Below are 72,089 nucleotides of genomic sequence, written 5' to 3'. Positions count from 1 at the left end.
AATAGGATTTGTATTTCAGGACCCTTTTTTCTTCTAAATAATGTGCACCCTATTTAAAAATTGGTGTACATGACGCTTAATTAATTTGATTTTATGTTGCAACATTACTAGGGGTGAAAAAGGTTGTGCTTGTTGTCATTGGTGTTTTTGAATGAGAGCCTCACTCTCACTCTATAGATGCTACTTCAAATAAAAATCATGTTTACATTGAATTTGGCGTTGATTGTTTTACACTCGTGCATGCATAATACCTTATGATCTATAGAAGAAAGGTTTTTCAACTCTTACACTTGCTAAATTTCATTTAATAAATGTGATGTTTCCGTTTGTCTTTCTTGTACTCATTCTCACAGATTGTGAGACTTCCAAGTCAAGTTGCCAGGTTTTCCAAAGTAGGCGTTAAGCTGAGCCTCTTCCTTGTTCTTTGGGCTGCCCCTTGAGGGGTTGATATTTCAACATGGCCCATAATAAGACAAAAGGCCCCTCAACGGCGGTTTTCAATTGAAGGATAGTTTTTAAATGGTTTAGAACTTAAGGATTTTTTTTGGATCATTTTGAACGTTTTGGACAGTTTTGAACTTAAGGATAGTTTTTGATGTGTAGAAACATAGTTTTTGGATGGTTTGGAATGTATAGATAGTTTTTGGATGTTCAAAATTTATGGATAGTTTTTTTTTTTTTTTTTGAATGTTTGAAACAATATTTTGGTGGTTGATTGATATATATATGTGTGTGTGTGTGTGTGTGTGTGTGTGTGTGTGTGTGTGTGTGTGTGTGTGTGAAGCTTGTTTGTAATGTTTTCTTAAATTATACAAAACAGGTGAAATAAAATTGCTAATTTTTTTTTTAAATATATATATATTCTACAGCATACAAAAAATATTGTGAAACTAGGGCTATCTACGGCAAGCAAAATAGGCCACTGTATTAAATATTTAACGACTAGCAATGAAAGTCGTGGCTTGTCCCTTAAATTAACGGCATGCAAAAGTAGATGTAGAAAAGTCAAACACAACGCACAAAATCCGCTATTAAATGATTTTAAATGGCGTACTGCGACATGCCATTAAAGTGAATGACTTTCCATGATTGGTTATTATACGACTTATATGGCACATAGAATTCTCACAGCGACTATACATTTTATGTCGTTAAAAGTGAATTTTGTTGTACAAGCAGATGAGCTCACAAAGAAATGGCGACTTGTACATGTGCAAGTTAAAAGAGAGTTGCTATCCTTCCTAACCTCTAGTCCCCAACCTTTTGTGTGTGAAAGGTGGAGAAATGCTGCTTATTATATTGCTCTTGTTATATATATATATATATATATTAATATTAATATTAATAAAAAAAGAATTTGTTTAAAACAACTAAAATATATTTGTTAGTGTTACAATATCTAAGAGAGAAAAATATGTATTATATTGAATATTATGTTAAATAATTATGTAACAATGTATACAAGACTCCTTTATATAGGAGGAGAGAAACATAAATATGATAATAAATATAATATGGTATGTATGATAGACAGAATATATAGTTATTATATTTAACACCCCTCTCAAACTCAAGTAGGGATACCAACTTGAGTTTAGAGAGAAAACCTAAAACCTGAAATAAAACTAAAAAATAAAATATGGATAGAATCGAGGCAAATAGATTGCAAAGTCTAGATGGGTGCACATAGGTGCTTGAGATAAATCAGAGGCCGGAGCTAATGCCGGGAGATAGTTTATGGCTATGCTGGACCGTTGTAGAAACAGGTCAAAACTAATGTCAAGACAGTTTAAGGTTATGCTGCACCGTTGTACTAACTAATTGAAATCAATTTCGGGACAGTTTACGGGGTCATGCCGGACCATTGTAGGAATTGACCAGAATCTATGTTGAGACAGTGTAAGGGGTCATGTCGGACCGTTGTAGAGACTAACTGGAATCAATGTTGGGATAGTTTACGAGGTCATACTAGACCATTGTAGGAACTGACCGGAATCAATGTTGAGACAGTGTAAGGGGTCATGTCGGACCGTTGTAGAGACTAACCGGAATCAATGTCGGGACAGTTTAAAAGGGTCATGCCGAACCAATGTAGAGAACTGAATGTTGAACCAGCAAGCGTAGCACACACATAACTTATGATGTGGTGTTGAACGATGATGACAATAAATAATTGAGTGTGCCAGGGGGTGGCTTATTAGAAAGTGCACTAAGGGACAACTTGGATGGTGCACTAGGGGACGGCTTTAGTGGTGCGCCAAGGGGCGACTTTGATGGTGTGCCAGAGAGGACGCCTTGGGTTGTGCGCCAAAGGAGGGTGGCTTAGGTGATGTGCTAAAGGGGCAACTTGGGTTGTGTGCCAGAGAGGGTGGCTTAGGTAGTACACTAAGAGCCGGCTTGGATGGTGCGCTAGATGGAGCGGCTTGGGTTGTGTGCCAGAGAGGGCGGCTTAGGTGGTTCACATGGTATATCACCATGCTCACCATGATATAGGTATAATATCCCCCCTCAAACTCAAATAGGTTTAAAGTTAGAAACCTATTTGAGGTTAGAATTGAGGAAAAGACAAAGTGACGGGGAAACACATAAAAAAATGGATTGCGAGTAAAAAAAAAATATGATAGAGATATTTGGGATATGAATAAATTAGTGGACAAAGGAAGAGATCATCACGAAGCGATACTGAAAGAAAATATAGCAATGAAATGGATTGAGGTCCAACGGGTAGCCAAGGCAAGGCTGCTGCCCACCGATGAAACGAAATTGCTAGGTACTTAACCTACCTCTGATACCATGCTACAATATCTAAGAGAGAGAAATTTGTATTATATTGAATATTTTGTTGAATAACTATGTAGCAATATATACAAGACTCTTTTAAATAGTAGGTGAGAAACCTAAGTATGGTAATCCTAAATATGATAATGAATATAATATGATATGTATGATAGACAGAATATATAGTTATTATATTTAACAGTTAGTTTAAGAACAAGAACTTTTATGCCTAAACAAAACTACTCTTAGAGTATTTCCATTACCCCACCACCTCCAATTGTCATTGACATTTCTAGCGGTTGGCGACAACTCTCCGGGGACCTTCATTGGTGTCTTGTGACTTTTTGGTGAAGTAAAAATTTCACTAACTTAGCATAATAAAATTTCTCAACTACAATTTCCAGCGATTCTATGATGACGTGAAATTTTATTATACCAAATCAATGAAATTTTACTGTTTTCATGCACTAAAATTTTTCAATTAAAATCAAAAAATTGCAAAATTAGAAGTCAGTGAAATTTCATTGATTTGGTATTCTAAATTCATTGTCTTCAAACTGAATTTAATTTAGTAATGGCTAAAAATTGCAAAACTAAAATTTTATTGTGTTAGTGGTTGAAAGTAACAAAATTGAGAGTCAATTGAATTTTTATTCTTTGACTTTATTGAAAATTTATTTTTAAAAGTGAATTAAATTTCCATTGTCTTAGCACAGTTAAATTTCATTTAGTCAGTAAAATTTCATGAGCTTGGTCTAACAGCCGGTAACATATTATTGACCAAATACAATCAAATTGTATAAACTCAATAGAATTTCACTTACTAATTTCATTAAAAGTTCATAAAAAACAAATGCCTTTACATCATTACAACAAAAGATCTCTACCAAAACAACATTACATATTACAAAAAATAAAAAAAAGAAGAAGAGAGAGGAATCAGAGAAAGAAAAAGGAATAAGAAAGAACAAAGAGAAAGAGTGATAATCAACCTAATAATTTCTTAAAAAGTATTGAAAATTAAAATGAAAGAAAATTCATATTTTGAATACAAAAGTAATTAACCCAATAATTTTTTTTAAAAAAATGATGAACTTCCACTAGTTAACCAGTTTAAAGTTCTTATACATATAGGCAAATATTAGCAAATGCCCCAAACAACATTATTTAATATTGAGACTTGTGCAAAAAGTATTTTGATAAGGGTAAATTACATTCTTTCTTTTTTTTCTATGAAAAATGGTAAATTACACTTTGCTCCTTTATGTTTAGTTATTTTTTCACTTTAGCCTTTTATTATTCAAGTCTTTTTTCAATTAATTAACTCCTAAAATTAATATTTGTATTAAAATTAGTCAGAAAATGTTACGTTAGGTGCTACACGACATAAAAAAAAATATTATTATATTAAAGTTTGGATTGTGTCCAAGGTGTGAGTTATATATTGTAAAATATTTTTATGTTACATGACTGTTATTGTATCATTTGTCTAATTTTGGACATGGGTTAACATTTAGAGTTAAAAAAAAAAAATTTAAAATATAAAGGGCTAAAGAGGGGTAAAAAAAAAATTTATTAAGGGTCAAAGTGAGAAAATGGTCAAACATAAAGGGGCAAAGTATAATTTACCTTTTTAGAATGGTAAAAAAAAGTTTAAAAGAATTTTAAAATAAATAAAAATGTTATGAAAGTGAAAAATAAATTTGAGATCTACAAACATTAAACTTGGAAGAATCAAAAAAGAAAAAAAAGGCATTTTACTTGGATAGAATGTACAAATACTTAAATGCATTGATAACAGAACTCATATAATTAAGGCAACAATTCACTTTATCTTTTCAGACTATTATATTTATAGTTTATTACACATTATACCCTGAAACTATCGTTAAATTATCTATTTAATTCATGAACTATTGATTATGTCTACTAGGTCCCTAAAATATATAAATCAAAATTGATTTAGTCCTTAAACTATCAATTGAATTTATTAAGTCCCTAAAGTATTTAATTCAAACTTATTTAATCTCTAAAAGGATTACAAAAATAAAATATACGCCCATAAATATTATAAATTAGTAAAAGATCATATCTAGTTATAATTTTATTTTAAAAAAAATCTTAAATTTTTTATTCTGTCATTGAAAAGTGAGCGGCAATCCATATATTCAATTTCCTTTACAAGGATAAGGGTAATTATTTATAATATTTTCTTACTTATCTACTGTAATGTTTATAATTTATGATTGATTGTTTTTAAGTTTTTCACTAAATTCTTTTTATTACTTAATTAATGTATTATTTTGTTCTATTACTATTTGTAGAGAAGTGTTATTATTTAATTATCTAATTCTACTTTTTCAGTATATCCAATGTTGATATAATTTATTGTTAAGACTGAAAAATCAGACTCTAATATTAATCTAAACACACAACGAAATAAAATACCTTGTAAAAAAAAAAAAAAAGTTTAAAAGATTTTTTTGCAATAAAATCTAAATTGAGGAGTATATTTTACTAATTTATAATACGTATGAGCATATATTTTATTTTTGTAATTCTTTTAGGGATTAAATTGGTTTGAATTAAATATTTTAGAGACTTAATAGGTTCAATTGATAGTTTAGGAATTAAATAAATAATTTGACGATAGTTTAGGGATAGAAAGTGTAATATACCCTTATATTTAATTATATTTATGTTACTTTAGTTTTTAAACTATCAATTTAAAAAATTATTCCATAAATTATTGACGTTAGTTTATTTGATTTTAACTTTTTATTGGAATTAATATTTTTTTACTGAATATCACATTTATTGACACCCAAAAATATTTATACATGTAATTTGCTTGATTTAATTATATTCAAATACAATAATTTTTTGGATAAATTACAAATACACTCCATGAGGTTTGATTAAAATACGAATTACCTCTTGTGGTTTGAAAAATTACAAATACCTTACGGTCAGAATTTTTTATTTAACAGAATTAATTAAAAAAATGAAATTTTTAATTGTTCATCTATACAATAATAAAATTATCTGAATTATTAATTGAAATAAAATTTTAACATTATTAAAAACTATTAATTAACTTGATGATTTATTAATAAAATGACCTATTTGTCATGAAATTAGAAACTTTTGGGGCATAATGCAATTGTTAAAATCACAAGGGTAATTTGTAATTTAAGTAAACCTCAGGGATGTTTGTAATTTACCCTAATTTTTTTTTTAAAAAATATTTTGTGATTTAGTAAATACTTTTTAAATAATTAATCACGTTTTGTTGTTGTCTCTTTATGAGTCTCCTTACTATAAGGCCATAAGGTTTTCTTCCACTAATGAGTTTGACAAATAATTTATTAAAAATTGATCAGCTTAAATATTAGTGAAGGATTTTATTAATGCACATTATTAGTTAACAAGTGTAAAGTGATTATATATGTTCATAAGAGTTTCACTTCTCAAGTTAGTCATGTTAATTTGAGAGTGGTTGGATCAATTTTAGTGATTTGAACATTCACTTTTTAAGACTCTAATAGAATATTCACACAAAAAATTAAGATAATCGGACATTGGTTGAGTTATATATTTGAATCAAATTTATATTACAAAAAAATGATAGCTATTCTTAAAATTATATTTGTTGTCTATTTTTTTATAACAAATATGATTTAAACATATAGTTACTGGTGTATAATCATTTTTCTTTTTTACATATATTTTTTACTTAACAAATATTAAAAAATGAATAGTTCAAATCACTGAAATTGATCTCAAAATGAAATTATTAAGCCCAAATGCTCTAATGCATTGCTAAAGGACCGCTTCTAATGAAGGGGAAAAAATTAACTTTTATCTTTTTAAATTATTACATTTATGTTTTTTTACCTTTTGAATTGTCAATTTGAACAATTACTCTTTAAATCATTAATATTAGTTCATTTTATCCCAAATGGAGTCAATACTTTCGACATATAACACATGTTGACATGTAAAAGTATTTGTTCACTTAGTTTACTTAATTTGGTGTATTTAAGCAGTAATTTAGTATAATGGGATGTGTGGGGATGTATTTTCTGAATAACAACACGTGGCATGGTGGCGCCGACGTGTCAGCCGAGGTGCCACGTGTCCTGGTAGTTAAGCCTAGATCATCTCGGAGAAGCCGAGGTTATCTCCGAAGATATCGGAATCCGAGATAAGGGACAAGAGTCCTAAGACGAAGAGGGGACTTAACCAAGATAAGGATAAAGCTCTTAGGGAGTTTATCTTTATCTCTTAAAGAGTCCAAAGTAAACATTGATATGAAGTTCATAGAAGTCATACTTCTAATAGGACTTGGATTGAATACATTATAAAAGAGAGGCACCCCCATGGGTCTAAGGTATGCAATTTATGTTTTGAGTATTAAGTTTTACGCTTGATTATCTTTGAAAAGTATACTGACTTGATCGTCGGAGTGCCCCCGGGTGGAAGAACCACCGCCGAAGCCGTTTTCTTTCTGTTTCAGGTTGCTGAAGCCATCTATTCTGCCTGTGCTCTCCAGTTGATCACTAAGCAGGCAGTGTGGTCAGATTTTTACCCACACAATTTGGCGCCGTCTGTGGGAACGAAGGAAGAATAGATGGCCAGTAACAGACAGCAGGAAAAAACTAGGGATGACGCTCCTGCTGGGAGTGGCAGACCAATTGACCTTGACATTGAAGGAGACAACCACAATACAGAAGCCCGTGACCAGTGTCACAGAGAGAACGACGTCATCCCGGAAGGCGACACGTCAAAAAAGACAAACCAAGGAAAGTACTACAATGAAGATAACCTCCAGGTATGGAGGGACAGGTGCCTACGGAGGGATGAGGAAGTAAAAGAATTGGCGAACAAGTTGGCAGACCTTCAGTCAGTCGTCAACTTCATGATGCAGAATAATGTAATGCAGCCACCATACCCGCTGCAAGATACGCCGATGTCAGCAACCAACACCCAAAAGGGCGGAAGAAAAACAATCCCCGAGGTCCCTCAGCATACCAGGAGCGGAAGGCATTCTCACCGGCCTTCCAGGGAAGTCGGACGGGAAAAGCCGAGGCAAGAAGAGTCCCGAAGGACGCACCACATGAAGAATCCAGAGCCCAAGGAACATCGACATGTTCAGGGGCAAGTACTCCACTTTGACATAACCCATGAAGAAAGATCCAAACGGACCCACCACGAGGCCGAAAGCAGTGTACCAAAAAGACTAAAATCCAAAGACAGCCGAGCTCCAGGGAGGAGCAAAGAAGACTTGAGGGACTACCTCAAGAGGAGGCAGCAGAATGCAGAAGCCGAGGTAAACTCCCCAGTAAAACCGAAGACAGCCTTCTCGGTGGAACTGGACAAATTCGAACCACCCAAGAGATTCAGTATGCCGAGGTTTCAAATCTATGATGGTAAGTCAGATCCAAACTTTCATGTTGGGCTATACCTGAATTCAATGGCATTATATAGCGGAAACGAGTCGTTGCTCTGCAAAGTATTCCCCTCATCCTTTGGGGAAATTGCATCTGATTGGTTCCATAAATTACCAAAAGGAAGCATAAAGACATGGGAAGGCCTGGCCGAGATGTTTGTAGCCAAGTTCGTGACCAACAAGCTGCAACCCCTGAGGGTTGATGCTTTGATGGCTCTAAGAATCACCAAGGAAGAAGGCCTTAGGGCCTATGCGAAGAGGTACTACGAGGTGTTCAACCGAATACCCGAATGCAACCAGGAAGTAGCAGTTGTGTCTTTCAAGAACGGCCTGAAAGATGACTGCCCACTACGGAAGTCTTTGGCAAAAACATTGCCAAAAAGCATGGAAGAACTCATGGCAAGAATTGAGAAATACGCCAGAGCCGAAGAAGATACATCGGGAAACAAAGAGGTAAAGCAAGAAAAGGGAAACGGCTCGCCGAAGCGAGGCCGAGGTAACAATGGGCCGACCAAACAAGAAACAGAGTTGAGGAGTAAACAGGCGGTAACGACGGTATTCCGAATCCCAATCTATAAAGTCTTAGATCAGATTTGAAACCAACCATATTTCAGGGCTCCGGCAAGAGCACTAGGGAAATTCATGGGAAGGAACGTTGGTAGGCGTTGTGCCTACCACAATGAAGAAGGGCACCCAACTCAAGGATGCAGAGCCCTGAAAGCACACTTGGAGGACCTGGTGAGACAAGGCCTTCTGAGGGACCTGGTCGATGAAGCCAGGACAAGGGAAGAACAGGCAAGGTTGCCACAAGCACCAGCAGCACCCCCACCCCCAGCACAGCTACCACAAGCAGGAGGACCGAGGGTGGTTAATGTGATCCACTCAAGGGTCAACGAAAATGAAGCCAGAGGGGAAACCCAGAGGGTAAGACATTTACAGCATGTCTACCAAGTCGGGGAGAAGAGACATCGGCCAGAAGAATGCCAAGGGCCGACAATAGCCTTTACTGAAGCCGACCTGGAATTAGTCCAACATCCGTATAATGATGCCTTGGTAGTATCCCTCCAGGTTGGGGAGTGCCAAGTGAAATGCATCCTAATAGATCAAGGCAGCTCTTGTGACATCATGTATGTCAGATGTTACAAGGAGCTGGGCCTTCACCCTGATGACTTAGAACAATCCAGTGGCCCGATGGTCGGCTTTAATGGAATGCCGACATGGCCACTGGGCGCAACGAGCCAAGAAGTACAAGCCGGCACTAAGAAGATCAAGACGGAATTTCTGGTAATTGACACGCCCTCACCATACAACATCATCTTGGGAAGGCCGTGGTTGCATGCAATGGGGGCAGTTCCCTCAACGTTGCATCAACTATTACGGTTCCCAACAGAGCATGGGATTGAAGAAGTCAGAGGAGATCAACTACAAGCAAAAAATTGCTCCATGGCAGCAATGAAGTCCACCTGTAGTATACGGGAGCCAAGGAAAGCAGAAGTCGAAGATGAGGACATGGAGGTCCTAGAAGACGTCGGGAAAGAACCAACCGAAAAGAGCGAAGAGGCACTAAAAAAAGTTTTCGTCCAGGAGGGCGATGAAGAGCGCTTCTTTCTTCTCGGCTCAGGCTTAGCCAGAGAAGAAGAAAAAGAACTGGAAGATTTTTTGAGGACAAACATAGAGGTGTTCGCCTGGACACCTTACGAAATGCCTGGCATTGACCCCGAGGTCACTTGCCACAAACTGAATGTCGACAGATCAGCAAAACCTGTGATCCAACGAGCCAAAAGACCGACGTTGATGCACGTCGAAGCAGTAGAAGAAGAGATAGACAGACTCCTAGAGGCCGGGGCCATCCGAGAAGTTCAGTACCCAACATGGCTGTCCAACACAGTAGTAGTAAAGAAAAAGAATGGCAAATGGAGGGTTTGTGTAGACTTTACCAGCCTCAACAAAGCCTGTCCAAAAGACAGCTTTCCTCTGCCCAAAATCGACCAACTGGTAGATGCTACTTCGGGACATGAAAGGATGAGTTTTCTAGATGCATACAGAGGGTACCACCAGATTGCCATGTACCCTCCAGACGAGGAGAAGACCGCGTTCATCACACCTAAAGGCTTGTACTGTTACAAGGTAATGCCTTTTGGGTTGAAAAACGCAGGAGCAACCTATCAGAGGTTAGTAACAAAGATGTTTAAACACCTGATTGGCAAAACAGTAGAAGTTTACATCGATGACATGGTCGTAAAGACCAAGGAATCAAAAGGTCATCTTACCGACCTAAAAGAGGTCTTTGACATACTCAAAAGATATCGGCTCCGACTCAACGCCTCGAAGTGCGCCTTTGGGGTTGGATCAGGTAAATTTCTAGGATATTTGGTAACAAGAAAGGGCATTGAGGCCAGCCCAGACCAAATCAAGGCCATCCTGGAACTACAGAGCCCGACATCAGCGAAGCAAGTTCAAATACTTACTGGGAGGGCCGCAGCTCTAAACAGATTCATCAGCAGGAGCTCAGACAAGTGCAGACCCTTCTTCAACCTGGTGAAAAAAGCCACGGACTTCCTATGGACAGAAGAATGTGAGGCCGCCTTAACCGACCTAAAAAAGTACTTGACCACAACTCCGGTTCTTTCCAACCCAGTACCAGGGGAGGAACTGTTTTTGTACTTAGCAGTCTCAGAACACGCAGTCAGTGCAGTACTAATCCGAGAGGAAAAAGGAGAACAAAAGACTGTTTATTATGTAAGTAAAACTTTGGTCGACGCAGAAACAAGATACCTACCACTGGAAAAATTTATGTTGGCCTTAGTAATGGCTTCAAAGAAATTGAGTCATTACTTTCAGGCACACAAGATTGTGGTCCTAACAGAGCACCCACTAAAGTCCTTGTTGCAACAAGGAGACTTAACAGAAAGGATAGCAAAATGGGCAGTAACCCTGGGCCAGTTTGACCTGGAGTTTAGGCCGAGAACAGCAATAAAGGGCCAAGTTTTGGCCGACTTCGTCGCAGAACTCACACCTGAAGCCATCGCACATCGGGCTCCGCCAAGCCAAGATGAGCATTGTCCCAATAAGCAAAAGGAATCCCAGCCAAAAAAGCAAGAGAAGGAGAAGCTCAGACCCTGCAGCATCTACATCGGGGATTCATTCAAACTATTTGTCGACGGCAGTTCAAACCGCCAGGGAGCAGGGGCAAGAGTGCTGCTGATATCTCCAGATGGAGAAATAGTAGAACAGTCCATCTGTTTGGGGTTCAAAGCCTCAAACAATGAAACAGAATATGAAGCATTAATTGCAGGGCTAAAGCTAGCAGCAGCAGCAGAAGCAGATGAGGTAATTGTTTTTTGTGATTCACAACTCATTGTTAACCAGTCAACAGGAGAATTTGCAGCCAGGGACGAAAGAATGTCGGCATATGCAAAGGAAGTCATCAGATTAGCAGCCCTATTTCACAACTGCAGATTACTCCAAGTTAGCCGAGATGACAACACCCACGCCGACGCTTTGGCTAACCTGGCCAGTTCAATTCAAACTGGAAAAACAAGGACAATTATGATCGACTACATGTCGGCCCCGAGCATAGATAAACAGAGCACCGAACAAGAAGCAATGTGCTTGGACTTGGGACCAAGCTGGATGGATGCAATCATTGCATTCCTAAAAGAGGGGAAGCTGCCAGAAGACCATAAGGAAGCACATAAAATCAGACTGAAGTCGGCCAGATTCAGTCTAACAGCAGAAGGTCATCTCTACAGGAGGTCCTTCACTGGACCACTTTTAAGGTGCGTACACCCTTTGCATGTTGAAGACTTTCTTTACGAGATTCATGAAGGAATTTGTGGAAGCCATGCTGGGGGCAGATCGTTAGCCCACAGGGCCATTACCCAGGGGTATTGGTGGCCCTACATGCAAAAGGATGCCGAAGCCTATGTGAAGAAGTGTGAACAATGCCAAAGGTTTGCACCTTTGATACATCAACCAGCTGCTGACCTGAACCCAGTATCCAGCCCTTGGCCGTTTGCCCAATGGGGCATGGATCTGGTTGGACAACTTCCCCAGGCAACTGGGCAGAGAAAATACTTGCTGGTAGCAACAGATTACTTTACAAAATGGATAGAGGCAGAACCTCTTGCTAAAATCCGAGATGTGGACGTCAAGAATTTTATATGGAGAAACATTATCACCAGATTTGGGATTCCAAGAGCAATAGTTGCCGACAATAGAACACAGTTTGACAGCAAGCTCATCAAGAACTTTTGTGCAAAATTCAAGATTAAGAATTATTTCTCAACACCAAGCTTTCCTCAAAGCAATGGGCAAGCAGAGGCATCCAACAAAGTAATTCTAGATGGAATAAAGAAGAGGCTGCAGGCAGCAAAAGGAAAATGAGTAGACGAGTTGCCCAACGTGCTTTGGGCATATCGGACTGCGCCGAGAAGATCAACAGGAGAATCCCCCTTTGCCATGGCTTATGGCACAGAAGCAGTCATCCCATTAGAAATCGGCATCCCAGGGATCAGAACCCAGGGAGTAGAGAATGGCACCAATGACTTACTCTTAGCCCGAGATCTGGATTTGTTGGAAGAACGAAGAGAGAAAGCTGCAATTCAGCTTGCAGTATACCAGCAACAGCTTGCCAGAGCTTACAACAAGAAGGTCAATCCAAGAGATTTTCAAGTCGGCGACCTAGTCCTGAGAAAAGTCGTCGGGAACAAGAAGGATCCCAGGGAAGGCAAGCTTGGCCCAAACTGGGAAGGACCCTACAGAATTACTTCGGTATTAGGCAATGGAGCTTATCGGCTTGAGGACAATGAGGGCAAAGCATTGCCCAGACCTTGGAATACTTGTAATTTGAAATTTTTCTATCATTAGATGTGCATCATTTTTTGACCGATATCATCAATAAAGTCTTTTCAGAATTCTTTCAACACATATGATTGATAAAGTTATGCATTGTTGTTTATTGAAGATATAATTAATGTGAACCCGAGTTGAACTCAAGTTCACATTGGGGGCAAAGAATAGGCCGAGATTATTCCTTAATTCACTTGTTGAAATTTGTAGCAATTTACAAGTTGGAATTAAGCTGATTCCTTATCTTCACTTGTTGAAATTTGTAGCAATTTACAAGTTGAAGTTAAGCCGAGATTATTCCTTAATTCACTTGTTGAGATTTGTAGCAATTTACAAGTTGGAATTAAGCTGATTCCTTATCTTCACTTGTTGAAATTTGTAGCAATTTACAAGTTGAAGATTAAGCCGAGATTATTCCTTAATTCACTTGTTGAAATTTGTAGCAATTTACAAGTTGGAATTAAGCTGATTCTTTATCTTCACTTGTTGAAATTTGTAGCAATTTACAAGTTGAAGTTAAGCCGAGGTTATTGCTTAAGTTCTCATAGCAATATGTGGGTTGCTTAACCCTAAGGAAAATGCTTAACACTTGTTGAAATTTGTAGCAATTTACAAGTTTATGTTAAGCCGACATATGATCACCCGCTAAGGTATACAGAAATTTACGGGTTGAAATAAAGGCTAAGTATATTGTTTACTACTTGTTGAAATTTGTAGCAATTTACAAGTAGGATAGATCAAAATCACTGTTTAAATACTTATTGAAACTTAAGAAGAAGCTTGCAAAGTTTACATTGAGTAGTATATGCTTTATACTTGTTAAAATTTATGAAAAGTTTGCAGATCAGTATCTTGCCGAAGTAAAAGCTTTATAGTTATACCCGAGAAGCAATCAACAGAACATCAGAAGATTAAAAACATTCATAGAAGGAACTGTTGCAGTTACATAGAGAAAAAACCACGTCATAAGGAGTTTTTCATTGTACAGAAATTAAAAGAGAGTACAAATTGCAAAGTACAGAAAAAGAAGAAAAAAGTACAAAAGACATTTTTTCAAGATTCTTCAGTGTTAGCCGCTGCTAGGACTGGGACCTCGGACAATTCTGGTGGAACCTCCTCGGCAACCCTTTCTGCTTCAATCTCAGCGTCAATCTCAGCCAGCGTATTATCCACATTTCTTTCGGCCAAAAGAAGGTCGGATGATAGTTGCCCGATGGCAATCTCCTTAGGTGCCTCCCCAACCTCATCACCCTCCTCATCCAAGGTTAGATCCATAACTTGCTCGGCAGGAGGAAGGGACTTGGCTTCAACAGCATCCTTGGGTCTCCTCACCAAGGCTTCATCTTCATTTTTTTCTCCATCCTCATCCTCGACATCGGCCTCAGTCTCTGATTCGTTTTTAGCCTGACTTGGAGGAGGAAATGGTAAGGGGATGGCATCAGCATTCTGAAGGGGCGAGTCAACAGGGAGATCAAGCTTCTTTATCAGGGACATCCAACCTAGGGAAAATCCCCTGTTGCATGCCTGCCTGACTTGAAGCTTATAATCTTCTGCGACGTCGGCCATACCTTGGGCATAGGCCTTTTCATCGGCCTCTTTGACTTCGGCCTCTTTGGTGGCCAGAGCTTGCTGGAGTTCCTTCTCCGCTTGGGTCTTCTTAGCCTCGGCCTCTCTTTTCTCAGCCTCAGCAACTTTTTTAACGGCCTCAGCGGATTTGGCCTTCTCAAGAGCTAAAGTTTGGGCTTTAGTTGCAGCCTCGGCCTGATCCTCCAGTTTTTTCATTTTTGATTCAAGAGACTTTATCTCCCTCTTCAGAGAGGACGCCTCCCTCTTCATATCAACCAATCTTTGACGATTTTTAAAGGATTGCATTGAAAATGAATGGGCGTGTTGGATAGCCTGAAAGAAAACAAAAGTGTCAGAAAATTTTCTCAGTAAGAAACAGAAGGAAAAATCACAAATGCAAACAGAAATACTTACCTGAACAGAATGTTGGAGCATGAGAGCATAATTCTCATACTCACTAAGCCCCGCATTACGCTCCAGATCGTTTGGGAGGAGGAGAGCAGTGCTAAGGGCGACACCAACGTTGATGTCGTCGGCACTTTCACTGGCCATGATGGGCCTATCCTCCAGAGTTAGTTGAGGAGCCCAGGGGACGTCGGGCTTCTTTGAAGCCGAGGTCGTCGCAGACGATGACCTCGCCTTTTTCGATTGAGTAGACCCTGAGGGTTGGCCCTCAGCAGACCTCTTGGTGGAAGTAGAGGTTGATTTTTTGCTTTCTGCCAATTTAGAAATAGGCAAAGCATCCTCAGCCTCGGCATCTGTAGCCTTGGCCTTGGGCTGAGCCTTTTTAACTCTCTTCGGCTTTGGTGGGGGCATTGATTGCGCTGGTACAGCGTCGGCGTCGGTTGGAAGGTCGGCAAGAAGATCTTGAACGACAGGCCTTGAACGAACCATCTCGGCAGTTTTTACAAGTCTTCGTCGATGTTTGCGTTCTGGGATTGGTATTAAGTAGGGGGCCGAAGTGGATGGAAGATCGGCTGGGTCAGAGGTGGATCCCTGGTCTGTTCGGGATGAAGAAGCAGTTACAGTTGTGGCCGTAGGCGGAGAGAGGCGTTTCTTCTTTGTTTTTGGGACGTCGGGCAATGTGGATTTATATGTGGGGATCAAGTTTAGTAGCAGTGGAGCTTTCCGTTTATAGATAGGAATGTCAAGGAGTCTTTTTAGATCTTTTCCTGGGAAAAAGGATTGGCGAAAATTTTTCGGTGGCTGATGAAGATCTGCAGGACAAAGAAACGGACGTCAGAAACAGAAAAGTATTAAAGACTTAAATAAAAGACAACTAAGTGTTGGCACTGGGCTCTTAGCCTTGCCCTCTGTAATTGTTCGAGGAAGAGGGTAGAGGTGGACATCTTCATCTGGGCCAAATTCCCAATTTCCCGAAGCAATAAGAAAGTCATCCCTAGCCCCCTTGTTGGAGTCTGGGAGGTCGGCTACAATTTTGAACTCGGTCGACCTCGGCTTAAGGTAATACACAAAGCCCCTTTCCTTCAAGTTGAGGGGGCACATGGTATAGCAGTACTGAAGGTCGGCCAGGGTAATTCTAAGATTCTCTTGCCTAGCTAAAGCTATAATACCGTTAATCACCCTATAAGAGTTGATAGTAAGTTGCATGGGGTTCAGCCTGTAGAAATGAAGAACTTCACAAAAAAGGGGATCAAGTGGAAGCCGAAGTCCACATTTGGTAAAAGCTACTATAGGGAAGGGCATCGTATGGTCTGTGGGCATGATGGTATCACCATCCCCAGCTAGTTTAAGATGAACATCGGCTGGGATAGAGAATTCCTGCCTAAAGTATTCAAGTTTTGTTGGGGTATTTACCCTATGCCTCCACATACCCATTATGTCGGCTTACACTAAGAAGAATGTGTTTCAGAGGATGGGCGCTTAAAGAAGGGTTGTAAGAACCTCAGCAAAGACCTAGGAAAGGACTAATACGGTTTGTTTCAGTTTTCCCTAAATATTAAAGGTTCTACAGACAAATCCCAAATCTATGAAGATAAAGATCGAAGGCACAGATCTGGGACAGATACGAAAAACAGAAAACAAAGACGAAGTTTCAGATTCAAGAACAGAGGTATAGCTCTCAGAAACAATAGAGATACAGAAGCAAAAAAAATCAAGAACAGTGGCAAAGAGAATGGTGAAATAGTACAGAAGTTCAAGATGTAGCCACAATTCAAAATACAAATAAATCCAAGGCTTCGAACAAAATCAATAATGACAACAGGCAGACAAAAGCACATAAAGAGAATTAACAGTGAAGGGAACGAATCTTACCGGAACAAATGAAGCCGGGGCAATGTTCGTCGAGCTTAGAAACCGGTTGCAACAGCGAAGAAGGCTTCGCAAGAATGAGGGATTAAGGGCAGGTCCAGAAGAGAGATCGAAGCAATGGCAGATTCGAAGAAGAAATAGCTTTCGGAGAGAGAAAAGAGCATGAAATTAGAATGAAAAAGCGAAGGAAAAATAGAGGCAAAAGAAGAAGTTTTGTTAAAAATTTTGAAACGGCGGCAAAAATAGGGCAATTATTACGCCTAGAGCAACGCACGTGTCAGACGGCGCAGACGAATGACAGACAGCTTTCAGGCGCGTCACCGACACGCTCCAATGAAGACAAAACGCGTGAAAGGAACGGTTAGACATGCATGACAGCTCATGCGCGTGAGAGAGTACGATTGAAACCTTGTTCCCCGAAGAGAACACATCGGCTGAAAGTGGATTATCTCAGCTAAACAGTTTTTGAGCCATTAATCAGAAAAGAAGTGTCGAAATATCGGTATAGGTTCCATCACCTCAGAATGCCGAGGTAATAGAACCTAGGGAGCAGTTGTGGGGATGTATTTTCTGAATACCAACACGTGGCATGGTGGCGCCTACGTGTCAGCCGAGGTGCCACGTGTCCTGGTAGTTAAGCCGAGATCATCTCGGAGAAGCCGAGGTTATCTCCGAAGATATCGGAATCCGAGATAAGGGACAAGAGTCCTAAGACGAAGAGGGGACTTAACCAAGATAAGGATAAAGCTCTTAGAGAGTTTATCTTTATCTCTTAAAGAGTCCAAAGTAAACATTGATATGAAGTTCATAGAAGTCATACTTCTAATAGGACTTGGATTGAATACATTATAAAAGAGAGGCACCCCCATGGGTCTAAGGTATGCAATTTATGTTTTGAGTATTAAGTTTTACGCTTGATTATCTTTGAGAAGTATACTGACTTGATCGTCGGAGTGCCCCCGGGTGGAAGAACCACCGCCGGAGCCGTTTTCTTTCTGTTTCAGGTTGCTGAAGCCATCTATTCTGCCTGTGCTCTCCAGTTGATCACTAAGCAGGCAGTGTGGTCAGATTTTTACCCACACAGGATGTATTTTGTGTCTTATTGAATATTTTCAAAACAATTAATTATGTTTAGTTATCTTCTCCTTATCCATCTCATTATTATAGTATAAAGTTCCTGGAAAATTTCAAATCAATATAAATTTTAAAATATATTACAGAATAGTGATAAATTACAAATATTAATAATTAAAGTTATAATATTTTTCACGAATATGTAATGATTTTTTAGAAATACCACGGAGTGGTAATTTCCCCTAAAGTTTTTGTCAACTTATGAATTTATTAAAGAGTCTTATTAATAAATGCCCTTTGCATACATATTAAGGCCTTGTTTAGAAACATGTTTTTTTAATGACTTTTTAATTTTTTGATTAAAATATGATATAAAAAAAATTAGTATGTTTAGAATGATTTTTTTATTTTTTATAAAAAAAATGTGCAAAAGGTAGGGAGAAAATGAAATGTTTGACTTTTTTATGTAAGTTGTTGGCTTTTTAAATTTTTTATTGATTTTTTAATTTTTTGACTAAAATCGTCACTTATCAAACGAGACCTAAGAAAGCTTAAAAATATTTTATCATATTATGGCACTTACTTTCATGAACAATAACTTTCAAATTTCTTAACATCTGACCCACGGGAGACATTAACAAAATCTACAAATTCTTCATCAAAGTTGAATAGATAAGAATTCTACAAATATTTAATGCATTGCTAACAATAAAAAATATATATTAAAAAAAAATCTCTTTATTCTCTCAAAGTATTACACTTCAACCACTTTACCCTTTAAATTATTAATTTGAACAATTTTAGCTCAAACTAATATTCATTCATTCGATTACAATTTATCAACCCAGTTAATATATTGGATGAAATATCTCACTTAGGGGCACACAAAAATATTTAGGGTAAATTACAAATAATAAGATAGTCAAAAAAATAATTACACTATAGATATAAATATTTTTTGATACAACTCTAACACATGAGAACGATGTATATTATACACAAGTATAGACTTACACACATGAGACTTGCATTACCACAAAAATAAATAATTTTATTTATGCACATTATTTACTTTAATTTAGTTGTGTCAAGAACCCGTAGTGTCCAATTAACACATATCAACCCTTGGATCTTCCCTGGTGACACTACAACAATTGGCACTTTTGGAGACTAAATTTTTAATCGTCAAAAGTAGGGGTGGGCAACGGTTTATCCGAACCGCTCAAACCGCCCAATCCGCCCAACCCGCATATAAATGGGCGGTTTCGCAAACATAATGCGGGCGGATGCGGTTTGAAATATGACAAATTTGCGGGTTGCGGGCGGGTCGCGGTTTAAACCCGCAACCCGCAAAAACCGCCCGCACTTTAATTATTATTATTATTATTATTATTATTATTATTATTATTATTTTTACTTTTTATATACCAACTTTGTAATTTTTATAGGAGCACCATTATATTATCTATGACACTATAGGATCCTTATTTTTAAGTATTTCTCAACTTTCTTAATGCCGTAGAATTATCAAGTCCTAAACTTGGTTTCTTATATGATTTTCATTGGTGATTCATCCACTTTTTCCTAATAAAATTTTCCTTCTAATGGTCGATGGAACGTATAGTTTGATTATTGATTACTGAACTAGCAATTCTAATTGAGTACAACCTTTAATGCATTGATATACATTTTTTTTATGGCAAAAATGCTAGTGTAGGGTCTCTTTGTTTTGGGTACTTTCATTTAATGCATTGATATTCAACTTTTATTTGTAAACTCATCAAAAAATTGTTATCACAAATATATAAAATGAATTTGATGCCTAAATTCGCTGGAAAAAAAAACTCGAAAATTAATTTTTAAAGAAAAAAAGTGTAAACCGCAAACCGCCCGCAACCGCCCGCACATTTGCAAACCCTATCCGCACAAACCGCAAACCGCACTGCGGGCGGTTGCGGGTTGACTTTTTTCCAAACCGCATAGATGCGGGCGGGTCAAAACCGAACCGCAAACCGCACAAAATCGATCCGCGAACACCCCTAGTCAAAAGTCAAGTTTTTGTCGCCGAAGATTTTTAGCTACTAAATTTTTTGATTGCTTGATTAGTCATTGAAGACCTGTTGGGAAAGGTAATTGGCGACTAAAACAAATTTACTGGCCAAAAGTAGTAAATTGCCGACTTTTTTTGAGTCGCGAAAAGCATTGAAATAAAATTAAATATCACATTTTCAGCAACTAAAACTTGTTGTGGTGAAAAACTTCAATTATTTATAACGACTAAGTTTTAGTTGCCAAATATTTTTTTTTATCCTATTTTTTTTAGCTACTAAACTTTTTGGTTGTGTAAAGTCTAATTATTTTTGCCTACTAAACTTTTAGTTGCTATTAATGTTTTTAGCTACTAAATATTTTAGTCACCTAAAGGCTGATTGTTTTTTAGCTACTAATATTTTAGTTGCCTAAAGTCTCACTTTTTTCACTACTAAACTTTTAGTTGCCAAAAATGTTTTTGTTGTTTGTCTTATATTTTTTAGTTACTAAGTTTTTTAGTCGCCTAAAGTCTGATTGTTTTTTGGCTACTAATTTTTTAGTCATCTAAATTTGACTTTTTTTTCCTCCTATACTTTTAGTCGCCAAATTTTTTTTTGTTGTGCATCTTATTTTTTTTAGCAACTAAACAGTTTAGTCACCTAAAGTCTGATTGTTTTTTTGGCTGCTAAGCTTTTAGTCGCCAAAAGTTTTTTTCAATTTTCTTTTTTTAGCTACTAACTATTTAGTCACTAAAATATATACTTCCTTTTTTATTATGAATTGTTTAGTCGCCAAAAATATAATTTTATGTTTTTTCTCAAAATTAAATTTCTCTACATGTATTTCGTACAACCTGTAGTATGTATATAAACAGAATAATACATATATTATCAATCGTTCCATAATTTGCATCCATTTCACTTCCAATTATCCAAAAAAGAATAACTTTAAGTTTCAAATTCCATACAAACCAACTATAGTCCAAATTAAAATAATTATTCCATACAAAATAGAGAAGCATACAAAAATCAAGCCCTCAATATACAAAAAGTATATTTACTAGCATACCAAATGGCCATTTGGCGTGGTATAAATTACCATCGTAATCTATACCACGACAATAGATAATCTATATATCACGCCAGTAAGTATCAAGTCGATGTCAAAAGTTATCTATATGAGTAATACTAATCCACACAAAAACAGAGGACTACAAAATTAGCAGGATTATACAAAAGTATAAATTGTCATTGATACACAAAAATGGATTATCCACATGTTCACACCAAAAGCCACTTACAAACCCCCCTCCCAATAAAAAAAAAAAATTTGCAGCCATTAGAAAATATTAGTTGATTTAGACATACAAAAAAGGTATTAACATGCATATTTAAGGTAGAACAATCTATAAATGCTTTTTTTGGAAATAAACATGCGTATATTTGTATCATGAAAGATTTTATTTTTATTTTTATTTTTTTTGATAAATATATGTATCATGAATGTGCACTTGTTTCAAGTTTGAATTTAACTCCCCATTGACAAAAGAACACAAGTTAATCAGTCAATATTACTCTTTACTATGATGCTTATCTTTGTTTACATCATATAGGCCCTGTTTGGTAGAGCTGTGGGAAAGTGTTTATAGCTTATGCCTAAACAGCTTATAACTTATAACTATGAACATAAGCTGATTTTTGACTTATAAATTAAGCATCTCCTGCCTCACTCAAAGAATAAGCTGATTTTTGACTTCCAAAAAGGTATAAGCTATAAGCTATAAGCTAAACCAAACACATCAAAATAGCTTAAATTAAGCTAAAAGCTGAAATAAGCAGCTTTTAAGCTGTACCAAACAGGCACATAGTGAAAGAGTGCATTAATTAGATTTGAAAAATAGTAACTAAGAATAATCAATATCTATATCATGTAGAATTTTTATCATCAATAACACATAACTGATGTATTTTATTTTTCTTTTATCCCAAATGAACAAGGTGTTTGAATAATATTCTGTGTAAAATAAATAACTTAAAACAGATCAAACAAATAAAAATAAATTACTTACTGAATTTATTTTATTGAAATGAAAATGTACAAAAAGATCAAGTCGAGTGTGTGACACTCTATCCTTAAGACAGATTCGCCCCGCTACGGTGCTTACAAACAAAAAGGCGTCTATCTCCCAAGATACAATGATCTTCACAAATTGTAGTAGCATTCCAAACAATTTGTACGGTGAACAAAACCTGTGATTTATATTCTCAAAATATTCCCTAAAATTTAATATGAAGAATTATGCAATCAAATGGCAAAATGGACTACAAAAATGAATTTTTTCAGCTTGTTTTTAGATGCCCAAGACTGTTGGAAATGGCTGGTATTTATAGTCAATTAGATAGACCCGAACAGGTCTAATTTTGAATGAATAGGTGCCAACAGATAACTGCTGGGCAGTTTTTATCTGTTGGAAACTGCTGGCAGATTTGAATCTGTCAGGACAGTTTATATTTGTCCAGGTGCAACAGATTTGAAAAACTGTTTTGGACAGTTTAATCTGTTTGGAAAAATTAGAATGGAGGAGGTAACGTTTGGACAGAAATTTTGGCACAAAATTAGAATTTAATTTCATTAAGAATTTCTGGAAAATTTCAAATAATTTTTTGCCCAAAAAATTAATATTAGAACCGACCCGACCCACAACCTACACCTGCGTTCGGCACGGCTCAGCTCGGTCGGACAGACGGCGATTGAGGCGTGTGCGCATGTGTGGTGGTTTGAGCCAAGGTTCCATTTATCCATAACTCCTCCCTTCTACAAACTTGGGGTGCCCCTTGGGGCCTAACCCAAGTGTTGCCACCTGGAGCTTATATACATACACAAGCTCTCTTAAAGTTTCAATGTGGGACAAGCCTTACAAGAAAACTCATATTTAATTCTTTAATTGTCCATTTCACGAACCTGAAAACGACGTCAAGTTCCCATTCACTCGTAAATGGTTTTAACGAACCGTCTTCATCGTGTGACTTGCCATGCGGTAAGGAACATGTCACCTCTTCGGACCCATCTCAAAAGACATGTGAACCCCACTCAAATTTAGGCTTAATGTTCGCCCATAATAAGCCTATAAAAAACCAATTTTCCAACACAAGGTGCCTTTGAATTTCTAAAAGTTGAAATGTCTAAGTCCATAAAGCCTAATTAAGCCTATCCAAACAAACAAGGCAGTAGAGGCTCCTTCTAGACCGTCTCTTTCCTAAGTAAAGGGTAACCCACCTACACATACATCTACTTTATCTCGTTAGTTATCTCCATAACCATATCACGTTTTCTTAATACGTTTACTACCCAACCTACGCATGCTAATTATATGTCATCTATTGTCATACGTCCTATTTGTTATGAGGAAGTCGGCCGTGACATCCATTGTCACGACCCGAACTCGCCCCTATGGGTTAAGGCCATAACCGGCCAGTAATCACGAGAGTACCTACGACCTCAAACCAAATAAGACAAAACTCATAAGAGTAAAGGGGCCAAACGGAAGCAAATTTAAAATTTTGTCCATAGAGCTGTGCTTATATGCACATCATAACATTCCACATTCACATATGTTAATAACTCACAACAGAAAGTATAGTAGCATAAGGTTCTGTACAGACAGGATCATTCAAATCTAAGTCAGCCAAACAAAACTATACACAGATGTATACCGAAGTCCTCACCAACATGACAAAATACACAGAAAGGCAAAAGGGCGAAGACGTGTCTCGTACGTGAGACGCAAGGGCTGACTTTTCAAAACTTTGGTTGCTCCATACAGACTTCACTGAGGTTGGGTCTGGACCTCTCTTGGCTCACCTACAAACACATGAATGAGCGTGAACGAAAGCCTAGTAAATAATATCAAATAAAGAATATACATTGGAACAATATACATCAAACGGCCTTAGGCCCAATTTATATTTCTAACTAATACATACATACATAGACATATATAAGTTAAGTAACTGCGGGTCCAAACACATCATACGGCCTCGGGCCCAATTCATTCGTATCATTCAAGTCAAACTGGCCTTCGGCCCATTTATATTTTCATGTCAAACTGTTATTCGTGTCAAACTATCATTCGAGTCAAACTGTTATTCGTATCAGACTGTTATTCGTGTCAAACTATCATTCGTGTTAGACTGTTATTCGTGTCAAACTAGCCTCTGACCCATTCATTTATTCATGTCGAAACGGCCTCTGGCCCATTCATTCATGTCAAACGGCCTCTGGCCCATCCGTTCATTCTTGTCAAAACGGCCTCTGGCCCATCTATTCATTCTTGCCAAAACGGCCTCTGGCCCATTCATTCATTCTTGTCAAAACGGCCTCTGGCCCATTCATTCACGTCAAACTGGCCTCTGGCTCATTCATTCATGTCAAACTGGCCTTTAGCCCATTCATTCATGTCAAACTTTTGTTCGTAATTCAAACTAGCAAACGTATAAGGCTTACAAAGAGATAAGCAATTGGACAAATGATGACTTCAAAATATCGATATTACTCACAGTGAGCGGCTGATTGATTTGCCCTGGAGCTTGACCCTACACATCACATAACACATATGGGTCACAACCGATTCAATCCATCTTTAATTCACATATTCCTCTTTAGGCTTAATTCTTATTCTTCTAACTCATTTACAATGCTCAATGTATGCCTAAGAGTACTTAAAAGTGAAAGGGAACGGAAAACGAAACACAGAATGCATTTTCAAAATTTCAGAAAACAGGGTCCTCACTCGAGCGTGGACTTCCCCGCTCAAGCGAACCCTCGAGGCCTGCAAAAGTACTGGTTATGTCGAATTTACGCTCGATCGCGAACTCTGGCGCTCGAGCGGAAGGCCTCTCTACATGGATCCCCGCTCGAGCGTGAACTTGCCCGCTCGAGCGGACACCATGTCTGCAGAAAATATTGGGAACACGAATTTCACGCTTGAGCGGCGGTTTCCCCGCTCGAGCGGGAATCAAAATTCTGAAAAATCCAGAACATGTTCTTGAGCTTCAATTCGACATTCAAAGGTTCCAAATGCATAATTTTGGCTCAAATTTCGTATATACATATTCTAACATGGTATAAACACCAAATTACAACACAATGAAGCTCAATTTCACAATTTAATCACATGCATGTCTCAAATTAACTCAAACTCATCACTAACACACTAGATTCAAACATGCAAGACTCAAACTCTCATGATCTGTACTTGCATGTGAAATATACACATTATCCCCAACTTAATTGGTGAAGAGATGATCAAATACATGGTCATTAATCAAAACTTAACATGGATTACATACTTTATGCTCAAACATGGAAATTCATAGCAATTTCCTTCATGCATGTGTTCTAAGACTTCAAATTCAACAAAACCAACTCAAATTCATTTCAATTCTTACTCTTGATCATTAATCAACTTTGAATACACAAAATTACACATTAAACTCATGAATTCAAAAATCAATTGCTTACCTAAAAGCCCAATCTATGGTTAATTCTTGAGTTTAACTTCAAGACTTCCAAGCTTCAAGACCAAAACATAGATTTTCTCCCCCTCTCTCTCTCTCTAATTTCGGGTCTCTCTCCCTTTAGAGAGTTAAATCAGCCAAAAGATGAAGCAAGGAGAGGAATTGAGTGTGTATTACCTTATTACAACAAATCCCACTAAATCCAATTTAATAATAATAAATAGGTGAGCACTAGTTCATCAATTAAATCAATTAATTCTGATCTGAATCAATTTTCAATTAAATTTCGCCGTAGACTTTAAAAATTACGCCAATCACAATGGCGCAATCAATTTCGGGTTCTGTGGCCGATAAGGCTTTCAATTTAATTTTCAGAGCAGATAATCAAACAGATATTCCTACGGTGAACAGATAGAAATTCAAAACCACATATTTTCACATAATGGCACACAAAATCATATCAAACACATAATCATATTCATGTTATCAAACACATAATCATATTCATGTTAAGGACCAATTAGCATACTATAGAACAAGGTTATCACAGTCTTCTCTCCTTTAGAAAGTTTGGTCCTCCAAACTTATTTTACCTTTAGTCGAATACAATTTGGAACACTTTTCATTCAATGGTTCCAATCCTTTGTTTATAGTCGTTTACTTAGTTTCAAAATCAAGCAACATTCTGTTCTTAATCAATCAGAGGCTTACCTTTTCCGTCATACAAGGTTTTGCATGGTGCGATACCAATACCAGTGTGCAAACTGTTGTTGTAAGCAGAGTCTGCCAACAACGAATAGAATTTCCAAATTCCCTAAAAGATCTACTGAATATATTTGGAGCATTTCTCCCAAAAGTTCTTTCTAATTATACATCGATTTTCGGACGGCAAACAGCGTCGAATCACAATTCAGTCCCTATTACCTCTTGAAGGCTTATCAGAATTCAGGCACATTTTAGGATTCCTGTCTAAAACAATAGATACTGGGACCCCATGCAAACAAGCAATTTTATCGATATAACCAGTGGCTGGTCTATAAGCATCATACAAAGATTTTATAGGAATGAGATGAGCAAACTTAGTAATTCTACACACAGTAACCCAAATGGGACTTATACCTTGGGTGCTCAAGGTAGCCCCACAATGAAATTCGTAGCCACACATTCTTATTTCCATTCCAAAATAGAGAAAGGTTGAAGTAGTTCCGCCACTGTCTGATATTCGACTTCGACCTGTTGGCACCGAAAAATATTTAGACACAATTCAATAATTTTCTTCTTCACAGTAGGTCGTCAACATTTTTATTTCTAATGCCAACTAACTTTACCATAGGAGTTCGGTCTATTCCCTTGTCACAAAAGTTCAATTCATTATTCAATAATTTCGTAATTCACAATCCGATTCGATGCTTAGTCCAGTGACTCATCACAGTTATCCAAGGTCAACCAAAAGTCTTTAGAAATTTAAAGTGGATCCAGACGCTGATTCCCGAGTCAACAAGGATAACAACAAAACAATCAACCACACGACATACGTAACTCACATATCCCTATAGTACAGATCATAAGGTACAGTAACATCAAAACAGTCGATTTCTAAATCATACGCGTGCTATCAATTCATTCAACAGTTTACAGTTTACAATTCGGTTCAACATTCAGTTCCCTGTTCTTTCGAGTCTTTCCACACTATCTCATAGTCGCCAAAAGCAGAAGGCAATTCGTACATTAATCCCCATGATGTCAAAGATGATATCAAAATAGTCAATCACATGTTAAACACAATTTACACATCCTCAGAGCGCCAATTACAAAATATAATGGCATTGAGTAGTTATTTACACAAGGCGTATTGAATTCACATACTTTCGGAAAATCAGGGTTTTTAAAAGCTTCTTGGATGTTAATAACACCCACATAATACCAAAGGATGACATTCCGAACAAAACAAATGAATAATCGTCTCGGAATCAAAGCACATCCGCTCACGACCGTCGGTGGCCGACCCGGGATCGATTAGACAAACATACCCGTACAAAACCGTCGGTGGCAAAAAAGATATCTCAACAAAGGTGCTACATAGGCTTAATGTCCCCTAGCACGAAAGGACGTTTCAAGAATATCATCAAAACAAACACCATACCACTCACATAACCTGATTTCCCAAAATCCGATAACACTGAAGCAGACATATGAAACATATTCTAATTAGTCGAGGATAAATATTCATTACTGTTTACAGTCAAATCAATCTGTTGTCATCAGCTTCCATACCGTCAAATAAGCAAGAGTATGACAATACACCAGCATTGTTCCTTAAGACACCCGATCACTGGATTTGCACAATTCAGTTCATTTCTAACACATATGTCATCAATAGTTGAAGGTTGGTTCTCCACGGTATTCATGGTTAGATCAACCTGTTGATAGCCCACAAAAGGTCTTTCAAGTAAGTCAAGTACTCCAACGGATTCAAGTTTTGGGTCTATCAATTTTCCTGCCAAGAATAATCTGGCTATTTATTTATACATAATCCGCACTTCCCCTTAACAAGGTCAAATCGGATAGAGGGTCTCATTAAATTAATCCCGTCAAAGGCCTTGCCAAATCAAATCGAGCAAAGGTCCCATCAAATTATATCAAATGAGGGTTCTAACAGGCCCAATCAAACAAAAGTTCTATCAAATTGAATCAGATAAAAGTTTTCTCAATGGGTGTTTTTGGTTCTGTAACTTCGTTGCATAGGTACATAGTCGATAGTTTTACAACTGTTCTAAGTTCATCCGTTCTCAAAATCATATCGGAGTCATTTATCACAACTGTTCATGTCAAAGTATTTCAAATCATGTACAATATGACACTGTTCACATAAGTTCAGGTGTAGTTGCATATGCAGGCGTTTATCTCAGGAGGTATATATCATAATCAGTATAGAAATTCTCAAATAGGTCTTCTATGCAAGCACATGGTACACAATAACACATTAAACAAAGCTCTTTAGTTACACATAATATAGGATTTGTCACGCAGAGGTTCCAAATTAGTCACGAAAACATAGGTTCACGAGCCAAGCTTAACATAGTCACATAGTTCAGTCAATTTTCTACCAATCCAAATACATGATCTCGCAATTTATAGAGTTCGTTATTTGGGGTGCTCAGCCCAGTCACACAATCACAGAGTCATAATTCCAGTGGCTTAGTTATTGAAGACAGTAGTATAACAAATCACCCTGAGCATAGGTTTAGATGTACACGTGCATGTGCAGAGTTAACCGATATCCCAATACATATTTCACAAATTCCCCAAATGGAGCATATATATTCAATGAATACGGTCTCGACCTTGTGGGTCTAACCAGTCTGGATACACATGCAGCAGATACGAAAGAAGATGCCGATCCGAATCAAATAATACCCCAAGCGAAGATATACACATGTACTAATTCAGAATAAATCAATATATAAGCATTCGTTTATAAACAGGATAGGTACCTGGGATAACGTTCGCAGTATTTTGAGCACTTTCTGGGATGAGTGTGATTACTCTATCCTGATTAGCAATTCCTACCATTGGTACGAATCTAGTTGAAGCAGAAGATTTATTCACATTCCGTTCAGTTCGGGGACAGTTCCTTACCATATGGTCCATTTTACCACACCTATAACAAGCCCCAGAAATTTGTTAGCAACTCCTCGATGTTTCTTACACTGGTGGTGGCAAAGGTTCTTGCCGTAGTGGCAACGGACGTTATTGTCTTAAAATCTCTGTCATTTCTTGTATTATTCTTTGCAGTCTATCAAGTCGGGCTATGGGAGAGTCTGCCAACTCGTATGCCCTTACTTTATCCATGTTCTACACAAATTCTTATTAAGCCTTGCCAAATACCGGGATGCCCAATACAAAAATAAACACAGATACACATGCGTACATTCGCACAAAGGCACATTGTTATATTCCCATTTTATGTATCGTCAAGGCACAATTAATCACATACGTAACAGATGATTGCATATTTATTAGATATCACATGCTGAACATTTACTAAGTCATTATATACTCAAATCATGTTCATATTTCACATAGACACCCATTTGCAGAATCGAATGCACATAAGCAACTTTTCATAACTCATATGTTCATGTATGTGCATTATAACAAAACAAACTTGTTGTACACATTAGTGTAACAATTCATATCTCATATAATCACATGTCCTCATCATCTGATTAAACTTGCATTATACTTTATACAAACGATTCACAGGTATGCATATACTAAAGAGCATACATATTCAAATAATTTGCAATGCAAGTAAATCACAAACTTATAACATAAAACCGTTCACATTAATCATTTAAGCGTATTCTTAATACTTTCAGATTCATACTTATCACATGAATGTATTCTAGATCTTCTCTAGACGTTTATTGCTTTTTTGGACAAGTGTGTAAGTTATTAACTCGTGCCCTGATACCACTCTGTCACAACCCGAACCCGCCCCTATGGGTTAAGGCCATAACCGGCCAGTAATCACGAGATTACCTACGGTCTCAAACCAAATAAGACAAAACTCATTAGAGTAAAGGGGCCAAACGGAAGCAAATTTAAAGCTTTGTCCATAGAGCTGTGCTTATACGCACATCATAACATTCCACATTCACATATGTTAATAACTCCCAACAGAAAGTATAGTAGCATAAGGTTCTGTACAGACAGGATCATTCAAATCTAAGTCAACCAAACAAACTTATACACAGACGTATACCGAGGTCCTCGCCAATATGACAAAATACACAGAAAGGCAAAAGGGCGAAGACGTGTCTCGTACGTGAGACGCAAGGGCTGACTCTTCAAAACTTTGGCTGCTTCATACAGACTTCATTGAGGCTGGGTCTGGACCTCTCTTGGCTCACCTACAAACACATGAATGAGCATGAGTGAAAGCCTAGTGAATAATATCAAATAAAGAATATACATTGGAACAATATACATCAAACGGCCTTGGGCCCAATTTATATTTCTAACTAATACATACATACATAGACATATGTAAGTTAAGTAACTGCGGTTCCAAACACATCATACGGCCTCGAGCCCAATTCATTCGTATCATTCAGGTCAAACTGGCCTTCGGCCCATTCATACTTTCGTGTCAAACTATCATTCGTGTCAGACTGTTATTCGTGACAAACTGGCCTTTGGTCCATTCATTTATTCATGTCAAAACGGCCTCTGGCCCATTCATTTATGTCAAAACGGCCTCTGGCCCATTCATTCATGTCAAACGGCTTCTGGCCCATCCGTTTATTCTTGTCAAAATGGCCTCAGGCCCATCCATTCATTCTTGCCAAAACGGCCTCTGGCCCATTCATTCATTCTTGTCAAAACGGCCTCTGGCCTATTCATTCACGTCAAACTGGCCTCTGGCTCATTCATTCACGTCAAACTAGCCTCTGGCCCATTCATTCACGTCAAATTGGCCTCTGGCCCATTCATTCATGTCAAATTGGCCCCTAGCCCATTCATTCATGTCAAACTTTTGTCCGTAATTCAAACTAGCAAACTTATAAGGCTTATAAGGAGATAAGCAATTGGACAAATGACGACTTCAAAATATCGATATTACTCACAGTGATCGGCTGATTGATTTGGCCTGGAGCTTGACCCTACACATCACATAACATATGGGTCACAACCGATTCAATCCGTCCTTAATTCACATATTCCTCTTTAGGCTTAATTCTTATTCTTCTAACTCATTTACAATGCTCAATGCATGCCTAAGAGTGCTTAGAAGTGAAAGGGAACGAAAAACGGAATACAGAATGCATTTTCAAATTTTCAGAAAACAGGATCCCTGCTCGAGTGTGGACTTCCCCACTCGAGCGAACCCTCGAGGCCTACAAAAGTACTAGTTATGTCGAATTTACGCTCGATCGCGAACTCTGGCGCTCGAGCGAAAGGCCTCTCTACATGGATCCCCGCTCGACTATGAACTTGCTCGCTCGAGCGGACACCATGTCTGCAGAAAATATTAGGAACACGAATTTCACGCTCGAGCGGCGGTTTCCCCGCTCGAGCGGGAATCAAAATTTTGGAAAATCCAGAACATGTTCTTGAGCTTCAATTCGACATTCAAAGGTTCTAAATGCATGATTTTGGCTCAAATTTTGCATATACATATTCTAACATGGTATAAACACCAAATTACAACACAATGAAGCTCAATTTCACAATTTAATCACATGCATGTCTTAAATTAACTCAAACTCATCACCAACACACTAGATTCAAACATGCAAGACTCAAACTCCCATGATCTGCACTTGCATGTGAAATATACACATTATCCCCAACTTAATTGGTGAAGAGATGATCAAACACATGGTCATTAATCAAAACTTAACATGGATTACATACTTTATGCTCAAACATGGAAATTTATGGTAATTTCCTTTATGCATGTGTTCTAAGACTTCAAATTCAACAAAACCAACTCCAATTCATTTCAATTCTTACTCTTGATCATTAATCAACTTTGAATACACAAAATTACACATTAAACTCATGAATTCAAAAATCAATTGCTTACCTAGAAGCCCAATCAATAGTTAATTCTTGAGTTTAACTTCAAGACTTCCAAGCTTCAAGACCAAAACATAGATTTTCTCCCCTCTCTCTCTCTCTAATTTCGGCTCTCTCTCCCTCTAGAGAGTTAAATCAGCCAAAAGATGAAGCAAGGAGAGGAATTGAGTGTGTATTGCCTTATTACAACAAATCTCACTAAGTTCAATTTAATAATAATAAATAAGTGAGCACTAATTCATCAATTAAATCAATTAATTCTGATCTGAATCAATTTTCAATTAAATTTCACCGTAGGCTCTAAAAATTACGCCAATCACAATGGCGCAATCAATTTCGGGTTCTGTGGCCAATAAGGTTTTCAATTTAATTTTCAGAGCAGATAATCAAACAGATATTCCTTCGGTGAACAGATAGAAATTCAAAACCACATATTTTCACATAATGGCACACAAAATCATATCAAACACATGATCATATTCATGTTATCAAACACATAATCATATTCATGTTAAGGACCAATTAGCATGCTACAGAGCAGGGTTATCACATCCATATAGTGGTTAGGGGGCTATTTTGCATTTTCGCCCTCCGAACGCTATTTTTCGACTAAGTTTAAAGCATTTTCAGCTCTAATTCCCAACCTACCCGTGCTAATTACATGTTGTCTATTGTCACAGGTCTTATTTGTCATGAGAATGTTGCCCATGACATCCATACAGTGGTTTGGGGGGCTGTTTTGCATATCTGTCTCCCCCGAACGCCCTTGTTCGACTAAGTTTAAAGCATTTTTTGCTCTAACTCCTAACCTATGGGTGCTAATTACATGCCATCTATTGCCACATGTCCTATTTGTTGTAAGGATACTGCTTGTGACATCCATGCAGTGGTTCGAGGGCTGTTTTGCATTTTCACTCCCCAAATGCCATTTTTCGCCTAAGTTTAAGGCGTTTTCGGCTCTAACTGCCAACCTACATGTGCTAATTACATGCCGTTTGTTGCCATAGGTCCTATTTTTCATAAGGATGCCACTAGTGACATTCATACAGTGGTTCAAGACTGTTTTGCATTTTCGCCCTCCGAACGCCCTTTTTCAACTAACTTTACAGTATTTTCAACTTTAACTCCCAACTTATACGTGCTAATTATATGCCGTCTATTGCCATAGGTCTTATTTTCAATGAGAATGCTGCCCGTGATATCCATACAGTGGTTCGAGGGTTTATTTTTATATTTTTGCCCCCCGAACGCCTTTTTTCGACTAAGTTTACAATGTTTTTGGCTCTAACTCCAAATCTACGCGTGCTAATTACATGCCGTCTGTTATCACAAGTCCTATTTTTCATGAAAATGTTGCTCGTGACATCCATACAGTGGTTCGGAGGCTATTTTACATTTGAACACACTTTTTCGACTAAGTTTAAGGCGTTTTCTGCTCTAACTCCTAATATACACGTGATAATTACATGGTTTTTGTTGTCACAGGTTCTATTTATCATAAGGATACTGCCCGTGACATCTATATAATGGTTTATGGGCTGTTTTGCATTTTCACACTCTGAACGCCCTTTTTCGACTAAGTTTAAGGCGTTTTCGACTCTAACTCCCAACCTATGTGTGCTAATTATATGCCGTCTATTGCCATATGTCTTATCTATCATGAGGATGTTACTCGTGACATCCATACAGTGATTCAAGGGCCATTTTGTATTGTCTCCCCTCTAACGCCACGTTTTCGACTCTAACTGCTAACCTACGCGTGCTAGTAACATGTCGTCTGTTGCCACAAGTCCTATTTGTCATGAGGATGCTGCCCGTAGCATTCATACAGTGGTTCGGGGGGCTATTTTGCATTTTTGCCCCCCAAACGCCTTTTTTGACTAAGTTTACGGCGTTTTTGGCTCTAACTTTCAACTTACGCATGCTAATTGCATGTCGTCTATTGTCACAACACCTATTTGTCCCAAAGATGCCACCCATGACATCCATATAGTGGTTCGGGAGCTGTTTTGTATTTTTGCCCTCTAAAAGTCTATTTTTCAACTAAGTTTATGGCGTTTTCGCTTCTAACTCCCAACTTACACGAGCTAATTACATAACACCTGTTGTCACATGTCCTATTTGTCACAAGGATGCTGCTTGTGACATCTAGTAAGTGGTAGACTTAAGCCGACTAATATTTTTTTAGTCACCAAAAAGTGACATATTCAGTTATTAAATTTGTTTTTAGTCACCAATAAGTATTAGATCTTGACTAAAAAAGTTTAGTAGTTACAGCCTAAACAAACATTGACTAATATATTTTTTAGTTTTCAAAATTAACTTTTTAGTAACTAAATTCATTTTAGTCGCTAAATTTGGTTGCTAAATGTCATGACCCAAACACGCCCCTATAGGTTTAGCGTCGTAACCGGCCAGTAATCCTTGGATTACCAAAGGCCTCTGAATAGAATAACGTATAATTAGGGGCTGCAGAAGCAAATAAAGAAACATACATAGTCCATTGAGTTGTGTAGACATACATGAGACAGATAAGTTTTAAACTTATATAACGTCAAACTTCCATATAGCTTAGATCACTATACATAAAATGTCATGAGGGACTTAACCCAGCGTACAGACAAGAAAAAACAAACAACAAAACGTCCAACAGGTTCACAAAACCTAACTTCTCAAAAAGGAACCTCCCCGGAGGCACTGTGGTTGCCTAACTCAAAACACTCTAGGCAGTAACTTAGGCCTAGTCATGCGCCTGTTCACCTACATACATAATATAAATAGTGAGCGGAAGCCCAGTGAATAATAATAGAGTAAAGGATTTAAATGAATGATGTCCATAACAGATTTAGAAATTAGAGTTCATATAAAAAATAGATTTATATTCATATCCTTGTTCAAACTACACACAGAAATCAGAGTTCATACTTCATTATACATGGTATATCCATTAGCATTATCATGCTTGTCAGTTCTATAAAGAACCTTCGGTACCGGAAAACTTGTAACATACTTGAGCCAAGGTATTTTTACCCCCGAGAAAGGGCCTTGAGACCACGATATTATTACCCCCGGGCAAGGGTCATGACACCACGGTATTATTACCCTCGGGCAAGGGCCATGAGACCACGATATTATTACCCCCGGGAAAAGGCCATGTGCTAAGGATGCCACGAATACTTGTTAGAAAATGGGACAGTCATTCATCGTATAGAACATAACATTTCGTAAACAGATCTTATTCATTTATACAAAAAATAATTAAAGTTAAACATAACTCTATTAAGTTATTAATCACAGATGGCTGCACTTGCAGAACAGATTAGGCAGATAAACCAGATCGTCTATGGGGCGCGACCTATATAAACATAACGGATACACATCTTGAAACACACACTCGGGTCGTACTTAACTTAATTCATTCCATTCTAAGAGTGTCTTAATCTTGGCCTAAGAATGTTTAAGATGCAATGAGGATGTCAAAATACACTTTGGAACTCTTAACAAAACTTGCTGAAAACAGGGGCCCCGCTCGAGCGCAACTTCCTTCGCTCGAGTGGACATGCAAAAATGTAAGTGGTCGCTCGAGCGCAACTTTTGTCGCTCGAGCGGTCTGTAAACTTTGTAAAAATACTGGTTGCTTGATTTTCTCACTCGATGCGGACTCGGCAGCAGCTCGAGCGCAAGACTCAGGTCTTTACTCGAGCGCAACTCTTGTTGCTCGAGTGGTCTGCAAAAACATGAAACTTCTGGGAGCTTGCATTTCACGCTGGAGCGGACTTTTGGTCCCTCGAGCGGAGATGCAAAAACAAAGGTAGCTCGAGCGCAGGATCTGTCGCTCGAGCGGAGAGGTCGAATTCTAGAATTTCCAAATTCACCTCCAAGCTGCAAAACATAAGTTCAAAGTCTCAAAATGAAACTTTTGGCCCCAAAACTTGAGAAAACACTAGTAAACTAATAAAACATGGTGAATTCAAAATCATGTCACAAATTAAGCCCAAAAGCTTTATCAATTGTTCAAACCTCAACCTTGAAATTGTGAAAACATATCATTACATATCATGCATGTAAAGGTGCAAGTTCAAAGCTTTCAAAACATGATCCAATGAGGTGTCTAACTAAAAAACATAGTGAATTCTTAGAAGAAGATCAAAGTAAGGACATGCAAGGCGAAATTCTTTGAAAACAACCTCAAATTGTGATGGAATGAGCATGCATACATGATATGCTTCAATTCTCTTCAATTCTGACTCAATTCTTGTATCAACCAACTTAATTCTTTAGAGTTCATGTCCTACGCATCATAACTTCTAGAGGCTATTTTGGCCATATATAGGCTTGGATTAAGATATTCATTAATTAGGCTTAATTGAGCATTAATTATTCTAATTATTTCGCTCCGAATCGAATTTCAATTGAACCTACCACAATGTTTTAAAAATTCTAACTAACACATTTACCAAGTCGATTTCGTGATCGAATGCCGATAAGGCCTTCAATTCACAAAACAAATTAGACACAAAAACAGATATTCCTACCGCAGACAGATATAATCACAAATAATATAATGTACATATAATTAACTCAAAATTTTACCTTAATTACTTATTAGATATAATTAATTATGATTAATCAACTAATCATAAGTCGGGATTCTTACCACCAAAAGTATAAATTTGTCAGCTTATGATAAAAAGCATTAAAGGATTGCATGGCAGAAAAAACAAGCCCATCCAGAAAATACATTGCCTTAAGTGCGTTTTGCATTTAATGCTTTTATTTTATCATATAGAAGTCAATAAAGATTGTAGAGCTTTATCCTTATAATAAATTGAAATCTCCTCAAATTCTTACACACAATTCTTAAAAGATGTATCATTGTTAATATATTTTTTTCGGGTAAATTATACAAATGATCTATATAGTTAACACGGTTCATTAATTTAGTCTCTGTTATTTTAATTTATATGATTATATCTCTTAATTTAATGAATTATGTCGTATTAGTTTAATAAATAACAATCGTTAGATTTGGTCGACGGAATGTTGTTACATGCTCGAACGATGTGTCAATTTGATCCCCTATAATTTACACGATGTGTTAATTTAGTCCTTATCATTTTAATTTGCTCGATTTTGATAGTGACCAAATTAGCACTTCGTGTAAACTATAAAGACTAAATTGACACATCGTTTGAGTTTTCATCCACCAAATCTAATGACCGTTATTTATTGGACTAATATGACATAATTCGTTAAAATAAGGGGTAAAATCAAAAAAATTAAAATAACATGGATCAAATTAATATATTGTGTAAACTGCATAGACTATTTGCATAATTTACCTTTTTTTTTATTGCCAAAAGAAAACTTTTTCTGATTACTTCAATATAGAACAAAGACACAATCAATAAAAAAGAGGGGATGCAAAGAGCATCATAACTCTCAAACTAATCTTAACAAGATTGGCACTGGAGAGAGAGCCTAACTCATATGCTTGCATGCCACCAAGTTGACAAGGAACCAACCAAACAAGAGAAGACAAAGAAACAGAAGAAAATATTATTGTTAATATCACAGAGTGTTATAATTAAATTATTTTTAATTATAATTAAAAATTTTACAATAAGTCATAATTAAAAAGCACTTGAAACACAACTAAAGATCTGTTGGATCATCCTTAACCCAATCTTTATAAACAATACATTTTAAAAGCAATTAATTGTGTTTAGTTATATTCTCAGCATACTTCTCATTATTATGGGGTAAAAGTTTTTGTCAAATTATGAATTTATCAAATAACTTATTAAAAATTAATCAACTTGACTATTAATGAAGGCATAATTAATATACATTCTAATCGATTCCCCGCAACCACTAATTAACAAGTTTGAAATGATTATATAAATTCTTTATAAAAGTTGAATAGATAAGAATTCTACAAATATTTAATACATTGCTAACAAAAAAATATATATAGCTAAGGATTTTTTTTCTTTATTTTCTCAAATTATTATAATTTTATCACACCTTTTAAATTATTAATTTAAACAATTACCGCTTAAACTATTAACTATAATTCATTTTACTACAAATCGTCAACATAGTTACTAATTGTGATGGAATATCTTACCTATTGGCACACAAAAATATTTGTGCACATAATTTGCACTACAGGAAATTCGTTCTTTAGCGGCGTTTTTAAAACGCCGCGAAAAGCCTGAAAAACGCCGTAATATCTTATAGTGACGTGTAAAACTTTCGCCGCTGATAGGGCCGCCGCAATAGCTACCCAACGTTTAAAAAACGTCGCTAAAAATATTAGACGGCGTTTTAAAAAACGCCGTAAAATCTTTGACCACCGTCTCATCCTCCGTCCCAAATTAACGTGTGACGTCACAATGACGTCATTTAGTGGCGTTTTTGAAAAAACGCCACTATTTTTTTTATTTTTTTAATTTGTGCTACTCCCTACAATGACGTCATTTTGTGGCGTTTTTTTAAAAAACGCCACTTTTTTCATTTTATGGCATTTTTTCAAAAAACGCCACTTTTTTCTTCTGTTTTTTTTTTGTTTTTTTGGGTGGGGGGGTTCCTGCTACTGATGCAAGAATATGAAATAAAATACCATTTTGAATGGTAAAATAAATCCATTCAAAATATATATAAAAAAGAGTAAATAAAACGTGATGGTCATTATGATTCAATCATTGATCATAAATTTTGTTGAAAATTGATATTACAGAGTTATGTGATTACTAAGACCAAGCAATCTGTGGGTATTGTTATTATTCCCTCTTTTTCTTCTGTTTGGTTCTTCATTTAAGAAAAATAAATAAACAAAAATAGAAGTCACAAAGTGAAAATAAAACCACCAATTTCCAATCAAAACATAGCTGTCACTTTTGGTACTTCAAAGAACATCAAAACATCTTGCTCTTCTCAAGCCATTCTTTAGCAGGAGCCTCGTTCATTGAACCTACTTTAGCAGCAGTCTCTCCCACTGACAATAAGAACTCTACAAAAAAATATTTGAAGAGACCCAACTTACTGAGAATACTAAGAGATAGTTCTGTCACCATATCTTCAACCAGCAGGCAAAATTCCCCAAAACCTGTTCAAAAGTTCAATGATGCAAACATAGAAGATGTTCCGGCTTTTTCTCTGTTCTACACTCTGCATCTTCTCACCAAAGAGCTCCTCAAAAGATCAAACCACCCTCATTAACACATCATTATTCATTCTTCGTCACTGTCACCTCCGTTTTCAGCCACATTCACCCTCTCCATAACATTGATATCTGGTTCATCTCCTAAATAGCAAATAGATGTATCTGAGGATGATCCAACAAATCCCATTTCATGTGGTGTCAGACCATGGGATGATGGGTGAGGAATTGATTGTAAGAAGTTGAAGTAAGCATATTTTACATCGAACTGCATATCATACCCTGCAAGATAACATGTGCGTTAGATTCTTATACTCCTTTTTTTAAGTCAAAGCAAGAAAAAGGAAGAAGCGTCAAATTCGTAATTACAATAGTTCACTGCGATGGTGCATGTCCTCTACACCAACAACCATGAAAAAAAGGGAGCAACATGTCACAGTTGTCTAAATCCACCAAGCAAATGGTTGATATAACCGCAAAAAGTGGGAAAAGCCAATCACTTGTAACATCCTTCAATCTCCTGCACATATCTATGGAATGAATTGTACTATTTATGCCCATGTAATTCATTATAAGTTATCTTAATAATCTAAATCGTTTTTTTTTTTAGTCTACGATAGTATAATTAACGAACAAAATTTTGATACAGAGTTCCGATACAAAATGGGATCACGACAGTTAAATGGAAACAAAGATAATAACTAAGATTAAAGGCACACTACTTTTAGAATAGTAGTTTCTGACTGACAAAGATAATGAAAAAAAAATGTTAACATCATCAATAAAAACCTTAAGAGAAGTTTCTGACTGAATGCTATATACCCCTTAAAAATGAACTTCTCAACAAATTTTCCTTTGTTGTTTTCCCTGCCTGTTTTCCACATCATTTTTATGTATCTTCTCAACAAACCATCACACTGCAATTATCAGAGTATAATCCGTTTAGTGAAAGCACATGATCAGGAATATCCCTACCTATGCTCCAGAGCTTGAGGCTTGCTTTGCAACTTCATCCAGAAAATTAGTTGGAATGTCTTTTTCTGAAATAAATCCAAAATTTAAGCTTTTCAAAAAATCCAGAAATCACAGACAAACAAATCAATTCAATGGAAATTAACCACTAGTGAAAAAGTAAATAACGCAAGTAGTGCAGATAGTGTGGGAAACACAAAACAACCTTGCAAAAAGCTTCAGAATTGTGTTCAAGAGCACTGCACAATGGTTTCATTAAGCACATAAAAAAACAGTTCAAAATAAGTAAGTTTGGTTGCTCTGCCTCTTGTTTTGGAGCCAAAAAATGGTAATGACAATATCAACGTGTGTATATATACATATAGATATGCATACATAGATCCATCTTCGTTTTAATTCTCATTCTTATTTTGTGAGAATAAAAGTTGATGATTTTCATCACCATGATTGCTGTGATATAAAGATAATGTTGTGGGATTCAGGAATAGAACCTGTAGTAATCAGGATTTGGAACAAAGGTGGTAGTGTTGAGTAGGCCATAGTTTCCACCTATCAATGTTTGTCTACAGTATGTTTTGGTATCATAAGAGGCTGCCATCCCAAGTTGATCCAAGTACCTGTTTGGTTAGCATAAAGATTAGTCCTAAGCTGAACATACTATCTGAGAGTTGAGAAAAAAAATGATCTTGAAAATAAGTCAGATCTTACGTACCAAAAGCTAAACACAAACGCATTAGTGACAAGATTACGGCCACTGTTATAAGCTCCACCGGCTTCACCAACCCATGCTACTGTTGAAGTTCCAGAGGCTTTTAAAATGCTTTGGAGGTTGCTGAATTGCTGGGATTCACCATCAAGATACGATAAATTCTAATTTGAAGTAATTTAATTGCTGTAGTGATACCTAAAGAAATAGCTACTGTTAAAATCAGATAAATTCCAACAAGTAGTAGCTAGCTTAAGCCGGTTACGCAACTATAATGTATTAAAACACGAATGGCATTATTCAACTCCATCTTACCTAGTTACCAACTGAAAAATGTGTGCAATAGCCATAGAAAGATCTCTTCCAAATGACAAAGGTACAAGTTACAACAATGAAAACTTCACTTCACATTTCCTCTGGGTCAACCATCTTTCGAATTATATCAATAAGACGACGGCACAGACTCACAGAAATCACATAAATTTGCACACCAGACACTACCTTAACTTGAGCAATCACATAAATAAGCTATAAGTTATAACCACTAATTTCAGAGAGGCTCATCTATGTAATGGACATGGGTAATGTCAATGATTCATGAGCCTAATCAAGCTTGTCAAATTTGTTCATTTACCTATTCATTCTAATTTCCATATCGAAAGATATTCAACTTCAATTGCAATTACAAGATACTCCAAGAGCTTATCCATATTTTTGTCATATCTAAAACGCAAGGTACTTTTTCCTTTTTGTCACAGTTACCAAAGCCATATAAGTGTAGCGCCAACTTTTCATGAGGCCTCAAGTAAATCCCAATTTCAATAGAGTTAGTTTGTGGAGCAATCTTGCCCAAAACCTAAGCTTGAGCTTGGTTGTGAATGGGCTTCTTAACAAGCCCAGTATGAGATGCTTATGTCAACATTACTTTCTTTATAAAACCCTGTCTGAACTTAAATTCAAGAGGAAAGTTTGATAAAGCCTCTAGGAGGTCATACCAGATAGTTCAAATATTCATATGTTAACCATCTAACAAACTGGGTTATCTAGACAACCCTCAAATCGAACCATACCACCCTTAAGAGGGTCTTGTCATAGACTCATAATCTTTGTGGTTCATGAGTGAAACATCTCAGCTGGCTCTAACAAAATGTCTCATTTATATCTTACTACCCCAAGTTCTCAAAATGTCTCATTTATATCTTATTATATTCACTCTAGGTTAAGTACAAGAAATCTGACTCTAGTTCACACCTCTCAGTAAGTTCTCAAAATGATACAAAATGATTCACATAATAAAACAATGAGATTGTAATGATATCAAGGTACTTCCAAGACATGCTGTGAATATGACAATATGAGATGCCCGAATAAAAATTTAACTGATCGAATACATCATATAGAATATATAGAGCATTACCACCCAATAAATGATATTTTGAACTACACCATGAAGATGTAGATATGCTCACCTGCCAAGGAGCTGGAAAAAATATACTGTAATCTGGCCAAAATACAAGGACTCAAAAAATTTTAGACAAATTTGAGGAAAAATGGGTATCGCTTCCAGGTAAAAAAATTAATTTTAAGACGACATATAAACTCAGCCATCTCTTTATACAACATTAACAGTCTTAAAAGAGGCTCTCAATCAATCGGCACTTCAAATTGAATCTAATCATTCGATTGAGGTTTTTTTTAAAGAAAAGTTATTGATATATATATATATATATATAAAGTAAAGTGTACATTACATCAATAGTGAAGACAAAAGCCCCAAGATAGTTGCCTAAAAACTCTGAGCAACCGCACCCAAAAATGATGTTCTTGGTCCCATCTAACAAATAATCCCAATAAAAACTACAATATAGAAGTAGGTAAGATGCCCACTGTGCAAGACAAAAACAAGACAAAGTGTAGCAAAGTTACTGCCAGTATGAACTCAAAAACAACTGAAAAACAGAACCCCATAAGAGGCAAAATCTGTTCCACCTTCAATCAGTGTGAACAAAGGAAAAACATTCCTGAAGCAGTAGAGTGAAGCACCACAGAGGTCTTCATCACTGCGTTGGGTTTATAGATATTTTATAATGAATTTCAAGCACACAACAATAAATTTTTGTAGAAGTACCTTGATATTACTTATGTTCTGACACAAAGCAAACTACAGTGCACATAGTTAAACACATATGCTAATTAATCATGCTTCACACATTAGTTTCAAGATTGACAAAACAAAGCACAAGGAACAACATACCAGACGATTTGGTGAGACGATCCTGGATAATAAGCGAAGGAAACAGAAAATTAAGTCAGAAGAAGAAGGAAAACCAGAAGCCAAACTCATAAAAGTGAACTATCGAAAAAAAATCAAACCTCAAAGTCCAAAGGCGCCAATCTCATGAAGGAACTGCTCTGAGAATGAACAATTGCCATTGAGCCTAGTTGAATATAGCTATAAAAGTATCATTTAGAATATAGCTATAAAAGTATCATTCAGTAAATCACATTCGAAAGATGAATAGTCATTGTCATAATCCATTTGGGCAAAAAGTATCATTTAGAATATAGCTATAAAAATAAAAATTCAATGCACCATAAGCTGCTATGATAGATATCATGATAGAAAAGTTAATGCACTTTTTAACTGCCAGTCTTAATATTTCATTTCTCACCACACATTGTATGCATAAGTAATCATGCAATATAGTTCTAAAATAAGGGTTCAATGCGTGATAACCTATGAGAAGGAATTCAATAATAGTTTAAAACTGGCGAATGTACATCTCACTAATTGATTGTAGATAATATTTGGTGAACAGAAATGTTACATGGAAAACTAAGTGACGAGCATAGTAGAGAACTCACAGCAAGCACTCTGCTGCATCATATATGCCCATGGTTCCGGTACTTGTGTCATCAATTTTCAAGATAACATCCCTAGACAAAATGCCAGCCTTATTTGCAGGACCGCTTGGAGCAGCTGAAATTACCACCAGTCCTGCACGTAATCCATCACCTTCTATAGGGTAGCCAATTGACAGCCCTACACCTGTAACAGCACCTTGTGTCCCGAACATCCTTCAAAGGACATATTAAAAGATTTTAGAGAGAATATCAAAAGCCACAAAATTCGCTGACCCAAAATAGTTAAGAAAAGGCTTCCTCGAGTCAAAGAACAAGATACATTGAATTAAATGGGTGAGAAGAAACTGCCTTGTACCTTGTTACAAGTGCTAAGAACAGCAGCTTCCTCTATATGATTCAGAGCGCAAAGCTCACTAATCGCTTGAGGCCATTGTGCTTCGGGAATGGAAAGCTTTTCACGTATCTCAACTAGTGCTGTGTGAACATTGAGTCCTATGGCCACGACACTGCTTCTATCTTTTGTATATCCTGAGAGAAAAACAGAGTATAAATATTTGAACAATTGTGCCTTTAATTAATAGTCCTTGTGACAAGTTAAAAATGAGGCTTGGTAATATAGCAGTTGCTTTTGCAACAACACATACCAATGAAGCAAAGATGACATACTATTCAATCCAAAGTACCAATACAAATTAACAGCTTTAAGCATCAATACAAATTAACTAGTAGTAGCTAATCTAACAACAATACACAATACTCTAATAGCAATTCACTACATCAAGCAGTTCCAAAAACTGCTTCTCACAACTGGTCACATTAACCCAAACTTCCACCTGAGTTGTCGGCTTGTCTCCAAGGTGTTCAAAATTTGCAACTGTATGCTGATTAGCACCAATATTTAGATTGACAACCTTTGACAAGGAACAACAAAAGAAGATGTTAATAAGTATATAAATAAAGATTATAAACTACGATTCATATTACATACTTGACTACAATGTGTGTTAACTAAGCATTGGGATGGCCGAATCACATAATTACCCAAAGGTCCTTGAAATTACAAACCTAATAATTTTTCTAATGTTTTAACATGTCCCCAAGGGTAACCCCAACGCTGTTGGATTTCCAGAATATTATAAAGCTTTTATCTAGTCAAAACTCAAAACACACTAGCTCTACGTAGAGCTGAGTAAAAAGTTATGGATGTATGCAGGGTGTAGTCAACCCCAAGTAATTGGAATTAAGGCTTGTCAAGTTGAATCAAGCAATCTAAGCAAAACAAAACCTCAAAATGAAGCGTCAAACCATTACAGACCCAAACCAAAACACTTCCAAAAATAGTAAACAAAAAAAAAAAACTACAAAACAGAGACCACCTTTCTCTTGGAGAAGATTGATCACACCAACTTGACTAAAATATTGTTCTTTTTTGTCAAAACGCTAATTGGTTAAGAAAAAGTCTCTCAAAAAACTTAATATATATTCCCAGTAAGTATTACTATCTCTATTTCATGTATCACATGGATCTTCTAAAGTAAAACACCTTATAATAGGGGAAACAAAATAAAAAGAGTGACATACCATGGTACACAACAGGTTTGATTCCATGTTCTTTCAAAAATACAATTGCAGGTGCAGATTCCACTCCAAACCTGTTGTTGATAAGAAGAACATCGTCAAGGTCATACATCATTTTGGGGAAAAAGGAACAAAAAAATAGAAAAATGAATAAAATCCTATGATATGGCTTCAGAAGTGCAACAAAATCAGGAGAATACCTTCAGAAGTGCAACAAAATCAAGAGATCGATGGAATGCAGCAAGTATGAATTCTAAGAGCCTCTTTTGAACCTACATGCATAAATCACAATGCATTGTGAATGTTTCAAGCACAAAAATAATTTCAGATTATAACTTCTCATTCTCTTTTGACTGAAGATATGGCTTCCAGATTTTAAGAACGACGGAGCATCTAACTTGCATATCAGATGAACATAGAAATATATAAATGAAAACAATAAATAGGTCAAATATTTAGGTTTGGATCAGCAGTCACTGGATCCAACATAAAGAGTTATCAGCAACAATTGAAACAGAGCAAAAATAATTTTTTTATTTGTAAAATACCATATTGAAAATCCGTCCAATGCTTAAAATCCTTTGAAGACTTCTTCCTAAGAACAAACAGTTTACAAAATAGTTTGGCATCTTAAATTGGAAAGCTGGATAAAAGAGCCATTCATAATAAACAAGTAACAAAAGAGGAAACATTAATGCCACCAAGGGGACACCCCATTGACTTGGGTCACATGCCCCTGATAAACAGACACAGGTTCCAGTCTCCTTAACTAACCTATTTAAAAAAATAAAATGAGAGAGAGGGGGAGAGAGAGAGAGAGGGAAACATTTATTTCTTTAGTTGATTATTGAGGAAAATTACAAATCAGTGGCATTCAGGTCAAATTATGACAAATCAATAAGGAAAAAATATATGTTTTGGGGTTTTACAACAATTTGAAGTATATTACATGATATAACAAAATGCTATTGAATGTAAGTTATTAACTTCTGCTTGCTCCTGAAAGGAATGAGTACAAAATATTTTAAACCCAGATCCAGAGTAAAAAAATACCCTCTGCCAATAACAAAAGAGAATGAGAAGTTATAATCTGAAAATAAAGAGCAAATCCCAAGTAATATTGCAATTCTAACAGCATATATATATATATATATAACAGTACACACAAAGAAGAGAGAGAGAGAGAGAGAGAGAGAGAGAGAGAGAGATCTAATAAAAACTTACAGATTTGAGAAGCCAAATCTCAAACAGGTTTCATGTAGATTAATCGACCAATTGATGAACGATGAGATCTAATAAAAACAGAAAATCAGAAGTGAGAAGCCAGATCTGAGTTAGAATGTAAAAAATCTATTAAAAATAAAAAACCTAAACAAATTGAAACTAACAAAATCGAAAGAGACAACTGCAAATCTGGAGAATCAACCTTCGAATCTTCAAGAATCAACCTTCGAATCTGATGAAAAGATGAGTACAGAGAGTGAGAGTGAGAGAATTCGAGCAAGAGCGAGAACGAGACTGCGACAGAGAGAATTCGAGCGAGAGCGAGAGTGAGAGAAACTGCAAATCTGGAGAATCAACCTTCGAATCTTCAAGAATCAACCTTCAAATCTTCAACAAACTTCATAGATCTGATGAAGAGATGAGTACAGAGAGTGAGACTGAGACTGAGAGAGAGAGAATTCGAGCAAGAGCGACAGCGAGACTAAGACAGAGAGAATGAGAGCGAGAGCGAGAGCAAGAGCGAGAGCGAGAGTGAGAGACAACTGCAAATCTGGAGAATCAACCTTCGAATCTTCAAGAATCAACCTTCAAATCTTCGACAAACTTCATAGATCTGATGAAGAGATGAGTACAGAGAGTGAGAATGAGACTGAGAGTGAGAGAGAATTTGAGCAAGAGCGAAAGTGAGACTGAGACTGAGAAAGACATCGAGCGAAGGTGAGAGTGAGAGAGAGTGAATTCGAGCAAGAGTGAGAGAGAGGGAAAGAGTGAGATAGAATATGTAACGGCGTCAGATGTGCACCCACAACAACACTGTTTTGAAATTTAATTAACACAGCACTGTAGTTTTTAATTTTTAATTGATCAATGATGGCGTTTTAATAAAAATGCCATAAAAAAAACGTTGCCGTAGCTTCTTTTTGTTGTAGTGTTGTTTAATTTAATTGTGTCTAGAAACAATAGTTTACTATATCTTCTTGAATTTTGTGTTTCATTAAATATGTTTTAAAAATTAATTTTGTTTTTTTTGTTTGGTCGACTTATTAGTCTCTTAAAGAGTATTTGAGATGATCTAAATAAATATGTTTTTTAATTTTTTACGAAAAGATATGCAAAAAAATAAAATAAATAGAGGAGTGATATGATTCAAAAAAGATATAAGAATAAAAAAGTCAAAAAATTTTAAAAATCATTTAATTATCTATTTGTATAAAACCCAAAAAGTTGATGGAAGATTTCCACAAACATTTAATTATCTTTTTTTTTAAGAAAAATTTATTTCACATATTTCAAATTTTAAATTTAGAAGTTTGCTATAAAAGCAACTTGCTTCCATACTCTTCATTCGTGGGAGAGAGAGAGAGATGGCTTGATCAATGACTCTAGTCAGTGAGAAAAACACATTGGGCCGAGAATATAAGGTGAAGGACATGTCTCAGGTTGATTTCGGTCGCCTAGAGATTGAGTTGGCCGAATTTGAGATGCAAGGACTCATGTCCTGCAGACAGAGTTCGGCCCACTTCAACCCCTGTACAGTGTAAGAATCACCGGTTCTCTCCACATGACCATCCAAACCGCAGTCCTCATTGAGACCCTGACCACCTTGGGGGCCGAGGTTCGCTGGTGTTCCTGCAACATATTCTCCACCCAAGACCATGCTGCCGCTGCGCTGCCATCGCCCGTGACCGCGCCTCAATTTTCGTCTGGAAAGGCGAGACCCTGAATGAGTACTGGTAGCGTTGAAACTCTTACACTAAAATTTCACAAATGAATTAGAAATTACATACACTAACTTAAATAAATAAAATAACAAGCATGAAACTTCAGAACGAACTATTACAGTAAATATAGAAGTGAAAAAGTTGGCCTTGGAAGAGTTTAGGAGTGGTATGTTATTTGCCTTAAAAACTATTTTTCCTTCCTTTGTGAATGTGTTAAAAAATTGAAACAGTTCAAAGACAAAATATTGTTATTATTTTTTCATAATGTGTTCTCGTTCAATATTCACAATTAATATGAAAATATTATATAAAAAGAAGTTTCGGGCCTCAGGCCATGTTATATCATCAGTGTATATATAAATATAGAAGAATTGTCTCAATGTTTATTATATATAAAAAAAAAATGTTTTGTAACTCGAAAAACTTCCCCCGAATTACTGAAACGACGTCGTTTCGATTTTGAATTTTTTTTTTTCTTCTAAAACAGAGGGAGAGAGAGGGAGAAACAGAGGAGAGAAGAAGAGAGGAGAGAGGGAGAAAGAGAGAGGAGAGGAGAGAAGGGAAACAGAGAGAGAGAGAGACGGCGGGTGCGACGGTGAATGTCGATCGTAGATCGCAGCTCATCGGCCGATCGCCTCCGCCTCTGCCTCTGCCTCTACTTCCGCCCGATTGATATTTGTTGGAAATGGTTATAAAATTCTGGATAAAATCAGAATTTTTTTCTAAGTTCGGTCTATTTTTTAGGTGGGCCCCGAGTGTCGATTTACTCGGGTCAAAGTGGTAACGCGTTCTATGCCGCGTTGTGATTCACGTGGTATATTTGGTTGCTCAAAACCATTACCGAGTGAATGGGAAATTGAAGCCAAAGTGTGCTTCATGGAAATGGAGTTTTGGTGGAAATTCCTTAAGGTTGTAAATTGGCTTGTCCCACATTGATTTGGTGGGAAGTTTTGAAAGGGTTTATAAGGCTTAGGGTGAGATACTTGGGGTGTGCCCCAAGGGGTACCCAAGTGTTTTAGAGGGAGAGGTTATGGGCAAAATGGGCTAGACCCATTAGACCCAAAAATCACCACGCGCGCGCCGCCGGTCGGGCAGGCTGGGTGTGTGGCTTCTAATCTTTTTGGCCGTTTTCAAATAGAAATAAACTGTTTTGGAATTAGTGCACACTGTTTGAATTCAAAACCCAACAGGTATGATACCTGTTCAATTCAAAACCAAGAGCCACATACCTGTTTAATTCAAAACGAAGAGCCACCTTCACATCTATAAATAGGACATCCCTCATTTGGATTTTGGAACTCTAATTTTCGTCCTTCATAATTCTGCAAACTTCCTCTTCATTTTGCTGCATTATTTTCTTGTCAGAGAGAGTATAAACACTTAGTGTGTTCGTAAGGCAAACAATTTGTAGTGCTGCTATTGTTTGTGGTAGATCATTTCATCCTGGGAGATAGATGTCCAAATTCTGAAAGCACCGTGGAGAGGACGAATCTGTCTTAAGGACACAGTGTTAAACACTGGACTTGATCAGAAAAATTATTCATATAAATTAACCAAGTAAGTTGTTTAATTTAATTCTGTTTTTATTTGTTTATTTAATCAGATTTTAATTTTGTTTTTGTAACAAAATAAAATCTGTGGTTTTATTTATTTATTTTTTATTTTAAGTTTGATTTTTGTAATCAAACATATTCTCTCCTTTTCTCTATTTCTTTTATTCTTGTTGTTGTTTTGTACACAACAGAATTTAATCTTTTTAAATACAGTGAAGATTGTCCAACAATATTACCCCCTCCAGTCCTTCTTCTTCTTCTTCCTTCTTCTTCTTCTTCTCTTGATTCGGGGGATTAGGGGGCTCCGGATTCGAGCTCCCTAGCACGTCTCTATATAAAATAAGGAGACGGCTCCTATCCAAATGAATTATTCAATTGGACAGTTCGGTCGGACTACTGTGAGCCCATCTCACAGGACTCGTCTGAATGATCCAAACTGCTGATCTTGTAATGTCTATATATTACTTGTTCCGTCCCTTTTGTTTATTTACTACAGAAATTTAACTTTTTAAGATGACATGCAATAAATGCATTTGAATTTAAATTCAAAAACATTATGTTCAACAATTGCCCCTTTATTTCTTACTTTTAAATAAAGATATTATTTTCAACAATTATTTGTGTGCAGTTTCGAGACAGATTTTGTGAAAATATTTTCATGGTGCCCTAAATTTATTGTTAAATTTTACGAATGAAAGTATTGGATAATATTTTTTTTTTTTTTTTTTGGGTTAAAATATTTTAACAGGCCGGATTTGCTTGTGGACGATGGCGGCGACCTTACATTGTTGATACATGAGAGGGTGCGGGCCGAAGAAGAGTATGAGAAAACAGGAAAATTTCCAGACATCGATTGCACAAGTAATGCCGAGTTTAAGATATTGCGAGAAATCATTAAAGATGGATTAAAGAGTGATCCTAAAAAATATAGGAAGAAGGTGGAGAGAATAGTTGGAGTTTCAGAAGAGACTACCACTGGTGCTAAAAGGTTGTACCAAAGGCAGCTGAAGGGGTATTACTATTTCCTGCTATTAATGTTAATGATTCAGTCACAAAGAGCACGGTATACACATAAATATTTATATATTATTATTGTTATATATTATCAGAATATTTTACTGATTTTTTTATGTGATTTTTACTATGTTTTTAATAACACTTTTCACTTTTTAAAAAACACTTTTCAGAAAATTCTATTTTCTTATTTTTCGTATTTTTTTATTTTTACTGATTTTTTTTAATATTTTAAGTAATTTTTTTACTTTTTAGACACACCTAACATAAATATATCTAAAAAGTAAAAAAATTGTAAAAAAAATCTTTTAAAAATTCACTAAATACCAAAAATACAAAAAAAAAATACAAGAATTTAGTACATTTTTTATATTTTTATGTATTTATTAATTTTTTAAAATATTTTTTCACAATTTTTTTACTTTTTAGATACACTTAAGTAAGGTGCTTCTAAAAAAATTAAAAAAAATGTTTAAAATTTAAAAAATATTCACTAAAAACAAAAAAATACGAAAATTAAAAAGTCAATTTTCAAAATACTTAATTCAGAAAATTCAAACCAAACACACTGAATATTTTTCTTACATTCTTCACAATTATATTATTGGAGTCATATTTTAAATCTAACAACAAAACGGGACACATATCTGATCCTTTAATCGAATAGATGCATTTTTTGCACAAAATGATACTCATTAAAAATAAATTTTAATTACAAAAAATAACTCTGTTAAATTATTATTGTAATATTTTCTATATGAATAAAATTTTCATTTCCTTTTAATTGGCCGTCATAGAGGCCCTTTCAGTTAAGTGAGTAATTATTGGTTTATCCTACAGTACCACGTAGCTACGTGGCATGATAGGCCACGCCCATGTCTCTACCAACGTGTCTAATATCGGATGTATTCTATTTTGCCATTCCCTATTCGTACATTAAAAAAATAAAATTGTTATAAAAAATAAAAATAGAATCAAATGATTTATTTTAATTATTTTTAAAAAAAAATTTAAGAATTGTTAATTACAGTTCAATTTACCGATTAAGGCTTAGAAGAACCGAAGTTCCATATTTAAATATAAGATGTTTCACAAAGTATTTACTTCAATCTTGATGTCATTTTGACATGGATGAGACTTCCATGCATCCTATTTACAAACAAAGACCTGCACAATAATATTTGTTCCTCCCCCCTCCCACTATTGCTATAATATTTGCAATTCTCATATTGTAGAAAATTGCATTTTATAGTAATTACTATATAATATGATGAATTTGTTACCCATTTTTTTGAGAGAATATTCTAAAAATTTGAAGTCAAGAATTTTTTAATCTAAAAGGGTAGAATTAAATTGGAACCAAACGATTTTATCATACTAAATTCTGGTTTTATTTCATAACGAGATCAAATTAGTCCATAAACAATAATAATGATCATACATTATTGTTATCATATATATTTCATCGTTTTATTTTATCGATTTGATGACAAACTATAAAATCTTATTGTGACATATAGTTTGACAACATATACGGATGTCGACACTCCTTGCCCGATGGGCTAGTGAGAGCCACAGAGAACATGATCGCCGGCAAGGTGGTTGTTGTTTGCGGATACGGAGACGTAGGCAAAGGCTGCAGTGCCGCCGTCAAGAGAGCCGTTGCTCAGGTTTTCATGACAGAGGCTGATCCCATTTGTGCTCTCCAAGCTGTGATGGAAGGAATTCCAGTCCTCAGTCTTGACGACAACATTGTATCGGAGGCAGACATCTTCGTAACTGCCACAGGGAACAGAAACATTATAACGGTCAATCACATGAAAAAAATGAAGAATAATGCGATCGTATGCAACATTGGCCAATTTGACAATGAGATTGATGTGCAAGTAAGGAATGATAAACCTAGTGGAGATTATCGCCCCTCTATATATCATTTTTAAAATTCCCTTTATTACAGTATTATTGTTAGGAAAATTTACCCATAAATCCTACTTTCTGGAAAGTTCAACCATTTAGTCCTAAATGTTTTCTTATGCACCATTTAGTCTCATTTTTTTTTTTGGCAATGTTATTTACTTAATTTTGATTATTTGCAGATTACAATTGTATCCATTGTGTGGGCTGTTTGTTTCCTAAATTGGTGGGAAGTCGGTTTTTTTGAATTGGGGGATTAATAATGTTAATGAAAGCAAGGGTTTGGTGAAAACGGGATTTGGGGAGTTGTTGATATTCATTGTTTGGTCGTATTGGTTTTGAGTTTGTTGTGTCGAACGATTTTGTCATAGAGGTTTGTCTCTCTGTTTTTTGATTTTTTCTGCATTCTTTTTTGTGACTGTGTATGTCTTGCATGTTATGGTATGAAGTACATCAACGTCAACGTCAGTTCTGGTAACATTACGTTTGTGTTCTTCTATCTGTTTCATATATATTTTCATCACATTGGTCGTTGATGTTTTGTGGGTGGTTCACAGTTGGGTGTATGGAACGGTTTTGGCACATAGGTTCTCTCCATGTTTACTGATATTTTCTGCATTTTTGTTCTGAATGTGTATGTGTTGCATGTTATGGGATTAACTACATTAACATCAAGCCGATTTTGGTAACATCAATTTTGTGTTTCTTGTGACTGTGTTCATAAATATGCAGTACATTTGTGTTGTTGATGTTATGTGGTGTTATTTTTTGTGTTTATTGGTGTGTTATCAACGTCGGTACAAATAACATCAGGTTTGTTTTCTTGTGCTTGTGTCACATATATTCATCACATTGTTTGTTGATGTTATGCGTTTGGTTCACAGTTTGGTGTAACAGCATTCCAATAAACAACATCGGCCGGTTTGTTTCCGTGTTTTCTCGAATTTTTTGCTCGTTTTTTGTCTTTTTGTATGTCTTCCATGTTGCGGTATTAACTACATCAACATCAAAGTCGATTCCTGTAAAATCACTGTCGTATTATTGTGATTGTTTCACATATAGTCAGCACATTGTGTTGTTCATGTTTTGTGGTTGTAAATATTAGTATATATGGTTGTGTTATCAACATCGACTCAATTAACATTACGTTCGGTTGCTTGTGGGTATTTTATATGTATGCAGGACAATGTGTTGTTCATGTTATGTGGGTGTGAAGATTTTTATATTTTTTATGTTTTGATGTCAGTGGGCCTTGTTGCATAGCTTAGTGGGTAACGTATTTTTCTGAAGTGGGTACAGTGTTGTGTTATTATTCATTCATTGTTGTACGCATTAGCCATCTACTGATTTGATTATGGGTTGCGTGACAGGTATGGATGGTGTGTTGTTGTTGTGCACCTACGGGAAAACAAATGTTGTTGTTCGGTGTCATCGAGCGATGACATTCACGCAGCTGCTCGATGATATTTGTGGCAAGTTCGACAACTTAATACGGGATGCGGTGTACATGTTATGGGATGCCCTCGGGTATAACAAGTTTAAGGTTGATAGCGATGACGATATCCAAAACATGTTGTGCCTTGCGGAGTCATTTGCTCTGAAACATTTTGATGTTCTTATTCAGATCCGAGACGTTCCAGTGGGCGGTAACTACGGGGGTGCGTATTGCCGTGAAGGTCAGAAGTTTAATTTTGGTAATCAAACGTTCGGTATGGATGATCAGACGGATATGTTACCAACATATTGTCCTAACAAATCAAAGACGTTCCTGTCTGCTCAGTGGGCATTCGGGATTACACATGTTGGACAATGTTTCGCCGATGGCGTAAGTGAATTTCAGGAAATATTATGCAAGTATGCCGTTGAACACGGGTTTCAATTCAAGTATTTGAAGAATGATTCAGTTCGCATTACGGTGGTTTGTAAGTTTGCAGAGTCTAGAGGATGCGCGTGGTCAGTGCATGTGAGGGTGTTGTCATCGAATGGCCTTTTATGCGTTAAGAAGTTGGATAGTGTGCACAATTGTGGAGCTGCTGTTCGAACACATACAAACCCACGTATGGGGTCTGATTTGGTTTCAAACGTTGTCGCAGATCGGGTGCGTGCTAAGCCACTGACGCGTCCTACGAACATTGTTTTCGATATGAAAAATGACTACAGTTTGGATATTAGTTACCGAGTGGCGTGGTTACGGGTTGAGAAAGCAAGAGGTGAAGTCTATGGAGATCATGCTATGTCATTCGACCAACTTAGGTGGTATAGTGATTCCGTTATGGAAAAGAACCCAAACAGTTACATTAACCTTGAATTTCACCAACAAACTGGGGGGTTTGTTCGGTATTTTATATCCTTCCGTGTATGTATAGATGGGTTCAATCATTGTCGGCCGTTACTTTTTTTGGATGGCACGTTTCTGAAAGGCAGATTCAAGGGGAATTTGTTAGCTGCTACCGCGAAAGATGGCAATAAAGGTGACGTATCAATTTTTTTGCTTAATTCTTTGCTAACAGAAAAATTTGTCACATTTCAGTTCCGATTGTTTTTAATGAATCAATTACATATGTATGTACTCTTCGCAGGCTTGTTTCCGGTGGCCTTCGCAATTGTTGATTCCGAAAATCAACAAAATTGGGAGTGGTTTTTACGGAATCTTAAAGAAGTCGTGGGTGACGATCGTACGTTGACGTTCGTTTCAGATTGTCAAGCGGGGTTCTTACAATCTATGCCAATTATATTTCCTTCAGCACATCACGCATTTTGTTTGCTACATCTTCAAATGAATTTGAGAGACCGAATGAAATACGTTAATGCATCTCGTAAGGTTGTGTTGATGCGGAAGCTCCGAAAATGTGCTTATGCCCTACAATACCATCTTATAATCAGAAAATAGAGGTGTTGAAAGAGTGTAGCCCCGCTGTGGTTGACAACTTCTTGAAAAACTTGCATCCATCCCACTGGGCTAATGCGTATTTCATGTAAGCTTGATTGCACCCGTTCTACGTATTACGTTACTGGGTTCATTTTTTCCCAATTTCTTATATATGCTAACATGCTTACTAGTTTGTTGTTTTACTAAAAACTTTGTGTTTAATGTTATTATTCTCTTGCAGGGGGCAACGTTACGGTGAGATGTGGTCAAGTGCAGCTGAATCTTTTAACAACTAGATACGGGAGGCGGGTCATCTTCCGATTACTAGGTTGGTCGACATGGATAGAGGTCAAATAATGGAACAAATGGCGGAGCGTAGAGTCAAGGCAAGGGAGTGGACCGGCATGTTATGCCCAAAAATGGAGAAGAAATTGGTAACGGCGTATAATGACAGCAAGGGGTAGAGTGTTAGTCAGGCTGATGACAATGTTTACGAGGTGCATAGTCAACCCTCTGTTTTGGTTGATGTGGCAAGGCGATCATGTTCATGTTTCCAGTGGCAGCTAAATGGGTTTCCGTGTTCTCATGCTGTTGTCGCTTTCCGTAATAGTGGACAGAATATATACGACTCTATTGAAACGTACTATCGTATTGACAAATTTCAAGCTTCGTACAGCGGAACAATTTTCCCCATTCCAACTGTTGAGAAGCCGGCATTTTCGCCCAATGATTTTATGATAGCGCCCCCAAAGGTGAAACGTCCACCTGGCAGGCCGAAACGTAAACGAATTCCATCAAAGGGCGAGGTTGTGCAACTGATCCGTTGTGGGAAAATAGGCAACCACAATAGGAAGACATGCAAGGAACCTATTTGATCATGTTACAGCAAATTTATTTCCAGTTTTTTTTTTTCGATTTTTCCCTATTCATTGAACTTCGTACAATGTGTCTTTTTAATTCAACATTTTACTTTCCGTTGATTTAAGTTCAGACTTCACAACGTTTTCCATTACGTTATAACTGCATATGGATCGCACATGTGGGTTTACTTTCACATTTCACCCCATTTTCACAAACGTATTCTGCCCTACCACCTGCCACTACATTTAACATTTCAATTAAATTTTCAAAAACCACATTAGCCAAATCAATTTTCCTTTCCTCAGCACTACCAACGCTGTCTGATGTGCATTTCCTACTACACCCAATTCTGATACATGAATATGTTAGAAGCATAAATTTAATGTATTATGCATTAAGGTAACAATTAACATGTTTCCCAAATAAATTTTGACAGCAAACAATTACACACATTTTCAAACACAAACGTTTCAACTACAATGTCCCATCCTGTAGTTCAATTGTTGGGTTTAACACCAACACCCTACCTAAACAATGACAACGCGGCGAACCCGGAAGTAACCCAGGACAAACATTTTACACATTTTCCAAAACAAACGTTTCAACTTGAATGTACCCTGCTCTTGGTAAATTTCTAGGTTTAACAACATCCCGTACATAAACACAATACACACCTACACATTACAATATGTTAAACCCGTAACTAACATCATTCACAAACACAATTAAACGACACGTCCAAAAATCATTAACATTTACTAACCCAGCCAAAAAAACACTCCCAGTTTTGCCCATGTTTTTCAATGTTGATGTAATGTATTTTGTGTTTATCCAGTCACAGACACGCAGCTAATGGAACATCAAAAAATTAGTACCATATGAACAAGACATTTCTATGTTCAACAAAAAAAAAAAACAAAAACAGAAATCAAAGCTAATATATGTGTTCCAGCAAATCTGTCAGGGCAGAGGCCGATTCCGGAGCCCTCTATATGGATCGTTGATGAATGCCTTAACCATTTCTGCTCTGAACGCGGTGGCTATCATCCCATCCATCGAACCTTCGACCTCCACGTTATTCACGTACTGCCGCATGATGAAGCATACCATAACAGTGCAATCCAGACTGCCAATTGCAAACAAGTTAACAGTTTAATCAACACGATCAAACCAAAAACATAACTTAACAGAACCTGGAACAAATTTAAACCGGAGTTCAAATTTAAAATTACGATTCCGGTTGTTGTTGGAGACAATCACCCAAAGCCTCCAATGGCCCGTCGATATTCTCCGCTGTGACACCCGCAATGGTTTACACTTTCCCTTGTGTCCGCTTTGCGTAATCAACGACCCATTATTTCTGTGTTAGGTAACACACCCAATCAGTTAGACTACATACACCCTATCACCCTATATGCAACACACGCATAACCAAACACATACATGTAATAACCACTCACTCGTACTTACCATTTTCACCGCCTCAGCAAAATGATCATCTCGGCTTCCTTTACGTGTTTTGATTGAATTGTAGTGTGTCCATGTCCCCGAATTTGAATCGTACACCATGGTCGTCCAATGATTCGCATGGTATATAGGGTAATGGATGTATCTGCATCCAGATGCAACAGTCACGTGCACATTCAAGTAATTGTCTTTCGACATTATGCTTCGATTCCTCATCATACCCTACAAAAAAAAAAAAGCAAACTAATTACAAACCCACAACTTGACTGCCTAGCTGTGGGGAAAAAATAAATCCACACTATTCGACTACGTGACACTACTCATAATACCATATACATATCGAAAACACACTGCTGTGGAAGTACGATTTGCTGAAATTAGCACAATTAACAGCCGCTACGTTCTGTGCACTTTTTAAAATTTCAACATATGCGTGAATAACCTACCAACACAAATTATTCACATGTTCCAAACACATTAGCCGTACAAAACGATCTTCCTAACCCTTTTTTAAAAAAACAATTAAGCCAACAAAATGGCTTCATTGATGACGTCTTCACATCGACAATATCACTCATACTTACATTACCGGCAGTCGCCCCCCCTTGTACGAGCAACTGGATTTCTTTGAAATTAACATGTACACCATACTCTGCTGCACTCCATATGACAGCCCTATACCAAATCACAATCACATAAGTACAATTCAAATGTAATTTTTTAATGTCACATAAAAACAGAACAACTAAAATACGAAATTAGTACATTACCCGTTCCCTTCAAATGTGTACACCACCTGCAACAGTTTCTGTTCATCTTCAGCCAACAATTTCCAAACCGGATACCGATTTTTCATTCCAAATCCAGCCCATGTTTTATGCTCTCCATCATCATCTTCAATGTGAAGTACATCCTCATTTGTGATTCTGGCTATGTTGCCCTCATCATTTGTCTGTTTGCAATGCTTCACCAACCCAGGATCCTCGTAATCCTACAGCTTCCACTCCCGCCTAGCTTTGCTCTTCACACGCCGCACCAATGATGTGATGTTCGGTTCTTCTAGATTCACAAAGTCTATTACCCTGTCCACCACCTCACTGCCTGGCCGATCAAGAACATGTTTACTGTTCGAATTGTTCTCTGATGTTGCTGCATTACTTGTGCCAGCAGAATTGTATTTACTTTTTACCTCCACTGGGGTCCATACCCCGGCACATAGCGTCGACCCCTGGTTTACAACTCTATCCTTGCTCCCCACTATTATGTTCTGGCCACCACCTAAGGTATTACCTACATCAACATCAACTACGCTTGCATCGTTCAATTCGGAACTGTTACCTATGACATTGCCCATGTTATTTACCGGACCATCTGTTTGATTTCTACCTTGTTGGTCTGTCGACGTCCCATGACTTTTAGTTGTGTTCCTAACCAGCTGTGTTACCTCGTGCGCCTCGTACTCATCAACCCGGTCCTCCAACCGTGCTAATGTTGTTTTCATCTCCGACATTAGGGCATTTAAACGTGCAATTTCGGCATCCTTTACACTGATGGCAGTTTCGAACCCCATACACAAATTCGCAGCTTGTGAACCAAGTGCGTTCCATGCTCATAACCTTACATTCAAGTTCATGCACACATTCCGATTTCAACCTCAATTCTTCCTCCAACTCTACTACTCTGTCAAGCGCTTCATTTTTTTTATTGCTACCACTGCCTCCTGCTGTATCTGCATCCTTAGCTGGTTGCGTAGTTGACAAATCCAGCAGATCTAGGAACAATACTGGCCACCCTTCACCTCCTACAATTGCCCCCAATCCATGCTTCGTAACACACTTGCTGCCTCCATCGTATGTGTCTGCCTCGTCAGTCATTCTGCCTTTCTCAACATGGACCACTGCAGATGAGTTCATTTGCCAACAGTTCAAACTTGGCTCTACAACTTCAGCACCGACAACGTCACGTGGCACACTGACATGCACCGACACTGGCTGTACGTCGAGCACTTTGCCTTCTGCCCTCATACATTCACCACTTAACAATGTCGTACCTATTTTGTACCGTTCAAGAATTGCGGCCTCCAATTTACCACACCTTACCTGCCAAAACACATTACAAAATTGTTAGCGACTTCAACACGCACCACCCACTAAAACCATACAACTCAGCCTCCCATGTCATACCTCAAACTGTCTTCCACTACTCAAGTCGACCCCTTTCATTTTCGTCGTCAAATTCGCAATGTTCCATCTGCAAAACCTTGGCAGCACATTGTGCCGTTCTGCCTCGATCAGGTTGGTGTGTTCACAAATAAAAAACTACAGGACATTCGCAAACACATTCATTAACATTACATGCTAACAAACAAATCCAAACATGCCAGTTCCTATATAAATAGTACATTACAAAAATAACACTTACAAGAAATACGACAACACATCCGGTTACCCTTTCCGGCCTATCATGAAACTCGTTCAGTGATGCAATTAACGCGCCCCGTATTGCAGCAGCCCAATCATACAACTGCATCGTACTTAGTTTGTCAATAACTCGGACGAACGCCCACCTGATAGACTCTCCGGTCGTTGTAAAAAACAGTTTCACACAAATATATAACGACAGTAGCTTCGCGGCATCTTCCTCGTCATGAAGACTATTTCCCTGAAGTGTAACATCCAATAGTTCTTTAATTTTTTTGCACGATATCCTCCCCACAATGTTGCAGCGACGCTGAATGAAATCTAATGGTGGCCTCGACCTATGAGCTAAATTAAGCTGGTCCACGCCGCACTGAATGCCAAAAACAAGTCGGATATCACTTCGACGTAATAGAACGCCTTTCCCTCCGATATAGAATTTTTCATCTTTAGGATTGTACGTCTGCAGTATGCGGAACACTGTCTCATCGCATTTCTTGTAAGCATTCGGCGACAAGTTGTGTTTGCGAATGGAATTAATCATCGACCAAAACGGTGTTCTTCGCATTTGTCGTTCATGGCCTGCTGTGAAATGTATTTCTAGCACTATTTTGATAACCCCGTTTATATTCGAACGATACGCCAGGCGAGAAGTGCCGACTACCACTTTTTCCTTAACATGGGCATCTTCTTTTTTCCCCTTGAATGGTATCTTCCCCTGTTTTATCACAACTGGTTCTAACGTGAAATCAGAATCGCCCACGTCACGCGACACACCAGCACTTCTTTTCCGTGGTGACTGCCTCAAAATCACCCCTGCACACATAATAAACACACCAGTGTCTCATAACGTAACGCGTACATTCCACACTGCGACATACACATAATCTACAACAGCATGCACAGTTACACATTAACAATGTTCACCAAACATAACAACATACCCAACAACATACCGACCATCCCAAAGTCACACTGCCTCCATCAACAACATCATGACATTGGAGACATTAACATCATAGGCCCAATTTACCAAACAACACCACCAGCACATAATTGAAACCTTAGCATTACAAAGGCACAGTGCTAAAGTGCAGAGCATCAATGAAACAGAGACATTACACATCGCGCCAAAAAACCCAGAATTGCAGAACCAAAAAAAAAAAGCACAACGATATGACATTGCCTCAACCAACAACATCATGAATACATACACGTTAACATTAGCAACCAATACAATCAATAACATCATTGCAACAACATTGAAACATTAACATTCTACGTTGTGCCCTTACAACAAACAACAACATCATAGACACATAATTAAAACATTAACATCAGTAACATCTGTTCACCCAATGTGACCACCGACATCGTGAAAACATAACAAACGTATTAACATTACATAACATCACATTGCTACGACAAATAGCATCACAAACCCAAAAACATTAAACATCTCAGTCCAACAGCCATTAATGGCACACCAAAAACGTACATACTACAATATGACATTGCAATAATGAACAACATCATGAACATAGAGACATTGGCCACCCCGACATAACATCATCCCCAACATCGTACCCAACAAGGTCATGAAACCCAACACAACATCCCCACAACCACGGACCCACACCCAATTCCAAACATAAATATCGAACTTAAACCCTATCATCAACCACAACTCCTCTCATAAAACAAAACAACGACAGCAACATTACAACCCTACAACAATGTTCTCCGTATCAAAGAAAGCAACATCAAAAAATCCAAAACAAAACGGCCAAAAATAACATACCTCCACTTTTTTTTGGTCATTCTCAACCGTCTCCTCACGTAACATCGTCTTCCAATCCTTATCGCAAGCGCAGACTGATATCGAACTATACGATGTCCCTACGCTTCAACAACAATGGCTTCCCACTGACCGTCACCACCACAACGTTCACAGCTTATTTCAATTTTAGGGTTTCTGTAATGTAGAAACCTTGGCCTAAACAGATTCGCCTTCCGTTTTCTGATGTTGATTTCCTTTTGAAAACCCCAAATCTAACCTTCAAATCGTACCGCAGCACCGTCGAATCAGGAACATCTAATGTAACAGCATACCAAACTGCTTGCCTATCTCCCTAATTTCACATTACTAAATTACCAATGTTGCCCATTAGCCTTACCAGTGCCGTCCACAACGTATATGCCCTCAATAGTCATTTCCAATATAATAGGACTATTCGGTTCATAAGATAACATTTGGGACTAAACAGTGTATAAGTTGATAAATTGGGATTTATTGGTGCATCACCCTTATTGTTATTAATACTACAATAAATTAAGATTTTATAAACGAAAATCAAGGAACAAAATATTTTTGTTGCTAATGATAAATTATTTTTCTTTTGGGACCAAACTTATTGTCTCAAAAAATAATTTTTTTGGGAATAAAATTATTTTGTCATTTATTAATGATATTTTTAAAATTTTGTTGCTAAAACCCTTTTTTGACTTTGTAAAAATGACATTTTATCGATTATCCTCATGACAATATTAATTGTTTTCCAAATATTTTTTGCAACTAAATTTTTACTTTTGAGATATTAAAATTTGATTCCGAAAATTCTTATATATTGTCATGAATTTTCTTCAATTATACTCTCACACTCTTTATATATTTTTTTCTTTTTCCTTATGTATTTTATTTTAAGTTGTTATTCCTTATAGAATGGTAAAAAAAAAATTTAGTGTCCATACTTTTGGATTTCGGTGGTGCTATATGCACCAATTAGTGTACTAACTAGTATACCAACAGTAGTTATGACATTATTATTAACCACACTCATTATACAAATTACAAATACCAAAACATCTTAAATTATATCACATCATCAATTGATACACTAATTAATACATATAATATTATTATTTAAATTTTGATTATTTCCATTCCATGTATGTAATGGAATATTTTCATTACATATTTAATAACTCTCCGTGTATGTATGTGAACTAGGCAGAAAGAGAAGTTAACTATTACTTGCTCGCAATCTATAAAAAATGCATTGATTGTGACTTTAATGTTGATTCTATCATAGAGATTTTGAAAGAGTATCAAAGACGCGTCTAATAAATGTACGTAAAAATTGATGCTGTAGTGTAGTCCATATTTAAAGGAAAAAAATTAAAAAAAAATGTTTATATATACATTCACCTAGGAGTATAAAAATGGCTCGCGGCCCGAGCTCCTAGGCTTGGGCCATCATTTTGAAGCCTGGCTTGGTTGATCAGCTCTCTTAAAGCCCACTCAAGACCCGGTCCGATCTGTCCAAGACCCAGTATCTTTTTTAGTAGAAATAATAAAATTTTGGTAAAAAAATTTTAAAAAAAGAAGGGCTAGGCCAACCCACGGTCAAGCTCAGGCTCAGGCTCACTGGGCTAATCCGCCCAAGGCTCGAATACCCCTAGGCCTGGGCTTGGATCTGCGTCTATTTTTTTGGCCTGCGGGCTGGCCTGACCCGACTCGACCCGACCCGAATTTTGGAAGGAGTCCGCAAGGCCCGACATGGGCCGGGCCGAGCCAGGCTAGATTTACACCCCTATTTGCCTCCTCTCTATTGAAATCATAGGTCTGTTCTTGTGTGTAGGGGCTTGCAAATTACCCAGGGATTAAGCTAGTGACGATTAAGCCACAGACAGACTGGTGGATCTTTCTGGATAGCAACAGAGGTGCCCTTGTGCTCGCTGAGGGTCGGCTTGTGAACTTGGGATGTGGCACAGGGAATCCAAGCTTTGTCATGTCATGTTCCTTCACTAACCAGGTGTTTGCTTTGACAGAGCTTTGGAAGGAGAAAGGCAGTGGAAAGTGGGGGAAGAAAGAAGTTTATTTGCTGCCTAAGCATTTGGATACGAAGGTTGCTAGGCTTCACATTGACAAGTTAGGAGAGAAGCTTACAAAGCTCACTCCAAAGCAAACTGCTTACATTGGTGTTCCTGTTGAGGAACCTTACAAGCCTTCTCATTATAGATATTAAGAGAGAGAGAGAGAGGGATTTTATGGTATTTGAAACTATCTAATAATTTGCTTTTATGCTATGGTACAGAAAAGGTTTTCACCTATAATAAAACTTGGGATTATCTAATAATTTTTTTTCATGCTATAGTACACAAAAGTTTTCACCTATAAATAAACTGTGAATATATCTATCCATCCATAAATCAAGCGTTTTAGTTTAGTCCAAGTATTTTTATACTCATTAGAGTTGAACTTGAGGCTCACGAGAATTATCTTATAGTAACACTCTCATTTTCTATCATTTAATTACCAAATCAGCTGTACAAGTTAAGAAAATATTTTTGTTGCCTTGATTTGATATCATATCTATAGGAGCCCATTGGAGTACTCTTTTTAAAAATGAATAAAAACTAAGAATTAAAAAAAATCAAAATAAATTAAACACTTAAAAAAATGAAATTGGTGTTCCTTTTGAAGGGCATTCCAAGCCTTCTTGTACGGGAAAGAAATAAACCTTCTCGTATAATCCTGTTGATCAAGTCTGCGCTCCTCCGTGCGTCGTTACTTTATTCCCTGAAAACACAAACGTGAGCTAGCCGGTGGGTGTGTGCCGGAAACCCCTCCGATGCCTAAGTCAGAAAAACAGACAAGTAGACAAGGAGCTCTGTGAATTCGAGAATCAAAGTTGTGTGTTACCTCTCCATAGGTGATGTTTGTGAGCTTTTATAGGTTCCGTGTGGCATAATCCAAGTAGGACTCTTACTCCTCCATGTGGAGTCCTCCTAGGATTCATACTCCTGAAAGATAATGCTTATCCTTCAACACCCCCCTCACTGCTTAAACCAAGTGAGATGGTTTTACCATGGCCGAACTCCAATATGACCGAAGTAATCATGATCACGCCGAGCCACAGAGTAGACCGAACTATCGTTAGTTCGGTTCTACCTTCAGTGTTCTTACTCCAGTTCCTCCATTGTCAACAGTGTTAAGTCTAACCGATCTAACTTCTAGCAAGGCTTTTAGACCGGACTAACCATACTGTGCCTTAACCGATATAAGTTCAACGCATCCTTAAACCAGTCTAACTACAAAGCGTCCTTCAACCGGACTAACATCAAGAGTAACTCGGACCGGTCTACCTTCTGGGCTTGAGATCGGGCTAACTTTAAGCCTCTTCAAGACCGGAGTAACTTTATGGCCTCTTTACTCAGCCCTTCGTACTGAGGCCCACAAAGGCCCAGCTCGGCCCAATTTTGCATATAAATTACCCTCTCAATTGCCTCTTAATTCCATCTGTGTAGCATGATAGAGATTACCTGTCTATAAACCGGGCTAAAGTTTTACCTTTTCAACCGAGCTAAAAAAACCCTTTAGCCTTTCCAGCCAAGCTAAAACTCTCTCAGCCGAGCTAAACCTAAGCCGAGTTGTGCTTGTCTGGTCACAACGTCCCTTCAATCACAGAAACTGAATCGATTCTTATCCCTATGACACGTGGCATGCTGATATTGGCTTACTGCAGCTGTCGCGCCGCCCTCGAACTCCGCAAAATTTGAACAATTCCCGCCTTTTGCCCCTTCTCTTTCCACAAAACAACCCTTTCATCCTTTGAATCACCCTCATTGATCATTTTTACTGTTTTCAAGCTCTTCTCTCTCTTTTTGCCTCCATTGTTCTCTATTCTCTACAACTGTGAAGCTCGTGCTTGCAGCCATTTTCTACTTCCATCTCCAGTTCTTGCCTCTTCATCTGGTAAGCACTGCACCTCTATCTTGATTTCCTTGTTTTCGTACTTTGTTTTGTGTGTTTTTGTAAAATACATTTTTTTCCATTTGCTTTACTTCTTCTGAAAACACTATGTTAGTATAATCCTCAGGTATTCATGAAATAACCTGTAGAACACTGCTTTTGATCCAAAATTACACATAACCGAACTAGTAAACCGTATGTAGTTTGATGCCAGTGAGACCAGACTATACAACCGAACTAAAACTCGTACCAGTAGTTTCAATAAGTCAAACCTTTTCTTGATAAACCTTAGCCGAGGTAAACGAACCGAACTAAGTCCGAACGTAGCATACTGAAACCTTATCTTTCGATCGAACTGGGTCTTTGGGGTTAAGCTAGCTTTCTAAGTTTTTAGACCGAACTCAGAAAGCTGCCCCTAGAGGCTCAACCAGTCTGACTGAACCTTCTCTTTAACCGAGATAACGAATCGCTTGCCAAGACCGAGCTATCGAACCCCCTGCTCAATCTGAGCTACTAAGCATCTTGTTGAAACCAAGACAGAACTTGTAGCATCCACATAGCCGAAGTAGGACTCCTATTCTTGCTTTTATTTTGTAGCACGGTCCAATGATCTGTGCTTAACCCCTTTGTTTTCCACTTTGTAGACTTAGGTTGCCCAGGCACTCCACTGCGCGCTCAACCGAGCTACTGAGCACAATTTTGCGACCGAACTAAATTATCCATAACTTAAAAAAATAAATGGGGAAGTATAGGTTTTTGGTAGAAACCCCTGGTGGCCTGGCCGAATTCCGAAGGGATTACAACATCCCTGACGACGTCCAGCTTATTCTGGCCGAACAAGATACCCTTCCATGGGGAAAACAGGACTATGTACCTTTCACCCTCCTATCAATAATAGAAACCAGACTAAGATTCCCCGTTCAACCCTTGATTTGTGAATTCCTAAGACAAACCAGAATATGCCCAACTCAGCTTTCCACCAATTCTTACCGTATAATAATGGGAATAGCCAAATTAAACCGCCGAGCCGGTCTTAACCTCAGTCTAGCCGAAATACTCCACCAATACTCCATTGGCTCCAAAGATGACGGCTGGGTCTACTACCTTAGGATACGCCGCTACTGAGAAAAAATAATGAAAGATACGCCGGATAAGGACTTAAACGATGATGACTTTTTCTGGGTGTCTGGCAATTTTGAAGACCAGCAAGCCCAGATCTCTGGCCGAAGTATAAACTGGAATAAAGGAGAACCTGGTATAATTACTTCAGTTTTTGGCATGCTTTGCTTTATTTCGGTTACCTGCTATTGAATCGAACTAACAGTTTGGCTTGTTTATGCAGATTCAACCCATCTTCAATCTTTGTATAGTTACCCCAACTTGAACACACTTCATGCCGCACTACGTTTTTCAGAAAGGAGTTGGGCCAAACTTCTTAATTTTGAGCCGACATACCGTTACAGCGGTCGCCGAAAAGCTAGAGTAACAGATTTTCTGCTTGAGGATGCCCCAGAACCGGACCCAACTTTACCCCAAATCATCCTGGTCCCTCTCACAGCCGAACAATAAATGGCCAAGAGAAATAGAGTCAGGGCCCTCTTGACCGAAACCAACAGACCCGAAGTACCGCCACCAAGCCAAACATAACAGGCCGTTGTGGCCCTTCCTTCTCAACAGCCTTCTTCATCACGCCCATCCAAACGCGCCCAGTCTACCCCAACCGAGCAGCGTCTAGTGGATGAGGGCGAAACCACCCCTCCACCGATTCCACAACCGGGGCCTTCTGACCGGGCTGGCTCTTCCAAGTGGGCACCGAAGCTGAAATTTCAGAACCGCCATATCCAAGATACCGATTCGGTGGTTGCTGAGAAGGATCACTTGATGGCCTTCAACCTTGCCAAGAGTGTTTGCCTTCCAGCAGACATGGAACACCACCAGAACCTGACCGAGCTAAGGGCCATCCGATCGGCCACTAAATCCATGATCCTGGTAAGATGCCCCTCGTCTCTCAAATTCTTCTAACTTTCAATTCGGTTTCGTCATTGATTTCTTTCCATTCATTTCAGTCTCTTCAAAAGAGCCAAATTGCCCATCAAAAGGTATTGGAGCTCAGGAAAACGGCTAGGCAGGCCATGACAGAGGTTGAAAAAAATACAACCGAGCTGAAGGAGTTCCATAAAAAAATGGCCGAGCTAGAGGCTGAGGTAGCTCGTCTAACCGGACTAGTTACCTCGGCTGAAGCTGACAAACAGAAGGCATTGATCGTGATGAAAGACAAGTACCTTCGTGAGCTAGTCAAGCTTGAAGGGAAAAAGGACGCCGAAATCGCCGAACTGAAGAAGAAGGTGGGTGATGCCAACGCCGAAGGTTTCAAGGAGGTGGAGGGCCTCTACATTCCACAATGTGAGGGAGCGAAGGACTTATTCTTCAAGTGCGGCTGGAGGAGTGCTGTGGAACAGCTCGGCTGTGGGCTCGAAACCGAGGTCTACAATGCTCCTCAGTATTTCATTCCGGCCTCACTAGCGAAGTATGCTGCTTCTGTCCAACAACAATTTTTGCAGGGTTCAGATGATGAAGATGAAGAAAATGAGCCAACTATTACTCCGGTAGTCAACGAGCAAGGCAACGATCAACCAGCTCAGTTGGAGCCAACGTTTAAAAACCTAACTGTTGAGCAACCGACTGGCACCGTGCTGCCAGTTGCTACTGAGACTGATCTTCCATCTGCAACCGGTGTTCAGGTTAATATTGAAGCCGATCTTGAAGACCTTTTTAATTAATTTGTATTTTTTTTCTTTTTCTCCTTTTTGCTTCGACTTGTAACAGGGCTATGGCCCCCCCTTTGTAATCGCTTTGAACTTGATTAATAAGAATGATCTTCTTTTGTGCTAACTGTTATTCCGGTTTGATCTGTATGCTTGTGCCTGTAATGACTTTTTTATGACTTCTATTGCTCCAACTGTAATTTTGGTTTACTTTCCTGTTTGAGCATGCTTTCTAACTGTAACTTGAAGCATACTATTTTTTGGCCGAGATACTTTATTTCGGTCTTACCTGTGCCAACTAACTGACCTTACTAGCCAACCACTCTTTAGCTGATGCCCTTACTTCAGCTAAAGAGTGTCAAGAGTTGGTTTAATCCAGCCAACCACTCTTTAGCCGATGTCATTACTTCGGTCAACCACTCTTTAGCCAATGTCCTTACTTCGGCTAAAAGGTACCAAATGTTGGTTCAATCCAACCAACCACTCTTTAGCCGATGCCCTTACTTCGGCTAAAGAGTATCAAGAGTTGGTTTAATCCAGCCAACCACTCTTTAGCCGATGTCCTTACCTCGGTCAACCACTCTTTAGCCGATGTCCTTACTTCGACTAAAGAGTACCAAATGTTGGTTCAATCCAACCAACCACTCTTTTAGCCGATATCCTTACGTCGGCTAAAGAGTACTAAGAGTTGGTTTAATCCAGCCAACCACTCTTTTAGCCGATGTCCTTACGTCGGCTAAAGAATACTAAGAGTTGGTTTAATCCAGCCAACCACTCTTTTAGCCGATGTCCTTACGTCGGCTAAAGAGTACTAAGAGTTGGTTTAATCCAGCCAACCACTCTTTTAGCCGATGTCCTTATGTCGGCTAAAGAGTACTAAGAGTTGGTTTAGTCCAGCCAACCACTCTTCAGCCATACCCTTACTTCGGCTGAAGAGTAATAAGAGTTGGTTTAATCCAGCCAACCTTTAAGTTAGTTTTTCCAGCCAACTTAGAATATAATGTTTGGTTATTCCGACCAAACGTCCTGCAGCCTGGATCCTTATCCTGAGCTTAGGAGGGGTGTTGGTTTAATCCAGCCAACCTCTAAGTTAGTTTTTCCAGCCAACTTAGAATAGAATGTTTGGTTATTTCGACCAAATGTCCTACAGCCTGGATCCTTATCCTGAGCTTAGGAGGGGTGTTGGTTTAATCCAGTCAACCTCTAAGTTAGTTTTTCCAGCCAACTTAGAATAAAATTTTTGGTTATTCTGACCAAACGTCCTGCAGCCTGGATCCTTATCCTGGGCTTAGGAGGGGTGTTGGTTTAATCCAGCCAACCTCTAAGTTAGTTTTTCCAGCCAACTTAGAATAAAATTTTTGGTTATTCCGACCAAACGTCCTGCAGCCTGGATCCTTATCCTGGGCTTAGGAGGGGTGTTGGTTTAATCCAGCCAACCTCTGAGTTAGTTTTTCCAGCCAACATAGAATAAAATTTTTGGTTATTCCGACCAAATGTCCTGCAGCCTGGATCCTTATCCTGGTCTTAGGAGGGGTGTTGATTTTTCTAGCCAACCTATAGATTGGTTTTTCCAGCCAATCTTACTTTTGATATCCCTAACTCACTAATACAATCTCATACAAAAAATAACTATACTGAAAAGAATTGACTTTGTTTTATTGAGAGAAAGGAAAATTACACATAATCGTAAAAAAAGCTAAAAATAAAATAGTTTGAGATTGGCAGTGTTCCATGGCCTTGGAATGGCTTTGCCATCCTCATCTTCCAGGTGGTATGCCCCTTTGCCAGCTAATCCGACCACTTTGTAAGGTCCTTCCCAATTAGGCCCTAACTTGCCATCTCCTGGTATCAAGGTGTTTCCCATCACTTTGCGCAGTACCCAATCTCCGATCTTGAATTGTCTTGGATGCACTGTTTTGTTGTATTTCCTGGATAACTCTTGCTGGTATGAGGCAACGTGAACCGGTGCTCTTTCTCTTCTTTCTTCCGCAAGGTCGAGCTCCAATACTATGGCTTCTCCATTTAAGTCTGGATCAAAATTTTCGCTTCTAATTGTGGGGAGGCCAACTTCCAGTGGGATTACTGCCTCCATGCCGTAGGCTAAGGAGAATGGTGTTTCTCCTGTTGATCGTCGAGGTGTGGTGCGGTAAGCCCATAAAACATGAGGAAATTCCTCCGCCCACTTGCCTTTTGCCTTTTCTAACCTTTTCTTCAGTCCATCCAAGATAACCTTGTTTGATGCTTCTGCTTGGCCATTTGCTTAAGGATATGCTGGTGTAGAATTGTAGAACTCTATCTTGTATTCTTCACAAAAGCTTCTGAAGATTTTGCCATCAAACTGGGTGCCGTTGTCTGATATGAGGGCTTTAGGTATGCCGAATCGAGTAATGATATTTTGCCAGACGAACTTCTTCACATCTTTTTCCTTGATTGATGCCAATGCTTCTGCTTCCACCCACTTTGTGAAGCAGTCTGTTGCTGCAAGAAAGAACTTCCTATTGCCGGGTGTTGTTGGAAGTGGTCCTACTATGTCTAAGCCCCACATTGCGAAAGGCCATGGGCTAGTCAATGGTAGGAGTTCTCTAGCTAGTTGATGTATTTGGTGTGCAAATTTTTGGCATTTCTCGCACTTCTTCACATATTTCTCTGAGTCTGCCTGCATGTATGGCCACCAGTATCCTTGCGAAATGGCCTTGTAAGCTAGCGATCTTCCCCCTTGATGGCTTCCGCACACCCCTTCGTGTATCTCGTATAAGAATGCTTCCACTTTGCTGGGGTGGACACATTTTAGATAGGGTCCTGAGAACGACTTTTTCGTACAATGCCATAGATGGGGAGAGCCAAAATCACTGCGACTTTGCTCTAATTTTGTTGGCTTCTTTCTTTTCTTCCGGTAAGACGCCATCTTTTAAGAACAGTATGATGGGATCCATCCATGAGGGGCCTAGCTCGGCGCAACATACCTCTTCTACTTCGGGGTCTTCAATGCTTGGTCTTGGTAAGTAGTCGATGAGCAACGGATGAGGGATGAAAGTATCTGCCATTGAAGTGAAGCCTGCTAGTTCGTCTGCTCTGTTGTTTTCCTCCCTGCCAATCTGTTCTATCCTCACTAC

The 72,089-nt window shown here is 37.6% G+C and overlaps 1 protein-coding gene and 1 pseudogene across 7 annotated transcripts; one reads left to right on the top strand and one right to left on the bottom strand.

Moving 5' to 3' along the window:
- Positions 1 to 39,368: 39,368 nt before the first annotated feature.
- On the bottom strand, positions 39,369 to 47,571 carry LOC114286651 (carboxyl-terminal-processing peptidase 2, chloroplastic-like). 7 transcript variants are annotated; one of them, XR_014342957.1, is made up of 13 exons: positions 46,843 to 46,975; positions 46,641 to 46,708; positions 45,617 to 45,688; positions 45,420 to 45,490; positions 44,194 to 44,366; positions 43,839 to 44,051; positions 43,347 to 43,411; positions 43,228 to 43,249; positions 40,980 to 41,107; positions 40,759 to 40,884; positions 40,118 to 40,335; positions 39,665 to 39,815; positions 39,369 to 39,577 (listed from the first exon to the last, which is right to left on the bottom strand). XR_014342957.1 is itself a non-coding variant. In XM_082892870.1 (12 exons), exons 8-11 carry the CDS (start codon positions 44,048 to 44,050, stop codon positions 41,043 to 41,045), a joined length of 378 nt encoding a protein of 125 aa, XP_082748996.1. In that variant the 5' UTR covers position 44,051; positions 44,194 to 44,366; positions 44,672 to 44,749; positions 45,420 to 45,490; positions 45,617 to 45,688; positions 46,641 to 46,708; positions 46,843 to 47,047; positions 47,204 to 47,344; the 3' UTR covers positions 40,759 to 40,884; positions 40,980 to 41,042. The 7 variants fall into 7 exon arrangements, 6 of the variants coding, with proteins under 6 accessions (XP_082748996.1, XP_082748994.1, XP_082748991.1 ...); XM_082892870.1 differs by lacking the exons at positions 39,369 to 39,577; positions 39,665 to 39,815; positions 40,118 to 40,335 and adding exons at positions 44,672 to 44,749; positions 47,204 to 47,344 and having other exon boundaries at positions 43,347 to 43,425; positions 46,843 to 47,047; XM_082892868.1 differs by lacking the exons at positions 39,369 to 39,577; positions 39,665 to 39,815; positions 40,118 to 40,335 and adding an exon at positions 44,672 to 44,749 and having other exon boundaries at positions 40,980 to 41,171; positions 43,347 to 43,425; positions 46,843 to 47,249.
- A 445-nt stretch (positions 47,572 to 48,016) lies between these two features.
- On the top strand, positions 48,017 to 64,484 carry LOC114264930 (adenosylhomocysteinase-like; annotated as a pseudogene).
- Positions 64,485 to 72,089: the final 7,605 nt, after the last annotated feature.

Source organism: Camellia sinensis, chromosome 10 (assembly GCF_055761805.1).
Source record: "Camellia sinensis isolate YWXY chromosome 10, ASM5576180v1, whole genome shotgun sequence".
In the NCBI taxonomy this organism is placed as follows: domain Eukaryota; kingdom Viridiplantae; phylum Streptophyta; class Magnoliopsida; order Ericales; family Theaceae; genus Camellia; species Camellia sinensis.
Note: the sequence above shows the minus strand (reverse complement) of the source record. Positions and strands in the feature narration are given on the sequence as shown.

Coding starts and splice junctions, on each gene's coding strand:
- LOC114286651 (XM_082892865.1), bottom strand. CDS start 44,050: ATGTTCGGGACACAAGGTGCTGTTACAGGTGTAGGGCTGTCAATTGGC. Junction 43,250..43,346: donor TGGCGCCTTTGGACTTTGAG/GTTTGATTTTTT, acceptor CTTATTATCCAG/GATCGTCTCACCAAATCGTC. Junction 41,172..43,227: donor TCGTCTCACCAAATCGTCTG/GTATGTTGTTCC, acceptor CTATTTCTTTAG/GTATCACTACAGCAATTAAA.